General features: G+C 45.0%; 2 protein-coding genes across 2 annotated transcripts; both read left to right on the top strand.

Annotated features, from left to right (window-relative positions):
• Positions 1-17,819: 17,819 nt before the first annotated feature.
• LOC311115801 (L-threonine 3-dehydrogenase, mitochondrial-like) lies at positions 17,820-45,805 on the top strand. The gene is made up of 9 exons (XM_084190930.1): positions 17,820-17,964; positions 24,790-24,985; positions 25,968-26,010; positions 29,023-29,093; positions 38,311-38,460; positions 38,661-38,833; positions 39,598-39,688; positions 43,343-43,612; positions 43,995-45,805. Exons 2-9 carry the CDS (start codon positions 24,802-24,804, stop codon positions 44,132-44,134), a joined length of 1,122 nt encoding a protein of 373 aa, XP_084047056.1. The 5' UTR covers positions 17,820-17,964; positions 24,790-24,801; the 3' UTR covers positions 44,135-45,805.
• A 16,787-nt stretch (positions 45,806-62,592) lies between these two features.
• LOC311115802 (PIN2/TERF1-interacting telomerase inhibitor 1-like) lies at positions 62,593-65,980 on the top strand (the record flags this gene model as incomplete). Its single annotated transcript, XM_084190931.1, has 5 exons — positions 62,593-62,622; positions 63,328-63,437; positions 63,744-63,836; positions 64,121-64,202; positions 65,885-65,980. Coding segments are annotated over exons 1-5 (400 nt in total), but the record flags the coding sequence as incomplete, so codon positions are not given.
• Between the last annotated feature and the right edge of the window lie 6,109 nt (positions 65,981-72,089).

Raw genomic sequence — 72,089 nt, 5'->3', positions numbered from 1 at the left:
CTCCTTCACACAAATTCAGACAGCTGATGTTCTGAAAGAGCAGCAAATCTGGACCCCTACAAATTATCTGGGCTAGACAATCTGGACCCTTTCTTTCTAAAATTAGCAGCCGAAATTGTCGCAACCCCTATTACTAGCCTGTTCAACCTCTCTTTCGTAACGTCTGAGATCCCCAGAGATTAGAAAGCTGCCGCGGTCATCCCCCTCTTCAAAGGGGGTGACACTCTAGATCCAAACTGTTACAGACCTATATCCATCCTGCCCTGCCTTTCAAAATTTTTTGAAAGCCAAGTTAACAAACAGATCACCGACCATTTCGAATCCCACCTTACCTTCTCCGCTATGCAATCCGGTTTCCGAGCTGGGCATGGGTGCACCTCAGCCACGCTCAAGGTCCTAAACGATATTATAACCGCGATCGATAATGGACAGTACTGTGCAGCCGTCTTCATCAACCTGGCCAAGGCTTTCGACTTTGTCAACCACCGCATTCTTATTGGCAGACTAAATAGCCTTGGTTTCTCAAATGACTGCCTCACCTGGTTCACCAACTACTTCTCAGATAAAGTTCAATGTGTCAAATCGGAGGGCCTGTTGTCTGGACCTATGGCAGTCTCTATGGGGGTGCCACAGGGTTCAATTCTAAGGCCGACTCTTTTCTCTGTGTATATCAATGATGTCGCTCTTGCTGCTGGTGACTCTCAGATCCACCTCTACGCAGACGACACCATTTTGTATACATCTGGCCCTTCATTGGACACTGTGTTAACAAACCTCCAAACGAGCTTCAATGCCATACAACACTCCTTCTGTAGCCTCCAACTGCTCTTAAACACTAGTAAAACTAAATGCATGCTCTTCAATCGAACGCTGCTGGCACCCGCCCACCCGACTAGAATCACTACTCTCGGCGGGTTTGACATAGAGTATGTGGACAACTACAAATACCTAGGTGTCTGGTTAGACTGTAAACTCTCCTTCCAGACTCACATTAAGCATCTACAATCCAAAGTTAAATCTAGAATTGGCTTCCTATTTCGCAACAAAGTCTCCTTCACTCATGCTGCCAAACATGCCCTCGTAAAACTGACTATCCTACCGATCCTTGACTTCGGCGATGTCATTTACAAAATAGCCTCCAACACTCTACTCAGCAAATTGGATGTAGTCTATCACAGTGCCATCCGTTTTGTCACCAAAGCCCCATATACTACCCACCACTGTGACCTGTACACTCTTGTTGGCTTCATATTCGTCGCCAAACCCACTGGCTCCAGGTCATCTATAAATCACTGCTAGGCAAATCCCCGCCTTACCTTAGCTCATTGGTCACCATAGCAACACCCACCCGTAGTATGCACTCCAGCAGGTATATCTCACTGGTCATCCCCAAAGCCAACACCTCCTTTGGCCGCCATTCCTTCCAGTTCTCTGCTGCCAATGACTGGAACGAACTGCAAAAATCTCTGAAGCTGGAGACTCTTATCTCCCTCACTAACTTTAAGCATCAGTTGTCAGAGCACCTTACCGATCACTGCACCTGTACACAGCCCATCTGAAATTAGCCCACCCAACTACCTCATTCCCATATTGTTATTTATTTTGCTCATTTGCACTCCAGTATCTCTATTTGCACATCATCTCTTGCACATCTATCATTCCAGTGTTAATACTAAATTGTAATTATTTTGCACTATGGTCTATTTATTGCCTTACCTCCATAACTTGCTACATTTGCACACACTGTATATATATTTTCTGTTGTATTTTTTTGACTTTATGTTTTGTTTTACCCCATATGTAACTCTGTGTTGTTGTTTTTATCGCACTGCTTTGCTTTATCTTGGCCATTTGTTCTCAACTGGCTAACCTGGTTAACCTGGTTAAATAAAGATTAAAAAAAATATGTATATATATATATTTAAAAAAATAAAAAAATATATTAATTAAAAAAATATAAAAAAAATATATATATAAATACAAAAAAAATATACATAAATAAAATCAATAAAATAATTTTTAAATTTTCAAAATAAAAAAAGAGAACAAAAATTAAATAAATAAATAAAATCAATAAAATCAATAAAATCTAAAAATTATAAAAAATAAGAAAATGGGAAAAAATAATAAATTATAACAAATAAATAAAATAAATAAAATAATAAATAAATAAAGCCTCTTCCTTCTTTAGTGGACGTGTTTATTAGCCGGGTCATAAGAGACCCATTCCTAAACCGGCTGATTCCAGTTCCACTCCTGAATCTGTGACTTTATAATACACTGAGTGTAAATCTATTGATTGATTTGTTTCAACACGTCCAGTTGTTCTACCATCTGTGCCAAAAGCCAAGGCCTCTGAAGGAAGCAGAAGTCTCACGTATCCCGTGTGTATAATTCAGGAACAACATTATAGGAGCCTCATTTTCAATGTTGAGTGAAATGTTGAAAGAAAAGAGAGAAGTTAACCACTCTGTTTTTACCGAATATTTACTACTTAGTGCTTAATTAAATGTTATTGGAGAAATGTGGCATCTGAAGTGACCAGCTACTGTACCTCTATTCCCTCTATAGACCCACTAAGACTGGACCATGAGTAACCAGTAGATCTATTCCAGTGGTGGTCGTTTCCGTTTTAAGGTGAGGGAGGATGTTTTTATTTATTGATGAGCATGGACTTATTTCTATTACAGCATATTGGATGACTGTCATTCATATTCCATTCACCCAGCTCAATGTAAGATCGATAGGTTTAGGCTACTACATGATACTCAAAATTTTTCCCTATACGCATCATGAGATTGCTACAACCTGTCCCCTGTAGCTCAGTTGATAGAGCATGGCGCTTGCAAAGCCAGGGTTGTGGGTTTGTTTCCCACGGGGGGCCAGTATGAAAATGTATGCACTCACTAACTGAAAGTCGCTCTGGATAAGAGCGTCTGCTAAATGACTAAAATGTAAATGTAACCTACGAATACAATCATGCAGTACAGTGTACAGCAAGCAGTTTAGCAATACATGAATAACACTGAAAGCTTACCTTGACTTGCAAGAGTTCCAGTGTTGCATAGCCTTAGTGAGCTAGCTAACATAAATAGCATTCCTCTCTGTTTGAGTAGGCTAAAATAGCTAGCTGCATTAGCTAGCTAAGTAAGTGAAAGTTATAAAAATAGCTAGCTTGCTCTCTGCTTCTTCTCATTAATTTGTTCAACTATTGTCTTTCTCTCTCTTTGAGTCAACTACTCACCACATTTTATGCACTGCAGTGCTAGCTAGCTGTAGCTTATGCTTTCAGTACTAGATTCTTTCTCTGATCCTTTGATTGGGTGGACAACATGTCAGTTCATGCTGCAAGAGCTCTGATAGGTTGGAGGACGTCCTCCGGCGCCATGCTCTACCAATTGAGCTACAGAGAAACACCAACAATGTCTTAATAGGGCGTTGGGCCACCACGAGCCAGAACAGCTTCAATGCACCTTCGCATTCTACAAGTGTCTGGAAACTCTATTGGACGGATGCGACACCATTCTTCCACGAGAAATTATATCATTTTGGTGTTCTGTTTAACGGTGGTGGAAAACGCTGTCTCAGGCGCCGCTCCAGAATCTCCCATAAGTGTTCAATTGAGATCTGTTGACTGAGACGGCCATGGCATATGGTTTTCATGCTCATCAAACCATTCAGTGACCACTCGTACCCTGTGGATGGGGGCATCGTCATCCTATGAGGGGCATATCCATGGTAGCCAAAATAATGGCCTGTCCAGCATTTTTATACATGACCCTAAGCATGATGGGATGTTAATTTCTTAATTAACTCAGGAACCACACCTGTGTGGAAGCACCTACATTCATTAAACTTTGTGTCCCTCATTTACTTTTGCAGTTACCTGTATGTTTCTCATGCTACCACCCAGCCAGCAGCTACCAAACCTTAGTAACCCCACCAGCTCACATGTTTTAAAACAAATAGACACACACACACACACACACACACACACACACACACACACACACACACACACACACACACACACACACACACACACACACACACACATACACACATATGAACACACACACACACACACACATACACACACACACACATACACAAATATGAACACACACACACACACACACACACACACACACACACACACACACATACACAAATATGAACACACACACACACACACACACACACATACACACATATGAACACACACACACACACACACACACATACACAAATATGAACACACACACACACACACACACACACACACACATACACACATATGAACACACACACACACACACACACACACATACACACACACACACATACACAAATATGAACACACACACACACACACACACACATACACAAATATGAACACACACACACACACACACACACATACACACATACACACATACACACACACACACATACACACATATGAACACACACACACACACACACATACACAAATATGAACACACACACACACACACACACACACACACACCTTAAACAGATTATGAATGGGGTTCTTATTGGAGACTCTATAGCACTAGTCTGAGTAACCATGGCAACACACGCCAGTAGCTGTGTTATGTACACACACTGACTGGACGAAATACACATACACGCACACACACACACACACACACACAGTGTTCAAAGACTAGTAGCCATGGTCACACACTGACCACTTTGCTATGTACACTACCGTTCAAATGTTTGGGGTCACTTAGAAATGTCCTGTTTTCTCCCATTAAAATAACATCAAATTGATCAGAAATACGGTGTAGACATGGTTAATGTTGTAAATGGCTATTGTAGCTGGAAAAGGCTGATTTGTAATGGAATATCTACATAGGCGTACAGAGGCCCATTATCAGCAACCATCAGTCCTGTGTTCCAATGGCACGTTGTGCTTGCTAATCCAAGTTTATCATTTTAAAAGGTTAATTGATCATTAGAAAACCCTTTTGCAATTATGTTAGCACAGCTGAAAACTGTTGTGCTGATTAAAGAAGCAATAAAACTGGCCTTCTTGAGACTAGTTGAGTATATGGAGCATCAGCAATTGTGGGTTCGATTACAGGATAAAAATGGCCAGAAACAAATAACTTTCTTCTGAAACTCGGCAGTCTATTCTTGTTCTGAGAAATGAAGGCTATTCCATGTGAGAAATTGCCAAGAAACTGAAGATCTCGTACAACGCTGTGTACTACTCCCTTCACAGAACAGCGCAAACTGGCTCTAACCAGAATAGAAAGAGGAGTGGGAGGCCCCGGTGCACAACTGAGCAAGAGGACAAATACATTAGAGTGTCTAGTTTGAGAAACAGATGCCTCACAGGTCCTCAACTGGCAGCTTCATTAAATAGTACCCGCAAAACACCAGTCCCAATGTCAACAGTGAAGAGGCGACTCCGGGATGTTGACCTTCTAGGCAGAGTTGCAAAGAAAAAGCCATATCTCAGACTGGCTAATAAAAAAAAAAAGATTAAGATGGGCAAAAGAACACAGACACTGGACAAAGGAAGATTGGAAAAAAGTGTTATGGACAGACTAATCGAAGTTTGAGGTGTTCAGATCACAAAGAAGAACATTTGTGAGACGCAGACCAAATGAAAAGATGCTGAAGGAGTGCTTGATGCCATCTGTCAAGCATGGTGGAGGCAATGTGATGGTGATGGTGGGAGATTTGTACAGGGTAAAATGGATCTTGAAGAAGGAAGGCTATCACTCCATTTTGCAACGCCATGCCATACCCTGTGGATGGCACTTGATTGGAGCCAATTTCCTCCTACAACAGGACAATGACCCAAAGCACAGCTCCAAACTATGCAAGAACTATTTAGGGAAGAAGCAGTCAGCTGGTATTCTGTCTATAATGGAGTGGCCAGCACAGTCACCGGATCTCAACCACATTGAGCTGTTGTGGGAGCAGCTTGACCGTATGGTACGTAAGAAGTGCCCATCAAGTCAATCCAACTTGTGGGAGGTGCTTCAGGAAGCATGGGGTGAAATCTATTCAGTTTACCTCAACAAATTGACAACTTATTTTAATTTTAATATTTAGGGGGTAGATAAGCTTTAACAGCGCAGATTGATTGTAGATTCCATCAATGTAATTGTATGCATCATTTCCAATCCCCCATATATTTTTGTAAATATATATATATATATACAGTGAGGGAAAAAAGTATTTGATCCCCTGCTGATTTTGTACGTTTGCCCACTGACAAAGACATGATCAGTCTATAATTTTAATGGTAGGTTTATTTGAACAGTGAGAGACAGAATAACAACAACAAAATCCAGAAAAACACATGTCAAAAATGTTATAAATTGATTTGCATTTTAATGAGGGAAATAAGTATTTGACCCCTATGCAAAACATGACTTAGTACTTGGTGGCAAAATCCTTGTTGGCAATCACAGAGGTCAGATGTTTCTTGTAGTTGGCCACCAGGTTTGCACACATCTCAGGAGGAATTTTGTCCCACTCCTCTTTGCAGATCTTCTCCAAGTCATTAAGGTTTCGAGCCTGATGTTTGGCAACTCGAACCTTCAGCTCCCTCCACAGATTTTCTATGGGATTAAGGTCTGGAGACTGGCTAGGCCACTCTAGGACCTTAATGTGCTTCTTCTTGAGCCACTCCTTTGTTGCCTTGGCCGTGTGTTTTGGGTCATTGTCATGCTGGAATACCCATCCACGACCCATTTTCAATGCCCTGGCTGAAGGAAGGAGGTTCTCACCCAAGATTTGATGGTACATGGCGCCGTCCATCGTCCCTTTGATGCGGTGAAGTTGTCCTGTCCCCTTAGCAGAAAAACACCCCCAAAGCATAATGTTTCCACCTCCATGTTTGACGGTGGGGATGGTGTTCTTGGGGTCATAGGCAGCATTCCTCCTCCTCTAAACACGTCGAGTTGAGTTGATGCCAAAGAGCTCGATTTTGGTCTCATCTGACCACAACACTTTCACCCAGTTCTCCTCTGAATCATTCAGATGTTCATTGGTAAACTTCAGACGGGCCTGTATATGTGCTTTCTTGAGCAGGGGGACCTTGCGGACGCTGCAGGATTTCAGTCCTTCACGGCGTAGTGTGTTACCAATTGTTTTCTTGGTGACTATGGTCCCAGCTGCCTTGAGATCATTGACAAGATCCTCCCGTGTAGTTCTGGGCTGATTCCTCACCGTTCTCATGATCATTGCAACTCCACGAGGTGAGATCTTGCATGGAGCCCCAGGCCAAGGGAGATTGACAGTTATTTTGTGTTTCTTCCCATTTGCGAATAATCGCACCAACTGTTGTCACCTTCTCACCAAGCTGCTTGGAGATGGTCTTGTAGCCCATTCCAGCCTTGTGTAGGTTTACAATCTTGTCCCTGACATCCTTGGAGAGCTCTTTGGTCTTGGCCATGGTGGAGAGTTTGGAATCTGATTGATTGATTGCTTCTGTGGACAGGTGTCTTTTATACAGGTAACAAACTGAGATTAGGAGCACTCCCTTTAAGAGTGTGCTCCTAATCTCAGCTCGTTACCTGTATAAAAGACACCTGGGAGCCAGAAATCTTTCTGATTGAGAGGGGGTCAAATACTTATTTCCCTCATTAAAATGCAAATCAATTTATAACATTTTTGACATGCATTTTTCTGGATTTTTGTTGTTGTTATTCTGTCTCTCACTGTTCAAATAAAACTACCATAAAAATTATAGACTGATCATTTCTTTGTCAGTGGGCAAACGTACAAAATCAGCAGGGGATCAAATACTTTTTTCCCTCACTGTATATATATACATGTGTACACATATACAGTGCATTCGGAAAGTATTCAGACACCTTGACTTTTTCCACATTTTGTTACGTTACAGCCTCATGTGCCTTTTACTGAGGACTTGCTTCCATCTGGCCACTCTACCATAAAGGCCTGATTGGTGGAGTGCTGCAGAGATGGTTGTCCTTCTGGAAGGTTCTCCCATCTCCACAGAGGAACTCTAGAGCTCTGTCAGAGTGACCATCGGATTCTTGATCACCTCCCTGACCAAGGCCCTTCTCCCCTGATTGCTCAGTTTGGCCGGGCGGCCAGCTCTAGGAAGAGTCTTGGTGGTTCCAAACTTCTTCCATGTAAGAATGATGGAGGCCACTGTGTTCTTTGGGATGTTCAATGCTGCAGACATTTTTTAGTACCCTTCCCCAGATCTGTGCCTTGACACAATCCTGTCTCGGAGCTCTACGGACAATTCCTTCGACTTCATGGCTTGGTTTTTGCTCTGACATGCCCTATCAACTGTGGGACCTTATATAGACAGGTGTGTGCTTTTCCTAATCATGTCCAATCAAGTTGTAGAAAAATCAGTGGAAACTGAGCTCAATTTCGAGTCTCACAGCAAAGAGTCTGAATACTTATGTAAATAAGGTATTTCAGTTTTTTGTTTTTAATACATTTGTTTTGCTTGTATAAAAAATAGGTTGCTAGGTGTAGGCAAGACCATCAGTAAACAGGTAAACTGAGATATGACTAAAGAGTTAATCAGGGTGATTTGTCCACAAATAGACAGGTATTGTCCTTTCCATGGTAGCAAGATCTTATCTATTTTTGCTAACTTTCTATAAAAATGTATTGTAGTAAGATCATTTCTTTCTTTCAGGATATGTATACCGAGTATGTCCACTTCACCGTCAGACCATTTTATTGGTCAACTACATGGCAATGTAAAAGTTGTGTTTTTTAGTGATCCAATACGTAATATAGTACACTTATCATAATTTGGTTGTAATCCAGAGAGGTTAGAAAAAGTATCCAGATCCTCTATGAGGCTGTGGAGGGATCATAATTGTGCATTTAAAAGAAAGCATGAATCATCAGCGTACAATTACCCCTTGATATTATTGTTGGATCTGACTTTAATAGCTAACATTTCGATGGCCATGATAAATAGATATGCCGATAGTGGACAACCCTGTCTTACTCCTCTTGACAGTTTAATACTTTCTGAGAAGTAGCAGAGGGGTCAAATACTTATTTCCCTCATTAAAATGCAAATCAATTTATAAAATGTTTGACATGCGTTTTTCTGGATTCTCAGTTCCAGGTATCGGGCCGGGGGGCTCGAGTTGGGATGTAGCTCATAGTAACCTTGAGCTCACTGGACTTCGTTTACAGTAAAAAGTGTTGGGTCGTTCTTGAATTACAGTGGCATATGGGCATGATATTTTGGAAAAAAAGTAACTTTATTATTCTAGTTGATGGTAACACCAATGATGGTAACACCATTGACGGTAACACCAATGACACATTTTAGGTAAATTAGGATTTTCTGAAATGGAGGCCACAAATGCTCAAATCTAAGGTCATCAAGCCTTTAAAAAATTATTTACTAAAGTGATATGATTAATAATTTTGCTCACAATGTTATTTCACTTCATTTAAATTGACTAACATCAACTGACACTTTGGATTTAGACACCACATGATCAATGGAATCCTCAAATGTATGACATACTAAAAGGGTGTGATTAGCACATTTTCTTAAAACGCCTTGCAAAGGGCCCTTGGATGTCTTCACATTTTATTGTGTTACAAAGTGAGATAAAAATGTATTTAATTGGCTTTTTCTGTCAACAATCTACACAAAATACTCTAATATCAAAGTGGAAGATTTTGTTAATTTATTTAATAAATAAAAACATCATAACAAAAATATAGTCGTGATCTAAGTATTCAGCCCCTTTGTTTAGGCAAGAATAAACTAGTTCAGTGGTCAAATGTGGCTTAACAAATCACGTAAATTACATGGACTCACTCTGTGTTAAATAATAGGGGTTGACATGATTTTTCACTAATGACTAACTCTTCCTCTGTCCACCATACATACAACATATGTAAGGTCCCTCAGTCAAGCATTGAATTTCAAGCACAGATTCAACTACAAAGACCAGGGAGCTTTTCGAAAGCCTCATAAAGAAGGGCAGTGATTGGTAGATGGGTAGCAATAACAAATCAGACATTGAATATCTCTTTAAGCATGGTCAAGTTAATAATTATGCTTCTGAACTGAGCTGCAGGACAGGAATGAAACTGCTCAGGGATGTTACCATGAGGCTATTGGTGTTTTTTTTTTTTTTTTAAAGCTACAGAGTTTAATGGCTGTGATAGGAGAAAACTGAGGATGGATCAACAACATTGTAGTTACTCCACAATACTAACCTAAATGACAGAGTGAAAAGAAGGAAGCCTGTACAGAATAAAAATGCATCCTGTTTGCAACAAGGCACTAAAGTAATACTGCAAAAACACAGCAAAGGAATACACCCTTTGGCATAAATTCAAAGCCTTATGTTTGGGGCAAATCCAACACAACATGTCACTGAGTAACTGCCTCCTTATTTCCAAGCATGGTGGTGGCTGCATCATGTTATGGGTATGCTTGTCATCGGCAAGGACTAGGGAGTTTTTCAGGATAAAAAGTAACGGGATGGAGCTAAGCACAGGCAAAATCCTAGAGGAAAACCTGCTTCAGTCTGCTTTACACCAGAGACTGGGAGAGGAATTCACCTTTCAGCAGGACAATAACCTAAAACACAAGGCCAAATCTACACTAGAATTGCTTACCAAGAAGACGGTGAATGTTACTGAGTTGCAAAGTTACAGTTTGACGTAACTCTTCTTGAAAAACTGACTGAAACAAGACTGAAAATGTCTGTCTAGCCATGATCCCAAACATGCTTGAAGAATAAAAAAAGAATAATGGGTCAATATTGCAAAGCTCTTATAGACTTACTCACAGCTGTAATCGCTGCCAAAGGTGATTCCAACATGTATTGACTCAGGGAGCTGAATACTTATGCAACGACTATATTTTAGTTATTACATTTGTATTCATCTTTTAAAAAATATATAAATGTTCTTCCATTTTGACATCACAGAGTATTTTGTGTAGATTGTTGACCAAAAAAAAAAGACAATTATATACATTTTAATCCCACTTTGTAACACAATACAATGTGAAGAAATCCAATGGGTCTGAATAATTTTGCATGGCACTATAGATCCCTCCCCTGATTACAGTTTGCCAATGGAGAAAATGCTCAAGGTCTTTGTATATCTTTGGACTGGGAAACTGGTCAGAATTTAATGAATAATGGATGGTGCTAAATACAGGGAAATTCTTGAGGGAAACCTGTTTCAGTCTTCCAGAGATTTGAGACTGGGATGGAGGTTTACCTTCCAGCAGGACAATGACCCTAAGCATACTGCTAAAGCAACACTTGAGTGGTTTAAGCGGATATATTTCAATGTCTTGGAATGGCCTAGTCAAAGCCCAGACCTCAATCCAATTGAGAATCTGTGGTATGACTTAAAGATTGCTGTACACCAGCGGAACCCATCCAATTTGAAGGAGCTGGAGCAGCTTTGCCTTGAAGAATGGGCAAAAATCCCAGTGGCTAGATGTGCCAAGCTTATAGAGACATACCCCAAGAGACTTGCAGCTGTAATTGCTGCAAAAGGTGGCTCTACAAATAATTGACTTAGGGGGGGGTGAATAGTTATGCACGCTCAAGTTTTTTTGTCTTATTTGTTGTTTGTTTCACAATTTTTTTTATTTTGCATCTTCAAAGTGGTAGGCATGTTGTGTAATCAAATGATACAACCCCCCCAAAAAATCAATTTTTTAATTCTAGGTTGTAAGGCAACAAAATAGGAAAAATGCCAAGGGGGGTGAATACTTTCGCAAGCCACTGTACCTTTTATCTGGAGGCCGGAGCTGTTGAAGGGCCCTGGTCAACAGTAGTGCACTATGTAGGGAATAGGGTGCTATTTGGAAGGAGGAATAGGGTGCCATTTGGAAGGAGGAATAGGGTGCCATTTGGAAGGAGGAATAGGGTGCCATTTGGAAGGAGGAATAGGGTGCCATTTGGAAGGAGGAATAGGGTGCCATTTGGAAGGAGGAATAGGGTGCCATTTGGAAGGAGGAATAGGGTGCCATTTGGGAGTGCCCTCTGGTCACTCCCTGTTTGGCCCTGCCCTCTGGTCACTCCCTGTTTGGCCCTGCCCTCTGGTCACTTCCTGTTTGGCCCTGCCCTCTGGTCACTCCCTGTTTGGCCCTGCCCTCTGGTCACTTCCTGTTTGGCCCTGCCCTCTGGTCACTTCCTGTTTGGCCCTGCCCTCTGGTCACTCCCTGTTTGGCCCTGCCCTCTGGTCACTCCCTGTTTGGCCCTGCCCTCTGGTCACTTCCTGTTTGGCCCTGCCCTCTGGTCACTTCCTGTTTGGCCCTGCCCTCTGGTCACTCCCTGTTTGGCCCTGCCCTCTGGTCACTTCCTGTTTGGCCCTGCCCTCTGGTCACTCCCTGTTTGGCCCTGCCCTCTGGTCACTTCCTGTTTGGCCCTGCCCTCTGGTCACTCCCTGTTTGGCCCTGCCCTCTGGTCACTTCCTGTTTGGCCCTGCCCTCTGGTCACTTCCTGTTTGGCCCTGCCCTCTGGTCACTTCCTGTTTGGCCCTGCCCTCTGGTCACTTCCTGTTTGGCCCTGCCCGCCTCTCCTCTGATACAAACACACCTCAGGATGCAGTTCACTATTATTATCAGGCTGCTGAACAGTGGGACAGAGGATAGATGTAGGGCCAATACATGGTCAGACAGTAGACGGCAGAGACTGTGAATACTTCTGCATTAACTTGTAACTTTCCGGTGTTTTCCGTACTGCACGTATTATAGTGTATTGTTTTTGTGTGTTTGTATGCTAACTTTACAAAATGAATTTCCATGTAAATGGACAATAAGGTATATTGTATCATATTGTATCATATTAAAATGTGGCCTGTTTGCTCTAGCGCTGCCATTTGACTTAAATACCATTTATTTCCTGTCATCTCCACTGACCTATCTCTTAAAAAATTTAATAATCTGATCAGATCATCTTCAATCAACTGCAGATAAAGGAAAACTGCACTGTGAACCTGATGGGTGGTCTCTCTACACTCAGTGGCCAGTATATTCAAATCAAGTCAAATCAAATTGTATTTGCCACATGCGCCGAATACAGCAGGTGTAGACATTACTGTGAAATGCTTACTTACAAGCCCTTAACCAACAGTGCATTTATTTCTTAATAAAAAAGTAAAATAAAACAACAACAACAAAAAAAGTGTTGAGAAAAAAAGAGCAAAAATAAAATAACAGTAGGGAGGCTATATACAGGGGGTACCGGTGCAGAGTCAATGGGAAATAACAGTAGGGAGGCTATATACAGGGGGTACCGGTGCAGAGTCAATGTGCAGGGGCACCGGCTAGTTGAGGTAGTTGAGGTAATATGGACATGTGGGTAGAGTTAAAGTGACTATGCATAAATAATTAACAGAGTAGCAGCAGCGTAAAAAGATGGGGTGTGGGGGCAGTGCAAATAGTCTGGGTAGCCATGATTAGCTGTTCAGGAGTCTTATGGCTTGGGGGTGGAAGCTGTTGAGAAGTATTTTGGACCTAGACTTGGCGCTCCAGTACCGCTTGCCGTGCGGTAGCAGAGAGAACAGTCTATGACTAGGGTGGCTGGAGTCTTTGACAATTTTGAGGGCCTTCCTCTGACAGCGCCTGGTATAGAGGTCCTGGATGGCAGGAAGCTTGGCCCCAGTGATGTACTGGGCCGTACGCACTACCCTCTGTAGTGCCTTGTGGTCGGAGGCCGAGCAGTTGCCATACCAGGCGGTGATGCAACCAGTCAGGATACTCTCGATGGTGCAGCTGTAGAACTTTTTGAGGATCTGAAGACCCATGCCAAATCTTTTCAGTCTCCTGAGGGGGAATAGTCTTTGTCATGCCCTCTTCACGACTGTCTTGGTGTGTTTGGACTATGATAGTTTGTTGGTGATGTGGACACCAAGGAACTTGAAGCTCTCAACCTGTTCCACTACAGCCCCGTCGATGAGAATGGGGGCGTGCTCAGTCCTCTTTTTTTTCCTGTCGTCCACAATCATCTCCTTTGTCTTGGTCACGTTGAGGGAGAGGTTGTTATCCTAGCACCACACGGCCAGGTCTCTGACCTCCTCCCTATAGGCTGTCTCATCGTTGTCTGTGATCAGGCCTACCACTGTTGTGTCGTCAGAAAACTTAATGATGGTGTTGGAGTAGTGCCTGGCCATGCAGTCATGGGTGAACAGGGAGTACAGGAGGGGACTGAGCACGTACCCCTGAGGGGCCCCCGTGTTGAGGATCAGCGTGGCAGATGTGTTGTTACCTACCCTTACCACCTGGGGGCGGCCCGTCAGGAAGTCCAGGATCCAGTTGCAGAGGGAGGTGTTTAGTCCCAGGATCCTTAGCTTAGTGATGAGCTTTGAGGGCACTATGGTGTTGAACGCTGAGCTGTAGTCAATGAATGGCATTCTCACGTAGGTGTTCCTCTTGTCCAGGTGGGAAATGGCAGTGTGGAGTGCAATAGAGATTGCATCATCTGTGGATCTGTTAGGGCGGTATGCAAATTGGAGTGGGTCTAGGGTTTCTGGGATAATGGTGTTGATGTGAGCCATGACCAGCCTTTCAAAGCACTTCATGGCTACAGACGTCAGTGCTACGGGTCGGTAGTCATTTAGGCAGGTTACCTTAGTGTCCTCGTCTGGTAGGCTTGTGTCACTGGGCAGCTCACGGCTGTGCTTCCCTTTGTAGTCTGTAATAGTTTTCAAGCCCAGCCACATCCGACGAGCGTCAGAGCCGGTGTAGCTACACACATCTAGAACCGGGGTCAACCCCCCCTTTGCCCGTGTGGCTCAGTTGGTAGAGCGTGGCGTTTGCAACGCCAGTGTTGTGGGATCAATTCCTACGGGGGACTAGTATGAAAATGTATGCACTCACTACTGTAAGTCGCTCTGGATAAGAGAAAAAATCAACATTGCTCAATTGGTATCAAGGGACCTAACGTGTGCCAGGAAAACATTCCCCACACCATTACACCATGCCACCAGCCTGTACCGTTGACACCAGGCATGATGGACCATGGACTCATGCTGCTTATGCCAGATCCTGACTCTGCCAACAGCATTACGCAACAGGAGCATGCGATGGTGATGGAGTGCCCACTGGAGCCGCCTCTTCTTGTTTTTAGCTGATAGGAGTGGAACCCGGTGTGGTCGTCTGCTGCAATAGCCCATCCGTGACAGGGATCAACGAGTTGTGCGTTCCGAGATGCCGTTCTGCACACCACTGTTGTACTGCGCCGTTATTGGCCTGTTTGTGGCCCCGCCTCTTTGTTAGCTTGCACAATTCTTGCCATCCTCCTTGGAGCTCCCATTAACGAGCTGTTTTCGCCCACAGGACTGCCGCTGACTGCACGTTTTTTTGTTTGTCGCACCATTCTCGGTAAACCCTAGACACTGTCCTGCGTGAAAAGCCCAGGAGGCCGGCCTTTTCTGAGTTAGCAATTTGGCTTCCCAAACTAAGAGTTTTGGGGGGATTTTTCTTTTTGAGACAACATTCACTTTTTTTCACTTCGGTCTCAACACACACACAACAACAACAACAACAACAACAACAATGCCTTTTTCTCGCCAGCTTTATTCTCAATAAGAACAAGAGGGCACCGTAAGACAATCACCTCCTAACTCAATTAGCCCAGTCTGTTTCCCAGATATGTCCAAGGATAGCAGAAACAGCCCAGTGTTAACCCAGTCTACTTCTGGTTCAGATTAGTTTACTAATAAATAGCCTTTACTGTGTAATAAAAGACTAACCACGTCGCTCCAGTGCATTGCATCTCAAAGCCTACAGGGCATTGCTTTCCCCAACCTTCTCCCACCTCCTCTCAACCTCACAAAGACCTCTTGCATGCCTCCCTACTACCACCGTTTTTAGTACAGGGGAACTCGTGGCTTCATGTGAGGCAGTCGGCTGCCCCAGTCAATACGCTAGTGTGACAGGACACTCCACTGCTGAAAGGAGGCCCTCTCCAGCAGGTGGCATCTGGTGGGAGTGGTCTCAGCTCTCCATGGCACCAGGCACCTTTCTCAGCTAGCGCATAACGTTCTGAGAACCATATATTTCTTAGAGCTTGGTGAGAGTGTGGTTGTCCTGTGGTTAGTTTGCATACAACCTTCCCACAACTTTCTGGGAACGGTGCAGGATAGTTGCTTTGGAACGTTCTCAGCACATTTAAGGAACTTGATAGAAAAACGTTAGTTCTTGGTATTTCATTGCTTTAACAGAATGTTTCCTAAAAGATCGAACATGGTTACATTTAATTACAATTTTGGTGATGTTCTAGGAACGTTCTCCTACTGGTTTGACGTTGGGAATGTTCTCAAATAGTTCAGAGAACGTTAAGAAACAACGTTCTTCTGTGGGAATTTCAATACTTCAGCATACCGTTTCCTACATTTTTCCTCATGGTTCTAGTTAAAGGGTGTAAACACACACTGGCTATCTAATCTGATTTCAGAGCACTCTCGTCTGAGTGTGCTAGAGCGCAGAATAACTGATGAATTTACGAACGCTCAACACCCGTTGAATATGGCCGGCGTCATTAAATATCGGCAAAAAGCGTAATTAAATTGTTGCCAGCAGCACAGTTACAGTCACCAACGCTCTAGATAACATGAAAACAGCCTAACCAGCTCTGCTAGGGCAAATAAAATGGTCAGAGTGAGGTGTTCTCTCATTTGTGTCTGGAAGTAGCTAGCAAGCTAGCCAACGTTAGCCAGTTAGCTTGGGGGCTTGACTGCCGTTGTGAGGTCAGAATGCTCGATCAACTCTACTCTTCGTTCAGACCGTCCAGTGTGCGCTCTGAACACTCTGAGAGAGAAACGCTCTGAATTTACGAACGGACAATCTGACAACGCTGTGAATTTACGAACACCCAGAGCGCACTCTGAGAGCACTCTGGCACTCCAGATTGAATTTACGAACACACCCAAAGTCATGTTCTTAGAACATTAAGAAAACTTTCCATAAAAATCACAAGAAAACATTAGTAACGTTCAAAGAACATTCTAAGAATGTTATTTAAAAACATATACATTCTGTTCTCAGCATCAACAAAACTCTCTCTGGCCTCTATCATGTTAAGTGTGTTCAGGTGTGTTGGCTGCGCCACTAATTGGCCACAACTAATCTTAATGAGTGCTTATTTCCTTTGAAATGGGGTCTGTTTGAATAGACTAAAATGAACAGCTTTGTATCAGTTAACAAAAACATGGCATGCTAGTTCCATCCTGTTGGAGCAGTGGACTAATTCCATGGATAGAAAACAGAAAATCATAGATTTGAATCTCACTGATGCCGTGCCACAATAAAAAAGTAATGTGTTTACATGATTAATGCCTAAGAAAATTCATTTCCATCTGTCCTTGGAGTTCAAAAAAGTTACTGTAAGCTAACAGTGTTATTAAAAGTCTTATTGAAGCATTCAGTGAAAGTTTTAAGAAAATAACCTATAATTTCCGTTAATAAAAAAAAACATTAATAAAACTTCCAAGTAAAACTTTCAGGGAACCATAGTAAAACGTTCTCAGAACCTCCCAGCAACCTACAAATGTAAGTTCCCAGAACAGGCAACATTTTCACTTCTGTTCTCAGAATGTTTTAAAAACGTTCTGTTTTACCAGTCAGGAAAGGTATGGCTTCGTTCCCAGAACCAATGTGAAACCAAAAACGTACGTTCCCACAACCCCCAAGGAACCAAATGTGGTAGCTAGGTTACCACGTGTGTGCGACAGTGGGACCACACCTCCCAGGCCCCGCCAATCAGAGAGGAAGCCGGCTTCTCTTGAACCCAGATGGCTCCTGCTGATATATAACCCTCATGTCTGGGGCTGATGCAATAGTTGAAGGAGATACAACGTGTCGTCAGCTAGACAAGCTCAGCGAATAGCCAAGCTATTAAGGAGAAACTAACCAAGGCGCCAAGAAACAAGGGACACTCATATCTTCGACATTTATAAAGATCCCCAGCTATTTATCTGGTGAGTAAATAATTATTAATAGGAATTAATTTAGTTAAAGCTAATATGTTGTGTAAAGTGTATCGGGATTTAACTGAAATTTCTTGAGCAGAATGGAGAATTATATAATGGGAGAATGTAGTTTTTTATACAGACGCAAATTATTATTTATTTTATATTGCCTATATACTCAGATTGATTCTACTGTTGGCACGCCTATCCTTTGAGCAAAACGTATCCTAAGCAAATAGGAAAACATACAGAAGGAGATATAACAGTTAATTCAAAGGTGGTTGCAATGCTGCGAAAAACAGTTGTAACGTAAAATTCGATACACCCAAAGTTTAGCAAGTCTTTGCAGGGGTGCAAAAAAAAATATATATATATATATAAAGAATCCGCGATCCTACTGCCAGCATAATATCCTGATGCTACGGGAACGGTAATCCCACGTGTTTTAGCCTTTATCCATGATGTGGCATGTACCTGGCCTTTGTTCGGTTTACCGGAGGTTGGATGGTTTTTGGCGTGGCATATTTCTCGGTACTCTCCAGTCGGTCCCAGCACACATTCCAATCCACTGGGGCGAGGAGGAGATGCCATTATTACACCATCAGAATGGAAACATAAGGGCACCGGTGCTGGGCGCGTCCTTTGTTAAGAAAGAGGCAGAAATGGGACACATCCTTCAGTATTCTACAAGTTACATAGTCGTGATTCTGCAACAAACAAACAAAAAAGCATTGCCTGGGGCCTTAACCTATAGGCATGCTGCGGTTATAACCCTTGTTATATGACGAGGCACAGCATAGGAGGATGAGAGAGAAAGCAGTCATCTTTCCGGGAATATAGCCAAGACAAGATTGCTGAAACAGTAACCTAACGTAGCAGGCGTACTAAAATAGCCACAGCAGCCTAATGATAGACCAATAACCTGTGTAAAAATGAATTATCCAATAAATAAGTTAATAAAAAAAATACAGAATAAGACTTATTTTATTTGATATTTTATGCCACCCACATTAAACAGGCCACTGACTGGGCTAGCCAAATGAAAACACAAACGTAACCGGTTTAGGCCTACATGATGTGTGAGTCAAACAATGTTGGCTCATCGTGTTGGGTTTGGCTGAACACATTGTGATTGATGAGGGCACCATTTCTTATGTTTGTAACTGTGGGAAAAATCACTCTTGAGGCCAATGACTGCATTGCTATCTGTTTGAAGATTTATTGCAGACACAGACCAAATTAACAGCCTTTGATAAATTAGATCAATTATTTGGATAAGCTTAGAAAAATTAACTAGGCTAATAATAAATAAGCAACTGCCCATGATTATTTTTTTCTGACAGTAGGCCTTGAGTACAGTCTACTGCTGTGATATTACAGTAGGCCTGGAGTATAGTCTACTGCTGTGATATTACAGTAGGCCTGGAGTATAGTCTACTGCTGTGATATTACAGTAGGCCTGGAGTATAGTCTACTGCTGTGATATTACAGTAGGCCTGGAGTATAGTCTACTGCTGTGATATTACAGTAGGCCTGGAGTATAGTCTACCGCTGTGATATTACAGTAGGCCTGGAGTATAGTCTACTGCTGTGATATTACCGTAGACCTGGAGTATAGTCTACTGCTGTGATATTACAGTAGGCCTGGAGTATAGTCTACTGCTGTGATATTACAGTAGGCCTGGAGTATAGTCTACTGCTGTGATATTACCGTAGACCTGGAGTATAGTCTACTGCTGTGATATTACAGTAGGCCTGGAGTATAGTCTACTGCTGTGATATGACAGTAGGCCTGGAGTATAGTCTACTGCTGTGATATTACAGTAGGCCTGGAGTATAGTCTACTGCTGTGATATTACAGTAGGCCTGGAGTATAGTCTACTGCTGTGATATTACAGTAGGCCTGGAGTATAGTCTACTGCTGTGATATTACCGTAGACCTGGAGTATAGTCTACTGCGGTGATATTACAGTAGGCCTGGAGTATAGTCTACTGCTGTGATATTACAGTAGGCCTGGAGTATAGTCTACTGCTGTGATATTACCGTAGACCTGGAGTATAGTCTACTGCGGTGATATTACAGTAGGCCTGGAGTATAGTCTACTGCTGTGATATTACAGTAGGCCTGGAGTATAGTCTACTGCTGTGATATTACAGTAGGCCTGGAGTATAGTCTACTGCTGTGATATTACAGTAGGCCTGGAGTATAGTCTACTGCTGTGATATTACAGTAGGCCTGGAGTATAGTCTACTGCTGTGATATTACAGTAGGCCTGGAGTATAGTCTACTGCTGTGATATTACAGTAGGCCTGGAGTATAGTCTACTGCTGTGATATTACAGTAGGCCTGGAGTATAGTCTACTGCTGTGATATTACCGTAGACCTGGAGTATAGTCTACTGCTGTGATATTACCGTAGACCTGGAGTATAGTCTACTGCTGTGATATTACAGTAGGCCTGGAGTATAGTCTACTGCTGTGATATGACAGTAGGCCTGGAGTATAGTCTACTGCTGTGATATGACAGTAGGCCTGGAGTATAGTCTACTGCTGTGATATTACAGTAGGCCTGGAGTATAGTCTACTGATGTGATATTACAGTAGGCCTGGAGTATAGTCTACTGCTGTGATATTACCGTAGACCTGGAGTATAGTCTACTGCTGTGATATTACAGTAGGCCTGGAGTATAGTCTACTGCTGTGATATTACAGTAGGCCTGGAGTATAGTCTACTGCTGTGATATTACCGTAGACCTGGAGTATAGTCTACTGCTGTGATATTACAGTAGGCCTGGAGTATAGTCTACTGCTGTGATATTACAGTAGGCCTGGAGTATAGTCTACTGCTGTGATATTACAATACTATTACAGTAGGCCTGGAGTATAGTCTACTGCTGTGATATTACAGTAGGCCTGGAATATAGTCTACTGCTGTGATATTACAGTAGGCCTGGAGTATAGTCTACTGCTGTGATATTACAGTAGGCCTGGAGTATAGTCTACTGCTGTGATATTACAGTAGGCCTGGAGTATAGTCTACTGCTGTGATATTACAGTAGGCCTGGAGTATAGTCTACTGCTGTGATATTACAGTAGGCCTGGAGTATAGTCTACTGCTGTGATATTACAGTAGGCCTGGAGTATAGTCTACTGCTGTGATATTACCGTAGACCTGGAGTATAGGCTACTGCTGTGATATTACCGTAGACCTGGAGTATAGTCTACTGCTGTGATATTACAGTAGGCCTGGAGTATAGTCTACTGCTGTGATATGACAGTAGGCCTGGAGTATAGTCTACTGCTGTGATATGACAGTAGGCCTGGAGTATAGTCTACTGCTGTGATATTACAGTAGGCCTGGAGTATAGTCTACTGATGTGATATTACAGTAGGCCTGGAGTATAGTCTACTGCTGTGATATTACCGTAGACCTGGAGTATAGTCTACTGCTGTGATATTACAGTAGGCCTGGAGTATAGTCTACTGCTGTGATATTACAGTAGGCCTGGAGTATAGTCTACTGCTGTGATATTACCGTAGACCTGGAGTATAGTCTACTGCTGTGATATTACAGTAGGCCTGGAGTATAGTCTACTGCTGTGATATTACAGTAGGCCTGGAGTATAGTCTACTGCTGTGATATTACAATACTATTACAGTAGGCCTGGAGTATAGTCTACTGCTGTGATATTACAGTAGGCCTGGAGTATAGTCTACTGCTGTGATATTACAGTAGGCCTGGAGTATAGTCTACTGCTGTGATATTACAGTAGGCCTGGAGTATAGTCTACTGCTGTGATATTACAATACTATTACAGTAGGCCTGGAGTATAGTCTACTGCTGTGATATTACAGTAGGCCTGGAGTATAGTCTACTGCTGTGATATTACAGTAGGCCTGGAGTATAGTCTACTGCTGTGATATTACAGTAGGCCTGGAGTATAGTCTACTGCTGTGATATTACAGTAGGCCTGGAGTATAGTCTACTGCTGTGATATTACCGTAGGCCTGGAGTATAGTCTACTGCTGTGATATTACAATAATATTACAGTACCTACATCACTTGTGTGACTACAGGCCTATAGAGTAGGCCTACGCTAGCCTATAGAGCAGGCCTACGCTAGCCTATAGAGCAGGCCTACGCTAGCCTATAGAGCAGGCCTACGCTAGCCTATAGAGCAGGCCTACGCTAGCCTATAGAGCAGGCCTACGCTAGCCTATAGAGCAGGCCTACGCTAGCCTATAGAGCAGGCCTACGCTAGCCTATAGAGCAGGCCTACGCTAGCCTATAGAGCAGGCCTACGCTAGCCTATAGAGCAGGCCTACGCTAGCCTATAGAGCAGGCCTACGCTAGCCTATAGAGCAGGCCTACGCTAGCCTATAGAGCAGGCCTACGCTAGCCTATAGAGCAGGCCTACGCTAGCCTATAGAGTAGGCCTACGCTAGCCTATAGAGCAGGCCTACGCTAGCCTATAGAGCAGGCCTACGCTAGCCTATAGAGCAGGCCTACGCTAGCCTATAGAGTAGGCCTACGCTAGCCTATAGAGCAGGCCTACGCTAGCCTATAGAGTAGGCCTACGCTAGCCTATAGAGTAGGCCTACGCTAGCCTAAATTAGTCAATATAACACAGTTCACATACAAGTCAGTTCTGAGAGGGGGAACAGGAACAGGAAACCCAGTGCCCTAAATCGTTTCCTATATGTCTATCTGCTCTGTCTGGCAAACCTTGAAAAGCTTGTAGCTAAAGTCACCATGCAGCTACGTTTTACATTTGAGTCATTTTAGCAGACGCTGTTATCCAGAGCGATTTACAGTTAGTGAGTGCGTACGTTATTTCATACTACAGTCTGTCTGTCTGGCACTAATTTAATCCGACCTCGTATCCACTCCTCTGTCCCTGATTGGGCAAGAGACCGAAGGCAGGGCAGTATAAAGCTACTCAAGTTCACTTTTCGTTTAATTCAGAAGCTTATCTGACGTTAAGGTAAGAGCCTAGCAAAATGTTTTTTCTTTGAGCAATAATTAGAAGTGTGAACTTCTAATATTAAAAATAAAAATAAATAAAAAATAGATCATTTAGAGGTGTGAATTAATGAATTACGGATTTCCATACAGTATGATAGGCGTAATGTTGTAGTAGGACTAACCATGGATGGATGGATGATGGGTCTCTTTCAGTTTGAAAATATGCTTTGTCTCACTTGCGCACAAATTGATAGCCCACTGAAGTAAACAGGCTTGGAAAACAATGTGTTAATTCATTTTAAATGAATGCGCGTTACAACGTAACCAATTTAATTTGTATAGGATGACATAACTCTTAATGATGGAAAAGCCTAATAATAAAATCTAGAAAGAAGCGGATCCATTTTAGGACTTTTTTTCCCCCTTCTAAGTTACTCAAACGACTGTTAGCCTAGCCAACGCCGGAGACGCAGTAATACACTGTGCCAATAATGGTAGGCTAGGCTACTGTAATTTATGTAGTCAGACTGTCGCTTCGTCCCAAAATGGCATCCAATTCCCAAACGAAGCAATGTCACCACTGCTGAGCAAGCGAGGCGCTCCGTCATTCATTCCAGTCCCGTTAGTGGACCCGTTTCCCTAGTGGCATCCAATTCCCTAGTGCACTACCTTTTGACCAGGCTCTGGTCCCCCAAGAAAATAGTGCACTACAAAGGGAATAAATGGACATTTGGGAGAGAGCCTGTGCTTCGCGACAAACGAAGCAACGTCACGACTGCTGAGCAAGCGAGGAGCTCCGTCGTTCATTCCAGTCCCGTTAGTGGACCCGTTCCCCCCCCCCCCACCCCCCACACCCCCACCGTGTCTCATTCCCCGGGGATGCCTAATGCACAGTGTATCTCTGCCATGAGGCACAAGCTGCTGCCATGAGACACAAACTGCTGCCATGAGACACAAGCTGCTGCCATGAGACACAAGCTGCTGCCATGAGACACAAGCTGCTGCCATGAGACACAAGCTGCTGCCATGAGACACAAGCTGCTGCCACGAGACACAAGCTGCTGCCACGAGACACAAGCTGCTGCCATGAGACACAAGCTGCTGCCATGAGACACAAGCTGCTGCCATGAGACACAAGCTGCTGCCATGAGACACAAGCTGCTGCCACGAGACACAAGCTGCTGCCATGAGACACAAGCTGCTGCCATGAGACACAAACTGCTGCCATGAGACACAAGCTGCTGCCACGAGACACAAGCTGCTGCCATGAGACACAAGCTGCTGCCATGAGACACAAGCTGCTGCCATGAGACACAAGCTGCTGCCACGAGACACAAGCTGCTGCCATGAGACACAAGCTGCTGCCATGAGACACAAGCTGCTGTTGCTGAATTGGCCCTTAGACGCCAAAGGATGACAACAGAAAGTCTCAAGGATTCCTGTCCTGGGCCTAGATGTAACAGTGTTGCTTCCGTCCCTCTCCTCGCCCCCTACCTGGGCTTGAACCAGGGACCCTCTGCACACATCGACAACAGTCACCCCTCGAAGCACCGTTACCCGTCGCTCCACAAAAGCCGCGGCCCTTGCAGAGCAAAGGGAAACAACTACTTCAAGGTCTCAGAGCGAGTGACGTCACCGATTGAAACGCTACTAGCGCGCACCGCTAACTAGCTAGCCATTTCACACCGGTTACATAGACATAGTCAAAACGGCAGGACCAACATTGCAGTGAACAAAATAAAGACATTATTATAGGTAATGTTTTCCGAACCATACGTTTTGAGTCCTTGACAACAAAAGCATTCTACCTATTTGTAAAGTATTCAGGTGAGTGGGGTCCTTACACTGTCCTCTTCCTCCTCCTTTAGGTGACTGTGAAGATGCCTGTTATCAGAACACTCAGCAAGGTGGCTAAGCACGCCCTCCTGAGCCCAGGATGTGGCTGTCAACCAATCACAGTGGCCGTACGGACCATCAGCTTCTCGCCCCGCCAGGTCACCTCGGACGCCAGCTTCCACTCAGTGTCCTTCTCCGAGACAGACCACCCCAAGGTGCTCATCACAGGTAAGACCAAATCAATAATCACTCAATCGGGTAAAAGCTCAGAGAGACACCACCTAGGAGGAAGAATCCCTGTTACAGCTTAACACAATAGGATCTATTCACAATGATCTGAAGAAACAAACCTTCCCCAAATGACTCAAGCTAGCTGTATTCCGTTGCAAGAACCCCAATAACACAATCTCTCTTTCTCTCTGAAGAAGAAGAAGAGCTTTGTGTAAATGAACATTAACAAGGATTCTCAAGCAACAGACACAGTATGCATAGCTCTATTTATGGGAAGTGAACCGTAACCTCACAACCTCAATACCACACAATAGGACCTCTATCTGTGGTCTATCTAAGTAAATAAGCTTTTTTCTAAGTGAACCTAAACAAGGCTCCCAAGCAACAGATAGCTGTATTTATAAAGCTGTTGTTTTTTTGTGTGAAGGGAACATAATAATATGCCGTTTAGCAGACGCTTTTATCCAAAGCGACTTACAGTCATGCGTGCATACATTTTTGTGTATGGGTGGTCCCGGGGATCGAACCCACTACCTTGGCGTTACAAGCGCCGTGCTCTACCGGCTGAGCTACAGAGGACCACAACATCACAGTGTTTTACAGCAGGCCCAATAGGAGAGAACCACTGTAGGCGTGAAGCTAGGGCCCTGACCCTCTGAAGCTAGGGCCCTGACCCTCTGAAGCTAGGGCCCTGACTCTCTCCTTTTCACGCTGTCTGCCACGCTATATCTTCTCTATGCCTCTAATGTAACCTTGTCTTCATGGCAACCCTGTCGCAATGCCGTTGATCTGTAACGATAATATCTCCCATAATGTATGTTTTCTCTCTCTCCTCTCTCCTCTCTATCTCCTCTCTCTCTCTCTCTTTCTCTCTCTCCTCTCTCTCCTCTCTCTCTCTCTCTCTCTCCTCTCTCTCTCTCTCTCCTCTCTCTCCTCTCTCTCCTCTCTCTCTCTCTCTCCTCTCTTCTCTCTCTCTCAGGCGGCCTTGGACAGTTGGGGGTGGGGCTGGCTACAATGTTGAGGTAAGAGCACTACAGTGTCTGTGATGGAGAAGAAATGCTTGTCTTTCTACATTTTACATTTTAGTCATTTAGCAGACGCTCTTATCCAGAGCGACTTACAGGAGCAATTAGGGTTAAGTGCCTTGCTTAAGGGCACATCGACAGATTTTTCACCTAGTCAGCTCGGGGATTAGAACCAGCGACCTTTCGGTTACTGGCACAACGCTCTTACCCACTAAGCTACCTGCCGCCCCAAGTGTTGCTGCTTAACATTAAATGTAATGGAATACATTAATTAAATTGTTTTGGATGCTTATTATTAGTACATAATCAGTGTTGTGTAGTAGTGAACTACATGTAGTTCAACTAGTAATTTAACTACATTTTGCAGTAGCTTGGTGGTCGTTGAACTAAATTCAAATCCAGGTGGTGTTTTCACTAGTTCATTACTTTGTTACCATGGAGCTAACCACTGGAACTACACACTACTTCTTTTGCAAAAAAAAAAATAAGTAGGCAAGAATATCCTTTCTTTTTCAGCATCAGACCTGCCTAATTCTCACTTCTTTGGGTTTGAAATGACAAATCTGTTGACTCCAGAGTGAACTGTTCTTGCAATTTGTAGTCTTGATATTTCCGATTGAGATATAATAATCTTTCACTAAGTAGTTTGGATGTAGTAACTACTTTTTTTTCAAAGTAACTTTAGTTAATGAAGTAAACTATAATTGTTCTTAAGGGTAGCTTTAGTGTAGCTTAATTTCTTTCAACGTGAAGGAAATGATAGCTTGGTAAACGATATTTTAAGAGTAGCATCCCCCAACACTTTACATAATCTAGGTGCCACTTAAAAACGAACTACAATTTATAAAGGCTTTATGAATAGCATACATAAAAGCTTCTAGTCAATGTTCCCTCTAAGCTGTGGGGGGGGGGGGGGGGGGGCACAGTAGCCGAGACTGGGGCGCTATCAGCCCAGGTGGGGGGGCACAGTAGCCGAGACTGGGGCGCTGTCAGCCCAGGTGGGGGGACACAGTAGCCGAGACTGGGGCGCTATCAGCCCAGGTGGGGGGGCACAGTAACCGAGACTGGGGCGCTATCAGCCCAGGTGGGGGGGCACAGTAACCGAGACTGGGGCGCTATCAGCCCAGGTGGGGGGGCACAGTAACCGAGACTGGGGCGCTATCAGCCCAGGTGGGGGGGCACAGTAACCGAGACTGGGGTGCTATCAGCCCAGGTGGGGGGGGCACAGTAGCCGAGACTGGGGCGCTATCAGCCCAGGTGGGGGGGCACAGTAGCCGAGACTGGGGCGCTATCAGCCCAGGTGGGGGGGCACAGTAGCCGAGACTGGGGCGCTATCAGCCCAGGTGGGGGGGGGCACAGTAGCCGAGACTGGGGCGCTATCAGCCCAGGTGGGGGGGCACAGTAGCCGAGACTGGGGCGCTATCAGCCCAGGTGGGGGGGCACAGTAGCCGAGACTGGGGCGCTATCAGCCCAGGTGGGGGGGCACAGTAACCGAGACTGGGGCGCTATCAGCCCAGGTGGGGGGGCACAGTAACCGAGACTGGGGCGCTATCAGCCCAGGTGGGGGGGCACAGTAACCGAGACTGGGGTGCTATCAGCCCAGGTGGGGGGGGCACAGTAGCCGAGACTGGGGCGCTATCAGCCCAGGTGGGGGGGCACAGTAGCCGAGACTGGGGCGCTATCAGCCCAGGTGGGGGGGCACAGTAGCCGAGACTGGGGCGCTATCAGCCCAGGTGGGGGGGGCACAGTAGCCGAGACTGGGGCGCTATCAGCCCAGGTGGGGGGGCACAGTAGCCGAGACTGGGGCGCTATCAGCCCAGGTGGGGGGGGCACAGTAGCCGAGACTGGGGCGCTATCAGCCCACAGAGAAAAGCGGGAGATTGAACTTCACTCAACTTTCTCGAGTTTTCCCCGTTAGTTAACACTGTCAACGTTTCCCTTTACTTGTGATCGAATCAACTCAATGTTAGCCACTCTAATGCAACACACCGAAACGGAAGGAACTAGAGATGTTTTTGTACGCATCGGAGTAGGATTCTGTTGCACACGACTCAGCCTGTACTCTACGCTTTACTTTGAACTGGACTGGGTTTACAGCTGTGGTCCTGAGTAGATGTGCTCGTTTTGAGATCAAAGCAAGAGTTGCAAGTAGCCACGTGTGCACATTTTGTTCATATCCTTTGCTAGTTAGTGAGTTATTAGCCCCAGTTATAGATCATTTGTAGTCAGCAATGGAGGAGTGATTGCTTCCTACAAGAACACAAATGTGTGCATTTCTAGACATCTTTGAAAAGCAAGTCAGGTAAAGAGCTTTTATTTTGTCTTAAAGTGGCAATGTTTTATTTTGAGACAGGCTTGAATAAGCTATGTAGCCAATAGGCAGAGGGTAGCATCATTTGTCTGATTCTCTGTAATAATGGTATGGTAATAATAATGCATTTTATTTTGGAAAGTGGTTTCTTGCATCAAACCACACAAAAACATTTTCAGGTTAATGTCAAGCCCTGCATGTTTTTTTTCAAAAGTCTCATGGAATGTAGGCCTACATTGAACACCACACATTGGCTGCTACTGTAGGCTGAACGATAGAACAGCTATTTCCATGTTAAAATGTTATGGGATGCATTTTCGATGGTAGGCCACTCTGGTAGGCCTACATTATGATCAAATAGCCACAGTAGCCTACTGGGCCACTGTTAAAACTGTAACTTAAAGCGGGTACAGCCTCAGCGTTCACGAGAGCGTGTGCTAAATGACTTAAATGTTAAATGTAAATGCGCACTGGATGTTGCACAGAATCTTCACAGCATTCAACGCTCAGCAGACCTGAAATTTGCTCAGTGCCGAAAAAAAGTTAAGAGGGAACATTGTTCATAGCACTGTGATAACCCTGTAATCAACAACCAACCAGTGAACGTAGCCTTTAGGGGGGGGGGGGGGGGGGGGGGGGAGTGTTTCGGTCAAGCTTCCTCTTCATCTTGTGTTTAAATGTAACTTCCTGTTTCACAGGAAGCGGTTTGGAAACAACAACGTGATCCTGTCAGATATCAGAAAGCCTCCAAGCCACGTCTTCTACAGCGGTGAGTGATACAAAGCATGTAGACAGAATATAGCATCTCAGACCTGACCACAAAGCCATTGGCCGATATGTCAACATCTCAGCAGAGGAGAGCTTTAGGATCAGTGTAGCCTTTTAGATCACAATGAATAAGATTACATGGACAGGGGGACCAGATCCTAGATCACTCCTACACTGAGACAGTTGGGTTTAATATTTTCCCGGTATTTCACAAATGTTCCATCCCGAAAATAAATCACTTTTCTCCCGGGTAACCCGGTATTTCCCTCCAAAACCGGAAGTGTCATTATAAAACATATAAATATGTCTGGATTTGATTAGAGCTTTGATCAGCATGAACATTCAAACCTGATGAGCCATATATTTAATGCATTTTATGAGCCCTACATTGACGACATTTAATGAGCCCAAACCCCAAAAAGCCCAAATGATTGTGCCATTATCCAATACATATATGATAAAGGCTACTGCACATTACTGCACGACAGAAAAACATAAAAGCCCAAAGATGTAGCTAGCTACAGTGCCTTGCAAAAGTATTCATCCCCCTTGGCGTTTCTCCTATTTTGTTGCATTACAACCTGTAATTTAAATGGATTTTTATTTGGATTTCATGTAATGGACATACACAAAATAGTCCAAACTGGTGAAGTGAAATGAAAAAAATAACTTATTTCAAAAAATTCTAAAAAATAAAATAACGGAAAAATGGTGCGTGCATATGTATTCACCCCGTTTGCTATGAAGCCCCTAAATAAGATCTGGTGCAACCAATTACCTTCAGAAGTCACATAATAAGTTAAATAAAGTCCACCTGTGTGCAATCTAAGTGTCACATGATCTCAGTATATATACACCTGTTCTGAAAGGCCCCAGAGTCTGCAACACCACTAAGCAAGGGGCACCACCAAGCAAGTGGCACCATGAAGACCAGGGAGCTCTCCAAACAGATCAGGGACAACGTTGTGGAGAAGTACAGATCAGGGTTGGGTTATAAAAAATATATCCGAAACTTTGAACATCCCACGGAGCACCATTAAATCCATTATTAAAAAATTGAAAGAATATGGCACCACAACAAACATGCCAAGAGGGCCGCCCACCAAAACTCACGGACCAGGCAAGGAGGGCATTAATCAGAGAGGCAACAAAGAGACCAAAGATAATAATATGCCATTTAGCAGACGCTTTTATCCAAAGCGACTTACAGTCATGCGTGCATAAATTTTTTGTGTATGGGTGGTCCCGGGGATCGAACCCACTACCTTGGCGTTACAAGCGCTGTGCTCTACCAGCTGAGCTACAGAGGACCACAAGATAACCCTGAAAGAGTTGCAAAGCTCCACAGCGGAGATTGGAGTATCTGTCCATAGGACCACTTTAAGCCGTACACTCCACAGAGCTGGGCTTTACGGAAGAGTGGCCAGAAAAAAGCCATTGCTTGAAGAAAAAAATAAGCAAACACGTTTGGTGTTTGCCAAAAGGCATGTGGGAGACTCCCCAAACATATGGAAGAAGGTACTCTGGTCAGATGAGACTAAAATTGAGCTTTTTGGCCATCAAGGAAAACACTATGTCTGGCGCAAACCGAACACCTCTCATCACCCCGAGAACACCATCCCCACAGTGAAGCATGGTGGTGGCAGCATCATGCTGTGGGGATGTTTTTCATCGGCAGGGATTGAGAAACTGGTCAGAATTGAAGGAATGATGGATGGTGCTAAATACAGAGAAATTCTTGAGGGAACCTGTTTCAGTCTTCCAGAGATTTGAGACTGGGACAGAGGTTCACCTTCCAGCAGGACAATGACCCTAAGCATACTGCTAAAGCAACACTCGAGTGGTTTAAGGGGAAACATTTAAATGTCTTGGAATGGCCTAGTCAAAGCCCAGACCTCAATCCAATTGAGAATCTGTGGTATGACTTAAAGATTGCTGTACACCAGCAATGAATAGTAATGCACGCTCAAGCATCTTCAAAGTGGTAGTCATGTTGTGTAAAACAAATGATACAAACCCATTTTAATTCCAGGTTGTAAGGCAACAAAATAGGAAAAACGCCAAGGGTGGGGTGAATACTTTCGCAAGCCACTGTATATGCTCTCTTGGGTAAATCAATGAAACTAGCTCCAGTAGGCTAATCTTTTTGAGTGTGAACTGTATTACTGTACTGTGTTGTATTATACTGTATTACTGTATTGTATTATACTGTACTGTATTGTATTATACTCTATTACTGTACTGTATTGTATTATACTGTATTACTGTACTGTGTTGTATTATACTGTATTACTGTATTGTATTATACTGTACTGTACTGTATTATACTCTATTACTGTACTGTATTGTATTATACTGTATTACTGTACTGTATTATACTGTATTACTGTATACTGTATTGTATTATACTGTATTATATGGACTGGAATTACGCACCTCGTTCAAACCATGATAAAGCAGGGAGAGAACATGTGATTCTGGTGCAGCACATGTGGCCTACAAAGTTACAAGTATAGGCTAGCAAAATATAATAGGTCCTATTTGTATAATTAGTAGGCTGACGAATTTATACCTTTTAATAGTATTTCCCCTAATGTTATTAGCCGACCTCCTCTCTCTCTCTCTCTATTGTTGCTTCATTCATTCCTCTCTTTCAATAATTAAATGAAATACGGGTCATTGTCCTTATCTTCATCATTCTAATGACATCCTTGAATAATACAGGACTAGAATTAGATGCAGAAGGCTTTTCACTTCCCTTCACGAAGATTGAATGGTTGGTTATGGGTCTGAATAAACAACTGCTATAGGCTACCGCCATCACGCGTTCGCTCCTCTTTCAAACTACCTGTGAGTTCTATTGGCTGCTGTGTTTAACATTCAGCAAAACATTTGCTTGCGTCCCTCTTCGAATAGTCTTATTGGTATAAGTAATGCTAAAAGTAATTATATCCAGCAAGCAATTCTAGTCTAGCATTTCCTGCATGGGACTCCCAAGAGCTAAGGAGTGTTTTTTAAGGAGAGGCCAGCGGAGCACGGGTGGGTGCGTATTGCGCAAGAGACAGAGGCTATAAATTAGAAGCTTATTATGCATAACCCATCATTAATTAGCTTATAAGGCTAATACTGCATATTACCTGAAAGAGGTAGGCTAGGACATCTATATATAGGGCTGTATATCAATCTACAACAGGATTATCTATTTTGGATGCAGTTTGAATGGAGTTGCATTCAGTCTTTATATTACTGTAGCATAGGCTATGCTGCATTCAGTCTTTATAGTACTGTAGCATAGGCTATGCTGCATTCAGTCTTTATATTACTGTAACATAGGCTATTCTGCATTCAGTCTTTATATTACTGTAGCATAGGCTATGCCGCATTCAGTCTTTATATTACTGTAGCATAGGCTACGCTGCATTCAGTCTTTATATGATGGATCGCCGGCCATGGAGTGAGACTGTAGAGAGGCGACGGAGAGAGGAGCAACGGCGTGATCAGGGTCGTCGGACGGTCGAGAGGCAACCCCAAATAATTTTTTTGGGGGGGGCACAGGGCATGGACGACGGGGCTGACGGAGGCAGAAAAGGGGCGTATTCAAAAGGCCACCAGGTTACGGGGGTCACTGGTAAAGGAAGGGAAGGAAGGTTTAGAGGCAAGGCGAGAGGTACTGGGATGTGTTACCAGTCCGGTACGGCCCGTTCCAGATCCCGGGGTAGAGCCAGTGGTGTGTGTCCCCAGTACGGTCCGGCCTGTTACGGCCCCTCGCACCAAATGGACGGTACGCGTCGCCAGCCCGGTCCGGCCTGTTCCTGCCTCTCGCACCAAGCCTACGGTGTGCGTCGCCAGCCCGGTCCGGCCTGGCCCTGCTCCACGCACCAAGCCTACGGTGTGCGTCGCCAGCCCGGTCCGGCCTGTCCCTGCTCCACGCACCAAGCCTACGGTGTGCGTCGCCAGCCCGGTCCGGCCTGTCCCTGCTCCACGCACCAAGCCTACGGTGTGCGTCGCCAGCCCGGCCCGGCCTGTTCCTGCTCCTCGCACCAAACCTACGGTGTGCGTCGCCAGCCCGGTCCGGCCTGTCCCTGCTCCACGCACCAAGCCTACGGTGTGCGTCGCCAGCCCAGTCCGGCCTGTCCCTGCTCCACGCACCAAGCCTACGGTGTGCGTCGACAGCCCAGCCCAGCCTGTCCCTGCTCCACGCACCAAGCCTACGGTGTGCGTCGCCAGCCCGGTCCGGCCTGTCCCTGCTCCTCGCACCAAGCCTACGGTGTGCGTCGCCGGCCCGGCCTGTTCCTGCCACTCGCACCAAGTCTACGGTGCGCGTCGCCGGCCCGGCCTGTTCCTGCCACTCGCACCAAGCCAGGGGTGCGAGTCGTCAGCCCGGTTCGGCCCGTTCCTACTCCACGCACCAAGCCAGGGGTGCAAGTCGTCAGCCCGGTTCGGCCCGTTCCTACTCCACGCACCAAGCCAGGGGTGCAAGTCGTCAGCCCGGTTCGGCCCGTTCCGGCTCCACGCACCAAGCCAGGGGTGCGCGTCGTCAGTCCAGCACAACCCGTGCCTGGGTCACCGGTGCCTGGTAAGGTACCGGTCAACTGCTCCACTACGGAGCTGAAGCTAACCGCTCCTGCTACGTCCAGTTCAGCTCCAGCCAGCGGGGCCAGACCGGACCAGGGGCGCTATGGGGGGTTTATTGGAGGGTGGTGGGAAAGGCCGGAGCCAGAACCGCCGCCGAGGAGGAATGCCCATCCAGCCCTCCCCTGTTTTGTTCTAGTGGAGGCGCGGTTGCAGTCCGCGCCTTTAGGGGGGGGTACTGTCACACCCTGGCTCTGGGACTCTATATGTTGAGCCAGGGTGTGTTCATTCTATGTGTTATATTTCTATGTTGGGGGTTCTAGTTCTTCTGTTTCTTTGTTGGCCTGAGTGACTCCCAATCAGAGGCAACGAGTGTCAGCTGTGGCTGGTTGTCTGATTGGGAGCCATATTTAAACTGTCTGTTTTCCCTTGGTGTTTGTGGGTTTTTGTTCCAGTTGGTCATTGTTACCTAGGACGTTACGAGTCGTTTTGTTGTTTTGTATCGTGTGTGCACTTTAACTAATTAAAGTATGTTCGCTCAACACGCTGCGCCTTGGTCCTCCTCTATGTATGACGATCGTGACACTAGGTTGTCAGACCATGTAAATACTCTGGGCTTGAAAACTATTACAGACTACAAAGGGAAGCACAGCCGCGAGCTGCCCAGTGACACAAGCCTACCAGACGAGCTAAACCACTTCTATGCTCGCTTCGAGGCAAGCAACACTGAAGCATGCATGAGAGCACCAGCTGTTCCGGACGACTATGTGATCACGCTCTCCGTAGCCGATGTGAGTAAGACTTTTAAGCAGGTCAACATTCACAAGGCCGCAGGGCCAGACGGATTACCAGGACGTGTACTCCGAGCATGTGCTGACCAACTGGCAAGTGTCTTCACTGACATTTTCAACATGTCCCTGACTGAGTCTGTAATACCAACATGTTTCAAGCAGACCACCATAGTCCCCGTGCCCAAGAACTCTAAGATAACCTGCCTAAATGACTACCGACCCGTGGCACTGACGTCTGTAGCCATGAAGTGCTTTGAAAGACTGGTCATGGCTCACATCAACAGCATAATCCCAGAAACCCTAGACCCACTCCAATTTGCATACCGCCCCAACAGATCCACAGATGATGCAATCTCTATCGCACTCCACACTGCCCTTTCCCACCTGGACAAGAGGAACACCTACGTGAGAATGCTATTCATTGACTACAGCTCAGCATTCAACACCATAGTGCCCTCAAAGCTCATCACTAAGCTAAGGATCCTGGGACTAAACACCTCCCTCTGCAACTGGATCCTGGACTTCCTGACGGGCCGCCCCCAGGTGGTAAGGGTAGGTAACAACACATCTGCCACACTGATCCTCAACACGGGGGCCCCTCAGGGGTGCGTGCTCAGTCCCCTCCTGTACTCTCTGTTCACCCATGACTGCATGGCCAGGCACGACTCCAACACCATCATTAAGTTTGCCGACGACACAACAGTGGTAGGCCTGATCACCGACAACGATGAGACAGCCTATAGGGAGGAGGTCAGAGATCTGGCCGTGTGGTGCCAGGACAACAACCTCTCCCTCAACGTGACCAAGACAAAGGAGATGATTGTGGACTACAGGAAAAAAAAGAGGACTGAGCACGCCCCCATTCTCATCGACGGGGCTGTAGTGGAACAGGTTGAGAGCTTCAAGTTCCTTGGTGTCCACATCACCAACGAACTATCATGGTCCAAACACACCAAGACAGTCGTGAAGAGGGCACGACAAAGCCTATTCCCCCTCAGGAGACTAAAAAGATTTGGCATGGGTCCTCAGATCCTCAAAAAATTCTACAGCTGCACCATCGAGAGCATCCTGACTGGTTGCATCACCGCCTGGTATGGCAACTGCTTGGCCTCTGACCGCAAGGCACTACAGAGGGTAGTGCGTACGGCCCAGTACATCACTGGGGCAAAGCTCCCTGCCATCCAGGACCTCTATACCAGGCGGTGTCAGAGGAAGGCCCTCAAAATTGTCAAAGACTCCAGTCACCCTAGTCATAGACTGTTCTCTCTGCTACCGCACGGCAAGCGGTACCGGAGTGCCAAGTCTAGGTCCAAAAGACTTCTCAACAGCTTCTACCCCCAAGCCATAAGACTCCTGAACAGCTAATCATGGCTACCCGGACTATTTGCACTGCCCCCCCACCCCATCCTTTTTACGCTGCTGCTACTCTGTTAAGTATTTATGCATAGTCACTTTAACTCTACCCACATGTACATATTACCTCAACTAGCCGGTGCCCCCGCACATTGACTATGCAACGGTACCCCCCTGTATATATAGCCTCCCTACTGTCACTTTATTCTATTGTATATATAGCCTCCCTACTGTCACTTTATTTTTTACTTCTGCTCTTTTTTTTCTCAACACTTTTTTGTTGTTGTTTTATTCTTACTTTTTTTGTTTAAAATAAATGCACTGTTGGTTAAGGGCTGTAAGTAAGCATTTCACTGTAATGTCTGCACCTGTTGTATTCGGCGCATGTGACCAATAAAATTTGATTTGATTTGATTTGATTTGATTTGATTTGTTGGCGTCTGATCAACTCACAAGCCAGCAGGCTAAATTACCTCGTTACAACCAGGAAGAAAACCTGATTCCTTTTTGGCTGAAATACATCCGTTCATTCTTTCAGGAGAATGTAAACTCGTCCATAATTTGCTTCAAAATGTCTGAAATATGAATAGAAAAGACATCTGGAGTGTCCGTAGGTAAAATAGGGAATGATTCAGTTAGTCGTGATATTGATCCTTGTGAAAAGCTTCTTGTACAGAAGGTCGCCAGGAAGTGGACGTGTTCTGAAAGGTTAAATGATAACTGAGGTCACAGACCACATGATCAATACCTGATGAATGGTGATTGGCTGGCCAGTACTGCAGTGACGGACGCCATCCAAGTCTTAACATTAACTGACCTACAGTGGGGAGAACAAGTATTTGATACACTGCCAATTTTGCAGGTTTTCCTGCTTACAAAGCATGTAGAGGTCAATAAAATGCAAATTAATTACTTAAAAATCATAGAATGTGATTTTCTGGATTTTTGTTTGAGATTCCGTCTCTCACAGTTGAAGTGTACCTATGATAAAAATTACAGACCTCTACATGCTTTGTAAGTAGGAAAAACTGCAAAATCGGCAGTGTATCAAATACTTGTTCTCCCCACTGTATTTCCATATCAACTGTCTAGAGCCCTGTTAATCAAGAATATTGTGTCATTCAAACATTCAAAACCCAGGGAGACACCAAAATAGAAAATATATTGATCAGAAAAAGAAAAACAACAATGAGAATATAATAATATGCCATTTTAGCAGACGCTTTTATCCAAAGAGACTTACAGTCATGTGCGCATACATTTTTTTGTTGTGTATGGGTGGTCCCGGGGATCGAACCCACTACCTTGGCGTTACAAGCGCCGTGCTCTACCAGCTGAGCTACAGAGGACCATGATAATATAGGAGGTCCAGTAAAAAAACGTTTTAAAAAAGTTTAATTATGTAGATGATCCTCTAAGGAAACCAATGGTCCAAACCTCAAGTCTCTATCATAATACTTATCCTTGTAGGATGGTCAGAAATAGAACTATGTCAATGGAGGCCAGAGACAACAATACTGTAAAATAGCATGGTGTCAGCTAGGTTGGATGCTGTGAAGAATTAAGGTTACCTCATCATCTTTCTTCTCCAATCGGGAGGACATAAAACAATATAGAGGTAAGATAGATATTGACTTTGAGACATGACATGTTGATTTTCATATTTTAGTATACAGCTTTTCATATTAATGCGAAATTCCTGTTCTTTTTTAGAAGATTTCTCACAAAAACCAAGCGGAGCGCTGAGTGTACTGCAAGCTTTTTTATTTTCAAAGCCTTTTACATTTTAATTCAGCTCGTTCATTTAGATTTTTTGTGGACCTGCTGAAACAACTTTGCAGACGACAACATGAACAATCCTAAAAAGACGCTGCGAGAAATCGGCACCGCTCTGTCAACAGAGCTTGGTGCTTATTATCGGATGTATTATGTTACGAAATCCGACTTTCTGGATATAATGATATTTACATTTTAGTCATTTAGCAGACTCTCTTATCCAGAGCGACTTACAGTTAGTGAGTGCATAAATGTTTCATACTGGCCCCCCGTGGGGATTGGAACCCACAACCCTGGCGTTGCAAGCGCCATGCTCTACCAACTGAGCTACACGGGATATGTTAGAGAAAGACCCCACTTAACGATTCAGAACATGAAGAATCATATTTGTCTTTGTAGATGTATTTAATAACATAAGGAAGTGTAATTTCATCACCAAAGCGCATTTTGGACACCCTAGATAATAGTGGATTAACTAAATGGCTCTGGCCAGAGTGGGTGGACACCCTAGACACAGGGGTTCCCAAACTTTTTCACTCAGATCCCCCCTTCCAGCATTGGGGAACATCCTGCGCCACGTCTATTTCTATGGGCACAAGCGCTGTTCACGACACGAACTGTTCACACACCTCTTGTTGGCGGAGAGACAATGTTGCAGGTTTAAAGCTTATTTCCTGCATGTTTTATATTTCTGCTTATTGTTTCTACTGAACCCTCCCCCTCCAGGACCCTTCATCTACTCTGACATCCTGGACTATAAGAACCTGCGTGAGATCGTTGTCAACAACCGCATCACGTGGTTGGTCCATTACAGCGCCCTGCTCAGTGCCGTGGGAGAGGCCAACGTAGCTCTGGCACGCGACGTCAACATCACTGGTGAGCAATGGAGAATCCGCCATCTTGGCTCAACTTAAATCCACAACACACCACATTGTCCTTCTAGCCAGGCCTGGGAAGGTGGAGGAGGGGAGTAACTGTGAACCTGGCTCAGACGAGATCCACAGCACACCAGTTTTCTTCTAACCAAGCCTGGGAGGTGTCCACCAGGGAGTAACTGTGAACTTCCTGTTCCTCAGGGCTCCACAACGTCCTGGACATCGCAGCGGAGCACGGCCTGCGTCTGTTCGTCCCCAGCACCATCGGAGCCTTCGGACCCACCTCTCCCCGGAACCCGACCCCTGACCTCTGTGTCCAGAGACCCAGGACCATCTACGGGGTCTCCAAAGTCCACGCAGAGCTCATGGGAGAGGTGAGATAAAAAATACACAAATATTGTAACAAATACAAAATACAAAGCAAAATGGGGATAAATTGACAATAAGCATTCAGCCTCAAGCCACTCTGCCCTCGCTACTTACTTTAAAATACATATACCAGGAATCTGACCTGGTGAATCTGACCTGCTGAATCTGACCTGCTGAATCTGACCTGGTGAATCTGACCTGGTGAATCTGACCTGCTGAATCTGACCTGCTGAATCTGACCTGCTGAATCTGACCTGCTGAATCTGACCTGCTGAATCTGACCTGGTGAATCTGACCTGCTGAATCTGACCTGCTGAATCTGACCTGATAAATCTGACCTGCTGAATCTGACCTGATAAATCTGACCTGCTGAATCTGACCTGGTGAATCTGACCTGATAAATCTGACCTGCTGAATCTGACCTGCTGAATCTGACCTGCTGAATCTGACCTGATAAATCTGACCTGCTGAATCTGACCTGGTGAATCTGACCTGATAAATCTGACCTGCTGAATCTGACCTGCTGAATCTGACCTGCTGAATTTGACCTGCTGAATCTGACCTGGTGAATCTGACCTGATAAATCTGACCTGCTGAATCTGACCTGCTGAATCTGACCTGCTGAATTTGACCTGATAAATCTGACCTGGTGAATCTGACCTGGTGAATTTGACCTGGTGAATCTGACCTGGTGAATCTGAAATCATTGGTCTGTAATGTCCCTATAAGTGAAACCTCTAACCCTTATTGCCTGTCTTCCCTCCAACAGTACTACCACCACCGCTACGGCCTTGACTTCCGCTGCCTCCGCTACCCAGGCATCATCTCTGCCGACTCACAGCCAGGCGGAGGAACGACAGGTGAGTTAGTGACACACACACACACACACACACACACACACACACACACACACACACACACACACCTGTCCTCCCTCCCACACACACACCTGTCCCTTCACTGTCGTAACTCTATTTGCGTCTGCTTCCTGACTTCAACATGTCATTGGGGTTATGTGACAGGGACATGTTTTAGAACATGGTCGTTATTTCTAACCAGGGTGATAATGCTACAGGGTGATAATGCTAGGGCGTTAGGTAATACCCCTACAGGGTGATAATGCTACAGGGTGATAATGCTACAGGGTGATAATGCTAGGGCGTTAGGTAATACCCCTACAGGGTGATAATGCTAGGGCGTTAGGTAATACCCCTACAGGGTGATAATGCTACAGGGTGATAATGCTAGGGCGTTAGGTAATACCCCTACAGGGTGATAATGCTACAGGGTGATAATGCTAGGGCGTTAGGTAATACTGCTACAGGGTGATAATGCTATGACGTTAGGTAATACTGCTACAGGGTGATAATGCTATGATGTTAGGTAATACTACTACAGGATGATAATGCTATGATGTTAGGTAATACTACTACAGGGTGATAATGCTATGACGTTAGGTAATACTACTACAGGGTGATAATGCTAGGACGTTAGGTAATACCCCTACAGGGTGATAATGCTATGGCGTTAGGTAATACTACTACAGGGTGATAATGCTAGGGCGTTAGGTAATACTACTACAGGGTGATAATGCTAGGACGTTAGGTAATACCCCTACAGGGTGATAATGCTACAGGGTGATAATGCTATGACGTTAGGTAATACTACTACAGGGTGATAATGCTAGGGCGTTAGGTAATACCCCTACAGGGTGATAATGCTACAGGGTGATAATGCTAGGGCGTTAGGTAATACTGCTACAGGGTGATAATGCTATGACGTTAGGTAATACCCCTACAGGGTGATAATGCTAGGGCGTTAGGTAATACCCCTACAGGGTGATAATGCTACAGGGTGATAATGCTAGGACGTTAGGTAATACCCCTACAGGGTGATAATGCTACAGGGTGATAATGCTAGGGCGTTAGGTAATACCCCTACAGGGTGATAATGCTACAGGGTGATAATGCTAGGGCGTTAGGTAATACTGCTACAGGGTGATAATGCTATGACGTTAGGTAATACCCCTACAGGGTGATAATGCTAGGGCGTTAGGTAATACCCCTACAGGGTGATAATGCTACAGGGTGATAATGCTAGGGCGTTAGGTAATACCCCTACAGGGTGATAATGCTACAGGGTGATAATGCTAGGGCGTTAGGTAATACTGCTACAGGGTGATAATGCTATGACGTTAGGTAATACCCCTACAGGGTGATAATGCTAGGGTGTTAGGTAATACCCCTACAGGGTGATAATGCTACAGGGTGATAATGCTAGGGCGTTAGGTAATACCCCTACAGGGTGATAATGCTACAGGGTGATAATGCTAGGGCGTTAGGTAATACTACTACAGGGTGATAATGCTACAGGGTGATAATGCTAGGGCGTTAGGTAATACCTCTACAGGGTGATAATGCTACAGGGTGATAATGCTACAGGGTGATAATGCTAGGGCGTTAGGTAATACCCCTACAGAGTGATAATGCTAGGGCGTTAGGTAATACCCCTACAGGGTGATAATGCTAGGGCGTTAGGTAATACCCCTACAGGGTGATAATGCTACAGGGTGATAATGCTAGGGCGTTAGGTAATACTGCTACAGGGTGATAATGCTACAGGGTGATAATGCTATGACATTAGGTAATACCTCTACAGGGTGATAATGCTAGGGCGTTAGGTAATACTGCTACAGGGTGATAATGCTACAGGGTGATAATGCTATGACGTTAGGTAATACCTCTACAGGGTGATAATGCTATGACATTAGGTAATACCTCTACAGGGTGATAATGCTAGGGCGTTAGGTAATACTGCTACAGGGTGATAATGCTACAGGGTGATAATGCTATGACGTTAGGTAATACTACTACAGGGTGATAATACTATGACGTTAGGTAATACCCCTACAGGGTGATAATGCTAGGGTGTTAGGTAATACTACTACAGGGTGATAATGCTATGACGTTAGGTAATACCCCTACAGGGTGATAATGCTATGACGTTAGGTAATACTACTACAGGGTGATAATGCTAGGGCGTTAGGTAATACCCCTACAGGGTGATAATACTATGACGTTAGGTAATACCCCTACAGGGTGATAATGCTAGGGCGTTAGGTAATACCCCTACAGGGTGATAATGCTATGACGTTAGGTAATACCTCTACAGGGTGATAATGCTATGACGTTAGGTAATACTACTACAGGGTGATAATGCTAGGGCGTTAGGTAATACTACTACAGGGTGATAATGCTAGGGCGTTAGGTAATACCCCTACAGGGTGATAATACTATGACGTTAGGTAATACTACTACAGGGTGATAATGCTATGACGTTAGGTAATACTACTACAGGGTGATAATGCTAGGGCGTTAGGTAATACCCCTACAGGGTGATAATGCTATGACGTTAGGTAATACCTCTACAGGGTGATAATGCTAGGGCGTTAGGTAATACCCCTACAGGGTGATAATGCTATGACGTTAGGTAATACTACTACAGGGTGATAATGCTAGGGCGTTAGGTAATACCCCTACAGGGTGATAATGCTATGACGTTAGGTAATACTACTACAGGGTGATAATGCTATGACGTTAGGTAATACCCCTACAGGGTGATAATGCTAGGGCGTTAGGTAATACCCCTACAGGGTGATAATGCTATGACGTTAGGTAATACCTCTACAGGGTGATAATGCTATGACGTTAGGTAATACTACTACAGGGTGATAATGCTAGGGCGTTAGGTAATACTACTACAGGGTGATAATGCTAGGGCGTTAGGTAATACCCCTACAGGGTGATAATACTATGACGTTAGGTAATACCCCTACAGGGTGATAATGCTAGGGTGTTAGGTAATACTACTACAGGGTGATAATGCTATGACGTTAGGTAATACTACTACAGGGTGATAATGCTATGACGTTAGGTAATACTACTACAGGGTGATAATACTAGGGTGTTAGGTAATACTGCTACAGGGTGATAATACTAGGGTGTTAGGTCAAATCACATTTTATTTGTCACATGCGCCGAATACAACAGGTGTAGACCTTACAGTGAAATGCTTACTTACAAGCCCTTAACCAACAATGCAGTTTTAAGTAAAAAATAGATAAGTACAAATAATGAAATGTCTCAAAATCACATTGTTTACAAAGATGTTGTACACTAGATACAGTAGATCAGAAGTGATCAGTTGATCAATAGTATAGACCAGAAGAGATCAGTTGATCAATAGTATAGATCACAAGAGATCAGTTGATCAATAGTATTGACCAGAAGAGATCAGTTGATTAGTAGTATAGATCACAAGAGATCAGTTGATCAGTAGTATAGACCAGACCAGATCAGTTGATCAGTAGTATAGACCAGACGAGATCAGTTGATCAGTAGTATAGACCAGAAGAGATACATACAGAAGTGCATACACTTAATAGGTCGAAGGTCATCAGTCACTATGATTAAACCAAACACATCTAAGCGTATCTCCTGCCTCCCTTACTCCAGACTACGCGGTAGCCATCTTCCACGATGCCGTCAAGACGGGGAAGTTTGAGTGCAACCTGAAGCCAGACACGCGGCTGCCCATGATGTACATCGACGACTGTCTGCGTGCCACCGTGGAGATGATGGAAGCGCCCACAGACACCCTCTCCATGAGGACCTACAACATCAACGCCATGAGCTTTACCCCTGAAGAGCTGGCTCAGGAGGTCCAGAAACAGCTGCCTGACCTGGAGGTCACCTACGACATCGACCAAGTCAGACAGGCCATCGGTATGAGCATTTTATTGATCCTTTATTTATACTGGTTGGGGTTGCAACATTCCCAGGTTTTCCTGAAAACCCAGTGGGAGGATTCCCTCCTTGCTTATTCCCTTCTGATTCTGGGAATCCTCCGACTGGGATTTCTTGAAAAGCTGGGAATTAGCAACCATAATACTGGTGGATGATACCATTTTGAGATCAAAGATCAGTGAACCAGGAAGACCTGTCTAAATACTCCACTAGAAGCTCAACATTGAGATTCTCGAACTTCCAAGCATTTTAGATTTGATGAAGTTTTGATGTAGAAACAAACGACAAAGTGTTAAAAGCCTTTTAGAGTAAAGAAGACATCCAACATTGACAATGTCTCTCTCTTCCTTCCCCTTTACAGCTGACAGCTGGCCAATGAACTTTGAGGACTCTAACGCGCGGAACGACTGGGGCTGGAAACACGACTATGACCTCCCGGAGCTCGTCCAGACCATGCTCAACTACATCGGCTCGGACTCGCGCGTCGCGAAGGCCAACTGAGGGGCCAGCGGTGGTTATGGTGCTCGGCGGTGTGCTGGAGCAGTGTTCGTTTCTTTGTACATACTGTAAAGCCGGTTGTTATAGGAGGGAGACACGTGGTCTGTAAATAATAGATTTCTCTCTCTCCTCTCTGTCATTTGGAAGGGCTCTCAATCCGTCTGTCTCTGTCTGTATCTCTCTGTCTGTCTGTCTGTGTCTGTCTGTATCTCTCTGTCTGTGTCTGTCTCTGTCTGTCTGTCTGTATCTCTCTGTCTGTGTCTGTCTCTGTCTGTGTCTGTCTGTATCTCTCTGTCTGTCTGTGTCTGTCTGTATCTCTCTGTCTGTGTCTGTATCTCTCTGTCTGTATCTCTCTGTCTGTCTGTCTGTGTCTGTCTGTATCTCTCTGTCTGTATCTCTCTGTCTGTATCTGTCTGTCGGTCTGTATCTCTCTCTGTGTCTGTCTGTATGGCAGAACAAGCTACTAGGATGTGAAGGTCGGTTGCGTGAGAGATAGCGGGCCGATTCCCCTCCTCCTCGTCTGCCTTCTCTCCCTCCCTCCCTCCCCCATGCCCCTCTCAGGAAGGAGCAGGGGTTAGAACACAGGGTCCGTGAGAAGATGTTTAGATAAAACATCAGAGGTTGACTTGATGGTTGACTTTCAATGGCTTATAAATTGTTTTCTGTATTGTACCGTCGTAAGTAAACATTTAACAGGCAAACAAACAAAAATTATGTAGCGTTGGTCAATCTTAAGCGCTCGAACCCTTCCTCTCTCTGTGTAGAGCGAATGTTATAAGGGTAGCCTCTATGTAAAGCTATTGTAAAGGGGTTAACCGTTGTATAATTATTTAGCCAAGAGCTGAGAATTCAGGTATCAAAGGGCCTAAATGTACAGCCATAATCACATGAAGTTAAAGTTTTAGATGAAGACGTTTACTAATATAAACAGTGTCCTTGGATGCACTTTAGACTAAAGAGAGAAAATGATTTAAACACTTTTTTTTTTAAATTATGGAGGCACACGTCAAGGACAAGCTGTCATTTTTCTATTTCATTTAATGTTATTTTAGCTGTTTTATTCCACTTTTTTGTATTTATTCTGTGATAACTGAGTGGGAATCGTGTCGACTCAATGTGCTTCTTCTTGCACTTTGTAAAGTGTGAATGAATAGTTTCACAGCTCCTCTGGAAACCTTTGGGTGCGTCTCAAATGGTACCCTATTCCCTATATAGTGGTATCCTATTCCCTATATAGTGGTACCCTATTCCCTATATAGTGGCACCCTATTCCCTATATAGTGGCACCCTATTCCCTATATAGTGGTACCCTATTCCCTATATAGTGGCACCCTATTCCCTATATAGTGGCACCCTATTCCCTATATAGTGGCACCCTATTCCCTATATAGTGGCACCCTATTCCCTATATAGTGGTACCCTATTCCCTATATAGTGGTACCCTATTCCCTATATAGTGGTACCCTATTCCTTATATACCAATTTTCTCTATTCCTCTATAATGCCAATAGGGTGCCATTTGGAACGCACCCTTTTACTGGTTAAATATGAACTGTTTCCATTAGTTCGTAATTGACCCGTCAGGGATGTCCGTTTTCACCCACTCAATCTGTTCCAGGAGGGGTAAGTGTTGTGGATGTTATATAAAAAATAAAATAAAATAAAAGGCCATTATGCTGGTTGTATGTTTTTCTTTTCAGATGCTACTGTTGTCAATGAATTCAATGCTTTAGGCCTTTTCACACTTCATTGTTCTGAGCCCCAGGCTAAGACTGGCCGTAATGGACAAACACACATGCAACCAACGTTAGAAGCAATAAGGCATTTATTAACACATTATTTCCCCTTACTTCTAGCCTAGCATTTTATTTCCAACAGTGATGGCTTGTATCACCCTTGCTGTCTGCCTGTCCAACCTCGAAATCAATGTTACACTTTTTTTTTTTTTTTATGCGATCTCGCCCCTGCACAGAGAACTCTGGGCACAGACGAGACATCAACTTTTCTGATCCAGGCGAAATCATGCAACAATATTATTGTCATGGATAGCTATATCCAATTAAATGTCAATATGAAAGCAGATGAAAATGGATCATTTGCTGCCCTTCCAGCTGTAAAGGCTGTGGCTTCAGTTGGCTAAGCTAAGTGAGGAGAAGTTAGCCAGCCTGCATAGCAACCATTTTTGTTAGCCATAGCAACTAATGTTTTTGCATGGATGAAAGTATTATTATAATTTTTTTAAAGTTTTTTTGTCCTCTGATAGAAGGATGAAATATTATAAATTGACATTAAAATAGCATGCAGAACACATCACAGGCCATCATAAGCATATAGAAAAATTGAATGTGAATGTGTAGCTTTTGTGATTGGACAGTAAAAGATTATATGCGTTGTTCTTGACCCCGTTTCACACTGGCTATTTTGGCACCGTGTTTCTGGTAACTCAGCTAGCACTGAGTTAAGGTTAGTGCTAGCCCATTTTACAATGTGTGAACATTCGCTTAGCCCTGAGCTAAGGTGCAGTGGGTATGTTTCTGTGTGAAAGTTGGAACAAATGTGTGTTCTTTGAATCACAAAATCTCCTTTGTCATTAAAGCCTTTTTTTTTTCAAGTATCTCAGCCCTTGTTTCTCTTCTTTAGTACCTCAGTCTGTCTGTGTCTGTATACTATTCTGATACAATGTGAAAAGGCTCTTCCTAAGTTTCCACTACGTTTCTAGCTAATTATTTCAAGACAAGTGACAAGTGGTATGAGGCAGTAATAATAAAGCCAGATGGAAATAATGAAAAATTCTCCCTACACTACTAACGGAGGTATTTAACACTACTAACGGAGGTATTTAACACTACTAACGGAGGTATTTAACACTACTAACGGAGGTATTTAACACTACTAACAGAGGTATTTAACACTACTAACGGAGGTATTTAACACTACTAACGGAGGTATTTAACACTACTAACGGAGGTATTTATAAGGCGTTGTTTAGAGAATGTGTTCAGTACAAAATGTCATCTTGGCCCTCAGCACCTCAGGCCTTGAGGTTTGATGCATATTAAAATGTCCATGGATTCATTACTTCACTGCATCACTAGGCTTTTATTCGATTAAACATTTGTGACAATTTGGTTGGCCACCAAGACTGGGTAGCTATAGCTACTGCGTAAAGGCCGGGTTGGGTTGAACCAGGGGGACTTTATGCTTGTATCCTCCTATGAAATCCTCCTATGGATTATATGTCTATGGCCACAACGCAACAAGGTGTATATTTGGTTTCCCGACTGTAGGCAACCTGTAACTGCCAAAATAAAGGAAACACTTTAGTAAATAATAATATAATAATAATATGCCATTTAGCAGACGCTTTTATCCAAAGCGACTTACAGTCATGCGTGCATACATTTTTTTTTTGTGTGTATGGGGGATATAAATAATATGTTATGATGTGGGGTGCATTTTTCCTGGCATGGTTTAGCTCCACTTGTGCCAAGGCGTATTGAAGCTGTTCTGGCGGCTCGTGGTGGCCAAACACCCTTTTAAAGACACTGTGTCGGTGTTTCCTTTATTTTGGCAGTTACCTGTATGTTCTTGTGATAACGTTTAACCCAAAGTTATTTCTCTGTGGCTAAATGATAGCAGTTATGTACCTATCCCCAGGATATCGCTCAGCTGGTTTATGTTAGAGATCAACCAGCTGATGGCTGATACACACCGCGCTATTTCCCTGTTTTCTCTTATCAAAACCTAGCCATTTCCCTCAAAGATTTACATCTTGATGTCACGCCCTGGCTCTAGGGACTCTTTTATGTTGAGCCAGGGTGTGTAGAGTCTATGTGTTTATGTTGTGTGTGGGATCTTGTTTCCGTTTGGTTTGTTTCTGTGTTAACCGTAGGACTGCACGTTTCGTTTATTGTTTTGTTGATATATTATCACTAACGATAATAAAGTTAAGTATGTTCACAACTAACGCTGCGCATTGGTCTACTCTCTGCGACGATCGTGACACTTGAGGACATTTTGTAGAAGATAGATGCCTACCTGAAACATTTGTTTGAATCCCAACTGCCGATAATTGTATAGGCCGAGCCCTAATAACGTTCCTTATTGTGCAATTTTGAAAGCACAGTCACTGACTAATCTCAGCACCCAGAACCAAATCAGCTGTGACAAGAGACTCCCGACTATAGAACGCTCTTCTTTGATTACGTCCCAAATGACACCCTATTCCCTACATAGTGCACTACTTTTGACCAGAGCCCTGTGGATCCTGGTCAAAAGTAGTGCACTACATAGGGAATAGGGTGTCATGTGGTACGGAGCCTCTGTCTCTATCAGCCTATCAATGAACGATAGCATGAACAGCAGATGGCATGTCGAGGCTGGTCCTAGATCAACAGTTCACTATTATATGACACCCTTTGTAAATACAGTCCCCGGAAAGCCATCCATGGTCCTAGATCAGCAGTGTAAATACAGTCCCCGGAAAGCCATCCATGGTCCTAGATCAGCAGTGTAAATACAGTCCCCGGAAAGCCATCCATGGTCCTAGATCAGCAGTGTAAATACAGTCCCCGGAAAGCCATCCATGGTCCTAGATCAGCAGTGTAAATACAGTCCCCGGAAAGCCATCCATGGTCCTAGATCAGCAGTGTAAATACAGTCCCCGGAAAGCCATCCATGGTCCTAGATCAGCAGTGTAAATACAGTCCCTGGAAAGCCATCCATGGTCCTAGATCAGCAGTGGAAACACAGTCCCTAGAAAGCCATCCATGGTCCTAGATCAGCAGTGGAAACACAGTCCCCGGAAAGCCATCCATGGTCCTAGATAAGCAGTGTAAACACAGTCCCTGGAAAGCCATCCATGGTCCTAGATCAGCAGTGGAAACACAGTCCCTGGAAAGCCATCCATGGTCCTAGATCAGCAGTGTAAATACAGTCCCTGGAAAGCCATCCATGGTCCTAGATCAGCAGTGTAAACACAGTCCCCGGAAAGCCATCCATGGTCCTAGATCAGCAGTGTAAACACAGTCCCTGGAAAGCCATCCATGGTCCTAGATCAGCAGTGTAAATACAGTCCCCGGAAAGCCATCCATGGTCCTAGATCAGCAGTGTAAACACAGTCCCTGGAAAGCCATCCATGGTCCTAGATCAGCAGTGGAAACACAGTCCCTGGAAAGCCATCCATGGTCCTAGATCAGCAGTGTAAATACAGTCCCTGGAAAGCCATCCATGGTCCTAGATCAGCAGTGTAAATACAGTCCCTGGATAGCCATCCATGGTCCTAGATCAGCAGTGGAAACACAGTCCCTGGAAAGCCATCCATGGTCCTAGATCAGCAGTGTAAACACAGTCCCTGGAAAGCCATCCATGGTCCTAGATCAGCAGTGGAAACACAGTCCCTGGAAAGCCATCCATGGTCCTAGATCAGCAGTGTAAATACAGTCCCCGGAAAGCCATCCAATACATAACATAGGCTGCTCTGTTATGAAAGGACTTTAACTAGTTAGCTACAGTTTAACTAGTTAGCTACGGTTTAACTAGTTAGCTACAGTTTGTTTTGTTACTTGGCCATAGTTGTATCTCTGTCTTTCCAGTGTCAGTTCCAGGTTTAGCTGTACTCAATCAGATCCGCTTTAGAGGTTGTTTTGATGGTGTCAGAGGTGGGACTGTGTTACAGCTATCAAATCCACAATTGGCTCCAGCATTATACCTCAAGTGGATATTGTAATCTACACCTCCATTATGATGATAGAAATCATTTTTATTTTGTTGAATGATTTTTCAATTTTGGCTTGATCTGATTGAACCTAGGCCTTAGTATGGCTTGATCTGATTGAACCTTAGTTTGGCTTGATCTGATTGAACCTAGGCCTTAGTTTGGCTTGATCTGATTGAACCTTAGTTTGGCTTGATCTGATTGAACCTAGGCCTTAGTTTGGCTTGATCTGATTGAACCTTAGTTTGGCTTGATCTGATTGAACCTAGGCCTTAGTTTGGCTTGATCTGATTGAACCTAGGCCTTAGTTTGGCTTGATCTGATTGAACTTTTTTTTTTTTTTTTGCTTGATCTGATTGAACCTAGGCCTTAGTTTGGCTTGATCTGATTGAACCTAGGCCTTAGTTTGGCTTGATCTGATTGAACCTAGGCCTTAGTTTGCAGGGAGTTGGTCTGTCTGAAGCTGTGTTAGCTGTTAAGTCATAAAACGTGTGAGTTATAAAATGTCTGTAACTGGAGGAGTTTAGGGACATTTGTAACATGAGCATTAACAGTCTAGATCTGCCAAGTCACAGCACAGCCATGCCTGCCCTGTACAGGGGCGGACTGGGACCAGAAATCGACCTGGGCTCTTCTAACACACCATTTCCCCCATTAAGGCCCCCACACAGCCTTTCCTAGAGGCCTCAACTATTAGCCAAATAATTATCATTTTGCGTCAAAACAATTTTTTTGGGGGGGACAGGCCCACTGGGCTAAAGATGGACTAGCCCATCTGGCATTTTCCAGAATTGCCCTTTGGCCGGTCCGTCCCTGGCCCTGTACTATCAACTCACAGAAGATGCTTTCCCAAAGAAATGCCACTTTATGTACCATTCAGTCCTTTCACACCAGCAGTATACAGGCAATGGGAATCATGTTGTTTCTATGGAAGCAGTACAGCCGAGTAGTTCTACATGTACAGTGCTATGAAAAGGTATTTGCCCCCTTTCTAATTTTCTCTACTTTTGCATATTTGTGATACTGAATGTTATCAGATCTTCAACCAAAACCTAATATTAGATAAAGGGAACATAAGTGAAGAAATAACACAACAATTACATATTTATTTCATAAACAAAGTTGTGCAACACCCAATTCCCCTGTGTGAAAAAGTAATCGCCCCCTTACACTCAATAACTGGTTGTGCCACCTTTAGCTGCAATGACTCCAACCAAATGCTTCCTGTAGTTGTTGATCAGTCTCTCACGTCGCTGTGGAGGAATTTTGGCCCACTCTTCCATGCAGAACTGCTTTAACTCAGTGACGTGTGGGTTTTCAAGCATGAACTGCTCGTTTCAAGTCCTGCCACAACATTTCAATTGGGATTAGGTCTGGACTTTGACTAGGCCATTCCAAAACTTCAAATGTGTTGCTTTTTAGCAATTTTCATGTAGACTTGATTGTGTGTTTTGGATCATTGTCTTGCTGCATGACCCAGCTGCGCTTCAGCTTCAGCTCACAGACGGATGGTCTGACATTCTCCTGTAGAATTCTCTGATACAGAGCAGAATTCATGGTTCCTTCTATTAAGGCAAGTCGTGTAGGTCCTGAGGCAGCAAAGCATCTCCAAACCATCACACCACCACCACCATGCTTGACCTTTGGTATGATGTTCTTACTGTGGAATGCAGTGTTTGGTTTTCGCCAGGCATAATGGGAGAGGGACCATACCTCAGGACTACCTGGCCTGATGACTCCTTGCTGTCCCCAGTCCACCTGGTCCTCTCTCCCTCCCCTCCTGGAGGACCTGAGCCCTAGGACCATGCCTCAGGACTACCTGGCCTGATGACTCCTGGCTGTCCCCAGTCCACCTGGTCGTGCTGCTGCTCCAGTTTCCACTCTTCCTCCTGCGGCTATGAAACCCTGACCTGTTCACCGGACGTGCTACCTTGTCCCTGACCTGCTGTTTTCAACTCTCTCTCTCTACCACACCTGCTATTTCAACCTTTAAATGCCCGGCTATGAAAAGCCAAGTGACATTTACTCCTGATGTACTGACCTGTTGCAACCTCTACAACCACTGTGATTATTATTTGACCCTGCTGGTCATCTATGAACTTTTGAACATCTTGGAGAAAAATCTGACCTTAATGGACATGTACTGTTATAATCTCCACCCGGCACAGCCAGAAAGGGACTGGCCACCCCTCAGAGCCTCTCTAGGTTTTTTCCTAGGTTCCTGCATTTCTAGGGAGTTTTTCCTAGCCAACGTGCTTCTACATCTGCATTGCTTGCTGTTTGGGGTTTTAGGCTGGGTTTCTGTATAGCACTTCGTGACATCTGCTGATGTAAAAAGGGCTTTATAAATCATATTTGATTGATTGATTGGTTTGGGTGAGAGCAGTGAAACCTGCTCTGCATAATCACACAATGTTCACTACCAGCTACCTCTACTCTCTCTCTGTGATGGGTGATTTGAAGGAGTCAGGCGCAGGAGGGTAAATCACAGAATAACAGGATTTATTCCGGAATACAGAGTACACAGTAAAGTGTGCAAAACAGGAACAAACAAGGCAACCTGGCGAATACAAAATACAAGGAGATCCACCGAGCTTCACTATCCTCACAAATAACAATCACACCCAAAGACAAGGGGGGCAGAGGGAATACTTATACAGGTACTGGTGAGGGGATATGAACCAGGTGTGTGTAATAAACAAGACAAAACAAATGGAATGATGAGATGAGGAGCGGCAGCGGCTAGAAGGACGGTGACGACGAACGCCGAAGCCTGCCTCGAACAAGGAGAAGAGGCAGCTTCGGAGGAAGTCGTGACACTCTCTCTCTCCTCTCCGCAGATGTTTCAGTTCCCACAGATTGTCGTTCCTTTCAAAAAGGTCACCTTGTTGAAATGTTTGACACCTGGAAGGAGGAAGCTTTTTTACGACACATGGTCAGGTGTCAAGCTTTTAGTCATAAAACTGCTTTGTGCTCACGTACCTCCTTTTCTGGTTCAACCTTTGAAATGTACATGAGAAACAAATGTCTGCACATTGCTCCAAAACATTTTCTTTTTCTTCAAAATATAGTTTTATTTTAGCTCGTTTTCCCAACCAACAACGTGTACTGCAACGAACGCTGCTGCTGAACATGTTCTGTAGATCTGAGGATGGAAGCGGTATACACAGAATGGTGGAGTAGAGAACATCACTCACGCATCACATTGCACATTCAACACATGTAGCCTATTTCCATCACCCCCATAACAAATAAGAACATAACACATGTATTCCAAATGCCTCCATATGAATGACACAACCCTCATGGAGGAATCCTCCCTCATGTCTTGTGATGTTAGACGAACACCTTGTGGTTCTCAGTTCCACTTTCCACCCTGTCTCCTCATCGAGAACTGCTACGTGTGTGCTGATTGCAGCTGGAAGCAGGTTCCACCCAATTCACAGAACACCCCCACCGGTTCTGAGAATCAAGGGCCCTTGGGGAGTCAAAATACTCTCACATTAGCACTGGGAAGCAAATGTGTCTGTGTGTGTTTGTTTGTGTGTGTTTGTTTGTGTGTGTGAAATGTGTGGGTGTGTGTGTCAGGGTTTTATTTATTTACTGAGAACTTCCAGGGTACGGGGGGGGAGGAAGACATGTTGTAGTACAGTATTATGAAGGAAGGATGACATGTTGTAGGACAGTATTATGGGATATGAACAAGACTGTGTGGGAAGGCCCACAGGGGACAGACCTGGGTTTAAATAGCAATTGTTTTCTTTCAAGTATTTTAATTGAGTCGACCTTGAGTACCAGATGGGCAAGGTTTGGACCTTTGGGACTGCCGGCATCCCATTGGTTCCATCGCATCAGACAAGATCTATCAAACGCATTTCAAAGTTTTGGAATGAAACCAAATGCTATTTGATCCCACCCATGTCTGGTTGGTGAAGGGAAGGAGAGGGTATATATATACAACAAGAAAAGGAGGGGCTAGGTAGAGAGGAGGGGCTAGGTAGAGAGGAGGGGCTATGTAGAGAGGAGGGGCTAGGTAGAGAGGAGGGGGTAGGTAGAGAGGAGGGGCTAGGTAGAGAGGAGGGGCTATGTAGAGAGGAGGGGCTAGGTAGAGAGGAGGGGCTATGTAGAGAGGAGGGGCTAGGTAGAGAGGAGGGGCTATGTAGAGAGGAGGGGCTAGGTAGAGAGGAGGGGCTAGGTAGAGAGGAGGGGCTATGTAGAGAGGAGGGGCTAGGTAGAGAGGAGGGGCTAGGTTTAGAGGAGGGGCTAGGTAGAGAGGAAGGGCTAGGTAGAGAGGAGGGGCTAGGTAGAGAAGAGGGGCTATGTAGAGAGGAGGGACTAGGTAGAGGAGGGGCTAGGTAGAGAGGAGGGGCTAGGTTTAGAGGAGGGGCTAGGTAGAGAGGAGGGGCTAGGTAGAGAGGAGGGGCTAGGTAGAGAGGAAGGGCTAGGTAGAGAGGAGGGGCTAGGTAGAGAGGAGGGGCTATGTAGAGAGGAGGGACTAGGTAGAGGAGGGGCTAGGTAGAGAGGAGGGGCTAGGTAGAGAGGAGGGGATAGGTTTAGAGGAGGGGCTAGGTAGAGAGGAGGGGCTAGGTAGAGAGGAGGGGCTGTGGAGGAGGGGCTAGGTAAAGAGGAAGGAATGTGGAGGAGGGGCTATTTAGAGAGGAGGGGCTAGGTAGAGAGGAGGGTCTAGGTAGAGGGCTACAGAGGAGGGGCTAGTTAGAGACGAGGGGCTACGGAGGAGGGGCTACGGGAAGGGTCTAGGTAGAGAGGAGGGGCTACGGAGGAGGGGCTAGGTATAGAGGAGGGGCTATGGAGGAGGGGCTAGGTATAGAGGAGGGGCTACCGGGGCAGACTACTGAATCCCAAATGGCACCCTAGTCCCTACATAGTGCACTACTTTTGACCAGAGTCTTATATAGTAGTGCATTATATAGGGAATAGGGTGCCATTTGGGACCATTTGGAACATAACCACTGACAGTCAAACGGAGGTAGACCACTGTGCTGCAGCTGTTATTGGTAACCTGTAGGGATATTATGCTGGAAAAGGGTATACGTACACCCTTGAACTGCAAACTGATATTTAGTTTCAGAATTAGTTAAAATGTATTTAGGGTTAGGGTCAAGGTTAGGGTCAAGGTTAGGGTCAAGGTTAGGGTTAAGGTTAGGGTCAGGGCGGCAGGTAGCTTAGTGGGTAAGAGCGTTGTGCCAGTAACCGAAAGGTCGCTGGTTCTAATCCCCAAGCCGACTAGGTGAAAAATCTGTCGATGTGCCCTTAAGCAAGGCACTTAACCCTAATTGCTGATGTAAGTCACTCTGGATAAGAGCGTCTGCTAAATGACGTAAATGTAAGGTTAGGGTCAAGGTAAGGGTCTGCTTTTAGATTTTAGTTTGTCATTTTACAAGTCAGGAGTGTCCTTTTAGTCCTTAGCTATTACACTACAGCCCCTAAGGGGCATTCATAGGAATCCATGTTTTTCTTTGGTCTGATAATGGCCTTTTTTAGTTGATTGGTAAAATGTATCTCCAATGGTCTGGTAGAGGACCAATAACATCAAGGTGATTTCAGTATGACCATAGCCACGTGACACGAGAGCAGTGACGTGGGTTATGAGGGTTGGAGATTAAATGATCCTTGTAAGTGAACCATGAATCACTATAATGTCCCCTGTGACCTTTCGACCCTGCACCAGCACACCTCCTGACACATGACTGTACGTTCATTTATCTTAGTAATGGCACCAAACAGCCCATGCACGGGATTCAGCTGAGCTTCTCTTGAAATGGACGACTGGAGATTGTGTGATTGACATAATTGTATGATCTTCCTACTAGGTAAAAGGATGACTATATGATTACAAAAAGTTGTTTTTGTTTTGTTTTTTATTTTTGTACGTTTTACCCCCTTTTTCTCCCCAATTTCGTGGTATCCAATTGGTAGTTTACAGTCTTGTCCCATCGCTGCAACTCCTGTGTAGGACTCGGGAGAGGCGAAGGTCGAGAGCCATGCGTCCTTCCGAAACACGACCCCGCCAAGCCGCACTGCTTCTTGACACACTGCTTGTTTAACCCGGAAGCCAGCCGCACCAACGTGTCGGAGGAAACGTCGTACAGCTGGTGACCAAAGCCAGCGTGCACTGCGCCCGGCCACCACAAGGAGTCGCTAGAGCGTGATGGGACAAGGACATCCCAACCAGCTAAACCCTCCCCTAACTCGGACGACGCTGGGCCAATTGTGCGCCGTCTCATGGGTCTCCCGTTTGCGGTCGGCTGCGACACAGCCAGGGATCGAACCCGGATCTGTAGTGACGCCTCTAGCACTTATCTTCTACATTTCTATGTGGATTTTTCAACGCAATTTCAACAAGAAGTGAAATTACCAATCCTATTTCATTACATTGGTAATATCGTTTTGTTTTAATGTACTGTATTTAAGTAGTATTTTGCCACACTAACATTTGGTCCAATTCAACAGTTTGCTGTAGATTTGTGAATGGAGTAGGGCAGGCTAAACTGTCCCTAGTGGGAGAGTCTGTTTCAGAGCTGGCCAGATACAATACAGAAGTAACAGTAGAGGGAATCACTCTGGGCTGGCAGGATATCATCACTCTGGGCTGGCAGGATATCATCACTCTGGGCTGGCAGGATATCATCACTCTGGGCTGGCAGGATATCATCACTCTGGGCTGGCAGGATATCATCACTCTGGGCTGGCAGGATATCATCACTCTGGGCTGGCAGGATATCATCATTCTGCTGGTAAGGCTGGCAGGATATCATCATTCTGCTGGTAATATCACGTTTCAGGAGAAGACCCAGATGCAGACAGTGTCGAAGTAACAAAAGTTTATTACAAAAACAGGGGCCAGGCAAACGACAGGTCAAGGGCAGGCAGAGGTCAGTAATCTAGATCAGAAGCCAAAAGGTACAGAACTGCAGGCAGGCTCAGGGTCAGGGCAGGCAGAGGTCAATAATCCAGGGTGGTGTGACAAGGTACAGAACGGCAGGCAGGGTCAGGGCAGGCAGAATGGTGATATCATCATTCTGCTGGAAAGGCTGGCAGGATATCATCATTCTGCTGGAAAGGCTGGCAGGATATCATTATTCTGCTGGAAAGGCTGGCAGGATATCATCATTCTGCTGGAAAGGCTGGCAGGATATCATCATTCTGCTGGAAAGGCTGGCAGGATATCATTATTCTGCTGGAAAGGCTGGCAGGATATCATCATTCTGCTGGAAAGGCTGGCAGGATATCATAATTCTGCTGGAAAGGCTGGCAGGATATCATCATTCTGCTGGAAAGGCTGGCAGGATATCATTATTCTGCTGGAAAGGCTGGCAGGATATCATCATTCTGCTGGAAAGGCTGGCAGGATATCATTATTCTGCTGGAAAGGCTGGCAGGATATCATCATTCTGCTGGAAAGGCTGGCAGGATATCATCATTCTGCTGGAAAAGCTGGCAGGATATCATCATTCTGCTGGAAAAGCTGGCAGGATATCATTATTCTGCTGGAAAGGCTGGCAGGATATCATCATTCTGCTGGAAAGGCTGGCAGGCAATCAAAAATTATTAAACAGCTGCGTTCAGCTATTTTGAAAAACACCCATGTTTTATATTTAGGCCCTTTCTCTGTCAACTCATTGTTCTCTGGCCTGTTTATCCAGATGATAGACTAGTGTCCTGTCCAGGTGGTGTACTTGTACATTAAGCTGCTTCATGCTACAGAAACAGGAGACAGACTAGCGTCCTGTCCAGGGGGTGTACTGGTACATCAAGCTGTCTCACTACAGAAACAGGAGACAGACTAGTGTCCTGTCCAGGTGGTGTACTGGTACATCAAGCTGCCTCACGTTACAGAAACAGGAGACAGGGTCCTGAGATTCCTGACCTATGGGTCGTTCAGGCTCGGACAAGGTTTTCTAGTTCTCCAGACTGCACAGTATACTGAAACACAGTCATCTGGTAGCCTGGCCAGTGACAACGGGACGGCGGCCATGTTGAAACACAGTCATCTGGTAGCCTGGCCAGTGACAACGGGACGGCGGCCATGTTGAAACACAGTCATCTGGTAGCCTGGCCAGTGACAACGGGACGGCGGCCATGTTGAAACACAGTCATCTGGTAGCCTGGCCAGTGACAACGGGACGGCGGCCATGTTGAAACACAGTCATCTGGTAGCCTGGCCAGTGACAACGGGACGGCGGCCATGTTGAAACACAGTCATCTGGTAGCCTGGCCAGTGACAACGGGACGGCGGCCATGTTGAAACACTGTGATGATGATATTTCCTTACAGGAGATGATAGAGAGGGAAGGCTTTCTAGGTCTTTCTAGGTCAGCGTCTCAAATGGCACCCTATTCCCTATGTAGTGCACTACTTTTTACCAGGGCTCATAGGGCTATGTTCAAAAGTAGTGCACTATATAGGGAATAGGGTGCAGTCCTAGATCTCTGCGAAGTTCTAGACAAAAAAATGTGTTATGACAACATAATCTGTCCCTTCCTTACTATCCGTCTCTTGTCCTTGTGTCACTTCTTTTCTCATAACACATTTTTCCATGTTATCTACTACTACTGTGAGGAATGCTATTCAATCTGCTCTCAGACTGGAATCAGGAAACCTAAACATTCATGATCTATTGTCCTATCGACAAAACACGTGTCTCAAATGCCACCCTATTCTCTACAGAGTGCAGTAGTCTTGACCAGGGTCCCATGAACCTGGAGACTGATGCACATGTTTTTTTTCTTCCAACCAGCCAGGCCAGGCCAGGGGAAAGACTTGTTTTGTAACACCCAGCCTTTCAAGAGATTTAGCCTTCAGATAACACGTACCAGGCAGGTCAAGCAGGCAGACACCTGCTGCTTCCATATAGAGGGCGTCTAGAGAACTGTAAACACTGACTGAAAGATAGATATGATCTGTACTGTATCAAAACAATGTGCCCTGTGTAATGATAGTTACGGTAAGTCCCTCAGTCCCAAATGACACCCTACTCCCTAGATAGTACTCTACTTTGGACCGGAGCCCATAGGGTGAGATTTGGGATGTATCCAGGGACTGCAAGCTAGTTAAGATCCGTATCAAAACAACGCGTCCTCCTTAGTGAGCTGGTAGAGATGGTCAATCCCTGATTAGTGAGCTGATAGAAATGGTAAGTCATTCAGTGAGCTGATAGAGATGGTAAGTCCCTGATTAGTGAGCTGATAGAGTTCGTATTTCCCTGATTAGTGAGCTGATAGAGATGGTAAGTCCCTCAATGAGCTGATAGAGATTGTAAGTACCTGATTAGTGAGTTGATAGAGATGGTAAGTCCATCAGTGAGCTGATAGAGATGGTAAGTCACTCAATGATATGATGGATATTGTAAGTCCCTCATTGAGCTGATAGAGATGGTAATTCCCTAATTAGTGAGCTGATAGAGATGGTACGTCCCTGATTAGTGAGCTGATAGAGATGGTAAGTACCTCAATGAGCTGATAGAGATGGTAATTCCCTGATTAGTGAGTTGATAGAGATGGTAATTCCCTCAGTGATAGTGAGCTGATAGAGATGGTAAGTCACTCAGTGATATGATGGAGATGGTAAGTCACTCAGTGATATGATGGAGATGGTAATTCCCTGATTAGTGAGCTGATAGCGATGGTATCGCCATGTCCTCAGAAATTAAATTGTAGACCTCCACAAGTCTGGTTCATCCTTGGGAGCAATTTCCAAACGCCTGAAGGTACCACGTTCGCAAGTATAAACACCATGGGACCACGCAGCCGTCATACCTCTCAGGAAGGAGACAAGTTCTGTCTCCTAGAGATGAACGTACTTTGGTGCGAAAAGTGCAAATCAATCCCAGAACAACAGCAAAGGACCTTGTGAAGATGCTGGAGGAAACAGGTACAAAAGTATCTATATCCACAGTAAAACGAGTCCTATATCGACATAACCTGAAAGGCCGCTCAGCAAGGAAGAAGCCACTGCTCCAAAACCGCCATAAAAAAGCCAGACTACGGTTTGTAACTGCACATGGGGACAAAGATCGTACTTTTTGGAGAAATGTCCTCTGGTCTGATGAAACAAAAATAGAACTGTTTGGCCATAATGACCATCATTATGTTTGGAGGAAAAGGGGGGTGGCTTGCAAGCCGAAGAACACCATCCCAACCGTGAAGCACGGGGGTGGCAGCATCATGCTGTGGGGGTGCTTTGCTGCAGGAGGGACTGGTGCACTTCACAAAATAGATGGCATAATGAGGAAGGACAATTATGTGGATATATTGAAGCAACATCTCAAGACATCAGTCAGGAAGTTAAAGCTTGGTCGCAAATGGCTCTTCCAAATGCACAATGACCCCAAGCATACTTCCAAAGTTGTGCCAAAATGGCTTAAGGACAACAAAGTCAAGGTATTGGGGTGGCCATCACAAAGCCCTGACCTCAATCCTATAGAACATTTGTGGGCAGAACTGAAAAAGTGTGTGCAAGCAAGGAGGCCTACAAAACTGACTCAGTTACACCAGCTCTGTCAGGAGGAAAGGGCCAAAATTCACCCAACTTAATATAATATGCCATTTAGCAGACGCTTTTATCCAAAGCGACTTATAGTCATGCGTGCATACATTTTTTGTGTATGGGTGGTCCCGGGGATCGAACCCACTACCTTGGCGTTACAAGCGCCATGCTCTACCAGCTGAGCTACAGAGGACCACTTATTGTGGGAAGCTTGTGGAAGGCTACCGGAAATGTTTGGCCGAAGTTAAACAATTTAAAGGCAATGCTACCAAATACTAATTGAGTGTACGTAAACTTCTGACCCACTGGGAATGTGATGAAAGAAATAAAAGCTGAAATAAATAATTCTCTCTACTATTATTCTGACATTTCACATTCTTAAAATAAAGTGGTGATCCTAACTGACCTAAGACAGGGAATTTTGACTAGGATTGAATGTCAGGAATTGTGAAAAACTGAGTTTAAATGTATTTGGCTAAGGTGTATGTAAACTTCCGACTTCAACTGTATATCTTTTAGTTTTTTATATTGTATGACATGTTATTACATTTTATGTATGTTTCTGCATATGTACCAAGATGTTCAAATAAACCTAACAGAAGGGGACTATTTTGGGAGCTACCTGCAAGGGGACTGGTGGTAAATATAATTCGTTTATTGATGGCTTCTGCTGGCAAGCCTGTGGCATGTGCAGCGACAACACCCCCCCACGCGACCCGTTACATAACAGAACATTAATATTCATTCACATGGTAGCCAATAGTCGCTTCTCGGAAGGTGCGCTCCATAGAATTACCTATGTGGCTGAGCGTTCAATCCAGCAGCCCATTCATTATAGTAGCCAATAGCCTATTAGCCACACAATGTAAATTAAGTTAATAATAATTATGTTAATAATAATAATATCAATCAATTAAATGCTGTGGGTTTAATCAACCCATTGAACCCCATGTTGAATGTGTCATCCTAGCCTACACAATGTATGCAACAGTTTCAACCTCCAGAGATTTTAATGATTCATGGTATATGTGGTAGTTGTGTCTAGATATCGTGCATTTGTATTGTATAATTTGTTGTGTAAATTGTGCGCTTAGTTTTTTGCTCTTGCCGCTGCAGGCTATTTACATTCTAGTCAAGCAATTATTGCAGCCTCTCATCTCAGCACCGATGATACGTTTGAGCAAAGATTGTCTATTATAGGGACAAAGATTGCCAAGTGACCGCTGTAACAATGGAAACACTGCACATGTCCTCAAAGACGAAAGGCAGGCGGGAGGAGGCGAGATCAGGTGTGACCATTCTAGCCAATGAGAGGGCAGATACACGTCTGAACGACAAGCCCATAGATCTAGACAGAGGACTCGTCTTTGTATCTGTGCCACTGTAGCGTCCGTGACAGCGTGGGCTGCGCCATTGAGGCTATCTCAAAGCAGTCCATTTTCTTCTTCTTCATTGGCCGATCGCTCCCAACCCATAGGAATCCCCCACCCAGTTGACTACATTAAAAATGGTGGAAGCCCTCAATTGCAACGTCCATGCTAAAACGGGTTATAGCCATGATGAGTCATCCAATCTATCTCCATGGCAGGCACAACTCCCCACAATTTTTTTTTTTTACAAAGTTGCTGAAATGCCACTGAGTCCACTTATATCAGTGCATTCATAACTGACTAATTTGCTGTTTCCATCTGGCCTGTCATTATATATTTTTATCCAACATGTACTTTACTTGAATAAAAAGGTTAGATGGAATCCTGGGTCGAGTAAAACCTATCACTTTGCCTCTTCCGCTCTGGTTTGATCCAGGTCTGTGCTATCCAGACTCCTTGGGATGTCCCTACCCCCATTGAAGTTTACATTTAAAATGGTTAAGGTTAGGGTTAGGTAAGAGTTAAGGTTAGGGTTAAGGTTAGGGTTTAGGGTATGGACGTCCCAAGTATTCTGGATAGCACTGACCATTTGAGCAATTTGAGAGGTACCTTTATTTGTACGACGGCGCCTTGTCGCCCCCTAGTGTTGTAAAACACCATTTACACTTCACTCGGGTATGAAAAATATAGAATATGTGTTATTAGAAGAGACAAAAATGATCAGCTGTAGCTATGTAGATAGCTAAATGACATTCGAAGTATTATGAATCAATAGTGTGTGCATTTAGTTCTCGACAGAGATGAAAAGTAAGAACCATTTTATACAGGCACTTCAGGGCACCCTCACCGGCTTCCGTCAACGTGTTTAAAGACCCCCAGCATGTCCATGCTTGCCGAACGTAAGTGCTACCTCGAATGTTTTAAACAATATTTTGTGTTTCATACATTAGAGAAACAAAAAATATTTGTTGTGTCGTGTTGTCTGAAGAAGTCAACATCGATTTAGTGCAATTTATGTATTTAAAAGTGCCTCAGTACATGTGCGGTTCGAAAATCTGTCGAGCTAGCGAGCATAATGCTAACCACAATCACATTTACCGGTAACTAGCTAGCAAGTTTCTAGTAAACCTCTCAACTAGCTAAACAAGTTGAGTGCATCCTGTCTAACTAACTTAATAAATAACGTTCTTTAGTGTGTTGGTGTTTGTATATTTAAGATGTCTTGTATCTCATTTCTGATCATTGCCAATGTGATTAATTACATAATCTTGAGACCTTTGACAGACAGTTAACCAGCTAGCTCTGGTCGAGGATGTTGAGTTTTTCCCGATTTTGTTTAGTGACTGGTTTTAATATACTGTCGTCACTCACCGAAGTAAATATCTGACTTGAGTGCTGAGTAACTTTTCTTTTGTATGTGTAAGTTGCAATTTCTCAAATTCGAAACAAACTGCGTTTGAGCACTTGGTTTACCGCCAAAGTACCCCGGATAGTGGACCAGATCTACAAGCTAGCCAGTTTGGGTACTGTGACAGCATAAAATAATGTCGGTGCAAATGGACCAATAACGCAAGTATTGTATTCTATTATGGTTTGATGTTTAGCCCGGAGAAAACAGAAGTGGTCTGTTGACCCGCGGAACAGCGCATGGAGTAAAGATGAGTCCAAGTTCGGCCAGAAAATGCTGGAGCGAATGGGCTGGTCCAAGGGAAAGGTACTGTGGGCTTTGTCTTAGCAAACCACTGATAAACTAACAGTATACTAGTGACGGTATGTCACTGTAGCTCAATCTCAAGACAATTTGTCTTCCTGGGCTTCCTCCTTGCGTCCTGTCCCTTTGCCTCCTTTTCAACTGACTGTATTGGAGAAGGTCCAAGGTCCCTCCCCTCATACTTTTATTTTCCATGCGTTTGGAGGAGGCGGCGAGGAGAGAGGAATCGAGGCAACACAAATTAAGAAAGAGCCTGTATCTAACTGTTTTGGCATCATTAGGAATGACATGTTCATCTGTCTCTACCAGGGGCTGGGAAGAACTGAGCAGGGCTCCACAGAACACGTCAAAGTCAAAGTGAAGAACAACCAACTGGGGCTGGGAACCACTACCAGCCACGACGTGAGTGGACAACTGGGTTGTGTTCATTAAGGCACACTGTCAACAAGTGTTTCTTAATGGAGAAGTTCAGGGTTTTATTTATTAGTGCACATTGTAGCAAAACGTTTTGCAACAGAAAACAAAAATGATAATTGCTTATTAAACAATTTCAGGTAGTCCTTTCTTCTTTTTGTTTTCTAGAGAATACGACCCAGAATACTCAAGACTGGCGTGACGTACAGTGTTTTACAAATGAATGTCTCCAAGTTACGTCCTTGTTTTGATGTAATTTGTTCTGTTTCCAGGACAACTGGATCGCCCATCAGGATGACTTTAACCAGCTCCTGGCGGACCTCAACAACTGCCATGGTCAAAACACTGCCAATGGTAAAGACACACACAGACAGACGGACAGAATAATATACAACGTGCATTACTCTGTGCATAAACTCACTCGTCAGATATGCATGACTAGTGGGTGCTATTGTAACATTCAGGGGAAGGAAGTTTTTTTAATTTTTATTTAACCAGGTAAGCCAGTTGAGAACAAGTTCTCATTTACAACTGCGACCTGGCCAAGATAAAGCAAAGCAGTGCGGTAAAAACAACAACAACACAGAGTTACATATGGGGTAAAACAGAACATAAAGTCAAAAATACAACAGAAAATATATATAGTGTGTGCAAATGTAGCAAGTTATGGAGGTAAGGCAATAAATAGGCCACAGTGCAAAATAATTACAATTAGTTGCCCAATAAATCAAATCAAAATTGTATTGGTCCATACACATATTTAGCAGATGTATTGTGGTTGTAGCTAAATGTTTGTGTTCCTAGCGCCAACAGTGCAGTAATATCTAACAATTTCACAACAATACACACAAATCTAAAAGTAAAAGAATGGAATTAAGAAATATATAAATATTAGGGCTATCAATGTCGGAGTACAGAGTATAAGTGTGTTCGTGTGTATGTGATGGGATGTATAGACATTATGGACAGTATGTGGATAGAATATGTAGTATATCTGTAGAATACGTAGGATAGAATATATACAGCAGTAGTTTAATAGGATGGCATTGACTAGAATACAGTATATACATATAACATGAGTAAAACAGTATGTAAACATGATTAAAGTGTTTTTATTTTACCAGGTAAGTTGACTGAACACGTTCTCATTTACAGCAACGACCTGTGGAATAGTTACAGGGGGGAGAGGAGGGAGGATGAATGAGCCAATCGGATGCCGGGGATGATTAGGTGGCCATGATGGTATGAGGGCCAGATTAGGAATTTAGCCGGGACACCGGGGTTAACACTCATATAAGGGCCATGGGATCTCCAGTGACCGCAGAGAGTCAGGACAGCCGTTTTAACGTCCCGTCCAAAAGATGGCACCCTACACAGGGCAATGTCCCCAATCACTGCCCTGGGGCATTGGGATCTTTTATTTTAGACCAGAGGAAATAGTGCCTCCTACTGGCCAACACCACTTCCAGCAGGATCTGGTCTCCCATCCAGGGACCGACCAGTACCAACCCTGCTTAACTTCAGAGGAAAGCCAGCAGTGGGATGCAGCTGGCAAAGTGACCAGTATTCCATGTGTATGTACATAGGGGCTGCTACTGTACACTAGGGGGTGCTATTGTAACATTCACAGGAAAGTAGTAGCCCACTAGGGGGTGCTATTGTACCATTTAGGGGAAGGTAGTTGACCATAGTATGTCTGTGACCAAGAGAAAGTGGCCTTGTTTCAATCCCATTAATTGATATGGTATTCTTTCATGTTGAGAGCTCTAAATCCGGCTGAGAATAACACAATGAGATGAAACTACTAAACTCTCCCGTTTCATATGCGCTTTGCTGTGAGTTTCAGAGCAGACAGATGGGGTCTTTCTGGCACTATAAGGAATGGGACCCTACGACGTTCACAGAGCGCTTTGTATACCAAAATGTCAGTCAGAACCGCTCCAGAACCGGTCCAGAACCGCTCAAAAGTCCCCCCATATAGGAGACTTAACATCTAAGAGATGAAAGGTTTTGATTGTCGTTGTTTTTGTTTTCAGAAGCCCCGTCGGAGAAACAGCAGGAGAAGTCCTTCAGCCTGGAGGAGAAGTCAAAGACGTCCAAGAAGAGGGTCCACTACATGAAGTTCACCAAAGGTTTTTATTAAATGTTTTTATTTAACCGGGGGGAAGTCACTTTGAAATATGAGCCCTGGAGGTTAGACATAGGACATGGCTGCATCTGAAATGGCATCCTAGTGCTAATGCTAGTGCTAATGCTAATGCTAACAGACCACCGTTGTTTCCCTTCCCTATGGGCCCTGGTCAAAAGTAGGGCACTATATAGGGAATAGGGTGCAATGTCAGATCCTGTCATGTGACAGTCAAAATTCCCTGTGGTCCAGGAGGCTGAAGGTTACGTGGGGGTCGGTTACCTGGGGTGGGTGGGGTCGGTTACCTGGGGTGGGTGGGGTCGGTTACCTGGGGTGGGGGGGGTCGGTTACCTGGGGTGTGGGGGGTCGGTTACCTGGGGTGGGGGGGGTCGGTTACCTGGGGTGTGGGGGGTCGGTTACCTGGGGTGGGGGGGGTCGGTTACCTGGGGTGGGGGGGGTCGGTTACCTGGGGTGGGGGGGGTCGGTTACCTGGGGTGTGGGGGGTCGGTTACCTGGGGTGGGGGGGGTCGGTTACCTGGGGTGGGGGGGGTCGGTTACCTGGGGTGGGGGGGTGTCGGTTACCTGGGGTGGGGGGGTGTCGGTTACCTGGGGTGGGGGGGGGTCGGTTACCTGGGGTGGGGGGGGTCGGTTACCTGGGGTGGGGGGGGGTCGGTTACCTGGGGTGGGGGGGGGTCGGTTACCTGGGGTGGGGGGGGTCGGTTACCTGGGGTGGGGGGGGTCGGTTATCTGGGGTGGGGGGGGTCGGTTACCTGGGGTTTTGGATGTCACTGCTTACTGGCACTCAATCAGGAGAGGAGAGACATCGGTCAGGAAATCGATTCAAACGTTACGAATCGCCGTCTAATATTTTTTGCTCAAATGACGTTCTTCTTGCCCTCTGAAAATATATTTTATTTTGTGACGACTGCTTCCTCTCCTTCAGTGTCGAACTAAACATGTAATTATGTTGACAGTCATTAATCTACAAGTCATTTGGAATGCCGAACAACCCCAGGCAATATCAGGAGCCTAGTCAAACTGTGCACTGTGCACAGCTTCGTGCATTGACCAATAAGAGAGGCCTATTCCTGATCTGGCACATCTGCATGTCACCTTCAGCATTCAAATGTTTGTAAAATGGCTTGTGAAATTATTAGGCTTTATTAGTTGAGTGACAACCAATGTTGCTATGTTATTTTTATCAAATGCGCTGTTCAATTGTTTTACCGGGCTTAGCCTATATTAGAATTTATTTAGATTCAGTTTTCAATTGAATACCGGTAGTTCAATTCAAGGCGACAGTCACACATTGTATAAAATGACTTGTGCAATAAAGTATAACTCCCATTCGGAGCAAAGTGTATAAAAATAGATATGACTCATTGCCTTTTTGAAGGTCGTAGCTAAGCCTCAATGTCCTGGAGACAAAAACGAAAATATCCCCATGTGAATCAGTCGCATCTCTTGTGTATTTTACCATTTTGTACTTCTGATATCGTTATACATCAGTTTGTATAATCGGTTTAATGTCAATCCCCTGCATCCAACATAGATCCGGCCCTGGTTGAGACATGACTCAGATCTAGAAGACGGTCAAGAATGACAACCCCCAAAAAATGGTTTTGCCACTTTCCTAAACACGGGCACAAAAGTATCTAGGTGAAGTAGGCTAATTACAGGTTGAAGCTTATGTCCTACAATTCTACTCATTTTGTCATGGTGTGCAGAGAACATTTTGCAGTTGTAAAAGTAAATGTTCTTGCAATTCTATACATTTTGTCATGTCTAATGTGTATTCATGTGATATTTGAGTGGCTCGAACATTACTACAAAATCTATGGGCTAAAAAACAAGAAGAAACGTTAGCTGACATGGGCTAGTTGATCTGGACATTTCTGACAAGTTATAAATAGCTTTCTAAGGTCTGCAATGACTGACATGGCAAGAGGAAAACAAATTCGAAATCGCACCTTGTGCTTTCGACAACTTTCAAGAGTAAGTTGAAAGCTGGACTGAGCCCACGCCGACCCCCCCCCCCCCACACGCCGACCCCCCCGACCCCTCACGCCCCCCCACAGTTTGGGAACCACTTCTCTAGACCACCTGAGGATTCCTCAAGGGACACCCGTGTAAATCACTTTGTAGTAAGCCTTGACTGACAGTAGGTGTTTGGAATCAGCTATGTCATCTTATGTTCATGTCTTATGTTCATGTGCATTACACGTCTACCAGGGCAATTATTATAGATATTTTTGGCTGACTTCTGACACCATTCCCGAAGTGTCTTGTTTTGCTAAAGCGTTTGAGAAAAACACAAGTCAAATATAGATGTTGCAGGCTGCACTCTCACTGATACTTCCAGCTCCTTTCCTGTTGTCAGGAAAACACGGACCGTATTGCGCAGTCTTTACCTCACCTGGCTTGGAAGCACCGTCTGTCGTCACTCAGTACCTACTTCCTGTTTTCCGCTTGAGCCTGCCTCCATCTGGCACCCTATTTCCTACATAGTGCACATAACCCATAGGGATCTTGTCGAAAGTAGTGCACTATGTAGAGAATAGTGTGCCATTTTCCATTTTCAACGTAGCCACCCTTACGTCACTCAGAAGCTACTTCCTATTTTCCGTTTGGTCCATCTGGCATGTTCATTTGCAGCCCCCCCCCCCCCCCCCTTTACATGACCCTACCTGATAACACTAGGCCCTAATCTGTCCCCCAGGCCCTGAATGCGTCCCAAATGGCACCCTATTCCCTATATAGTGCACTACTTTAGACCAGAGAATGGCACCCTATTCCCTATATAGTGCACTACTTTAGACCAGAGAATGGCACCCTATTCCCTATATAGTGCACTACTTTAGACCAGAGAATGGCACTCTATTCCCTATATAGTGCACTACTTTAGACCAGAGAATGGCACCCTATTCCCTATATAGTGCACTACTTTAGACCAGAGAATGGCACCCTATTCCCTATATAGTGCACTACCTTAGACCAGAGAATGGCACCCTATTCCCTATATAGTGCACTACTTTAGACCAGAGAATGGCACCCTATTCCCTATATAGTGCACTACTTTAGACCAGAGAATGGCACCCTATTCCCTATATAGTGCACTACTTTAGACCAGAGCCATTTGGGACACAGCCCATTACTCCTGTTGTGCTCTTAATATAGCCGTGAGAGGAAGGCCGTGCTCCTGACAGATAAAGCAGGGAGATGGATATGATAGGGGACAGATTGGGATTGGGGATGTGCACTACACAGGATGAAGATGGGGACAGATTGGGATTGGGGATGTGCACTACACAGGATGAAGATGGGGACAGATTGAGGATGGGTCCAAAACTGTACCCTATTCCCTATACATACCTTTCACCGGAGCACTATGGTGTGACCAGAGAGCTTTTAACCAGTGCACTATAAAGGGAATAGGGTACTATTTGTGACGTAGCCTTGGGATGCTTTCCCACACAGGAGACAGTGGATGGACGTCTTCACTTAGACCCCCCCCCCCCCCCCCCCCCAGACAGCCCGTTGCTGCTGTTGCCCTTCCACCCCTGATATTTAGGACAAACTCATTGACCCTCACACAGGGGAGACCTTAGATGGACTGTCACAGAATTCTTCCTCTTCTTCCAAATGGACAACATTATTTGTTGTTGCCCTTCCTCCCGAGTCCTCAGGACAACCTCATTGACCCCAGACGAACCATCAGTTCCTTCTCCTCTTCCTTATCTTGGTAGTCCTGTCTGACCAAGCGTGGAACAGCTGGTTAATGACTTGATTGAACTGTTTAGTAATTATGAATTGAGGCCTTGTTACCTATCTACTTCACTGTATTGATTCTCCCTGTCCCTCTACTGCCCCTCCCTCTACAGGTTTGCTTAATCCTTGAGTGCCGTTAGCGCGCGCGCACACACATGCGCACACACACACACACACGCACACACACACACACACACACACACACGCACACACGCACACACACACACGTGCACGCACACACACACGTGCACACACACCCACACGTGCAAGCACACACACACATGCACACACGCCATCCTCATCACCCTTCCAACCACAGACCTAGCTTGCATCCCAAATTGCACCCTAATACCTATTTAGTGCACTACTTTGACCAGGGCCCATAAAGAATATGGTACCATTTGGGATGCTCAGTCAGTCTGTGGTGTGGTCTGGATCTCCACGACTAACCAGTCAGTCTGTGGTGTGGTCTGGATCTCCACGACTAACCAGTCAGTCTGTGGTGTTGTCTGGATCTCCACGACTAACCAGTCAGTCTGTGGTGTGGTCTGGATCTCCACGACTAACCAGACAGTCTGTCGTGTGGTCTGGATCTCCACGACTAACCAGTCAGTCTGTGGTGTGGTCTGGATCTCCACGACTAACCAGTCAGTCTGTCGTGTGGTCTGGATCTCCACGACTAACCAGTCAGTCTGTCGTGTGGTCTGGATCTCCACGACTAACCAGACAGTCTGTGGTGTGGTCTGGATCTCCACGACTAACCAGTCAGTCTGTGGTGTGGTCTGGATCTCCACGACTAACCAGACAGTCTGTGGTGTGGTCTGGATCTCCACGACTAACCAGACAGTCTGTGGTGTGGTCTGGATCTCCACGACTAACCAGTCAGTCTGTCGTGTGGTCTGGATCTCCACGACTAACCAGACAGTCTGTGGTGTGGTCTGGATCTCCACGACTAACCAGTCAGTCTGTCGTGTGGTCTGGATCTCCACGACTAACCAGTCAGTCTGTGGTGTGGTCTGGATCTCCACGACTAACCAGTCAGTCTGTCGTGTGGTCTGGATCTCCACGACTAACCAGTCAGTCTGTGGTGTGGTCTGGATCTCCACGACTAACCAGTCAGTCTGTGGTGTGGTCTGGATCTCCACGACTAACCAGTCAGTCTGTGGTGTGGTCTGGATCTCCACGACTAACCAGACAGTCTGTGGTGTGGTCTGGATCTCCACGACTAACCAGACAGTCTGTGGTGTGGTCTGGATCTCCACGACTAACCAGTCAGTCTGTCGTGTGGTCTGGATCTCCACGACTAACCAGACAGTCTGTGGTGTGGTCTGGATCTCCACGACTAACCAGTCAGTCTGTCGTGTGGTCTGGATCTCCACGACTAACCAGTCAGTCTGTGGTGTGGTCTGGATCTCCACGACTAACCAGTCAGTCTGTCGTGTGGTCTGGATCTCCACGACTAACCAGTCAGTCTGTGGTGTGGTCTGGATCTCCACGACTAACCAGTCAGTCTGTGGTGTGGTCTGGATCTCCACGACTAACCAGTCAGTCTGTGGTGTGGTCTGGATCTCCACGACTAACCAGTCAGTCTGTGGTGTGGTCTGGATCTCCACGACTAACCAGTCAGTCTGTGGTGTGGTCTGGATCTCCACGACTAACCAGTCAGTCTGTCGTGTGGTCTGGATCTCCACGACTAACCAGACTAATCAACCATCGAGCCACACCTCCCCTTTCCTGGGGAAGCATCAACCTGTCAGGGGTTTGGAGCATTGCCAGGTTCATTTTAAGGTAATGGATTAGGAAGAGTTAAGCTGTTTATATCTGAAGTTGAAAAGGTTGCTGCTTCCTTCCTGTCAGCCTGTCTTCCTGTCAGCCTGTCTTCCTGTCAGCCTGTCTTCCTGTCAGCCTGTCTTCCTGTCAGCCTGTCTTCCTGTCAGCCTGCCTTCCTGTCAGCCTGTCTGTCTGTCAGCCTGCCTGCCTGTCTGTCAGCCTGCCTTCCTGTCAGCCTGTCTTCCTGTCAGCCTGTCTTCCTGTCAGCCTGTCTTCCTGTCAGCCTGTCTTCCTGTCAGCCTGCCTTCCTGTCTGTCAGCCAGCCTGTCTGTCTGTCAGCCTGCCTTCCTGTCTGCCTGTCTGTCAGCCTGTCTTCCTGTCAGCCTGTCTTCCTGTCAGCCTGCCTTCCTGTCAGCCTGCCTTCCTGTCTGTCTGTCTGTCTGTCTGTCTGCCTTCCTTCCTGTCAGTCAGTCAGATACTTAGACAGTCACAGGTCTATATCTGCACAGATCTTCTATTCCAGTATTCACTGGGCAGGCAAATGGTACCCTAGGCCTATTCCCTGTAAAGTGCAC

Source organism: Coregonus lavaretus (genome assembly GCF_964263955.1).
Source record: "Coregonus lavaretus genome assembly, contig: HAP1_SCAFFOLD_1306, whole genome shotgun sequence".
NCBI classification, from domain to species: Eukaryota; Metazoa; Chordata; class Actinopteri; order Salmoniformes; family Salmonidae; genus Coregonus; species Coregonus lavaretus.
The sequence above is the reverse complement of the archived record's forward strand: the minus strand, read 5'-3'. Positions and strand labels throughout refer to the sequence as shown.

Coding starts and splice junctions, on each gene's coding strand:
- LOC311115801 (XM_084190930.1), top strand. CDS start 24,802: ATGCCTGTTATCAGAACACTCAGCAAGGTGGCTAAGCACGCCCTCCTG. Junction 24,986..25,967: donor CCCCAAGGTGCTCATCACAG/GTAAGACCAAAT, acceptor TCTCTCTCTCAG/GCGGCCTTGGACAGTTGGGG. Junction 26,011..29,022: donor GGGCTGGCTACAATGTTGAG/GTAAGAGCACTA, acceptor CCTGTTTCACAG/GAAGCGGTTTGGAAACAACA.